This window comes from Melanaphis sacchari, unplaced genomic scaffold (assembly GCF_002803265.2).
Source record: "Melanaphis sacchari strain LSU unplaced genomic scaffold, SCAv2.0 Contig1988_pilon_pilon, whole genome shotgun sequence".
In the NCBI taxonomy this organism is placed as follows: domain Eukaryota; kingdom Metazoa; phylum Arthropoda; class Insecta; order Hemiptera; family Aphididae; genus Melanaphis; species Melanaphis sacchari.
In genome coordinates, this window is record NW_020270968.1 from 204,089 (window position 1) to 276,177 (window position 72,089).

The window sequence follows — 72,089 nt, forward strand, 5'->3', positions numbered from 1 at the left end:
GAATACCCGAATACAGCGGCTATCGCCTATCAGTGACTGGCAGGCGGGCGGCGGAATCCTCATTGTAATTTTGTATTTTTGTAATAAATTGCTTGCTCTCGCATTAGTCGCATTACGCTAACCGCACTACCCGAGTAACCGACTACGACTTAACACTTAACGTCTCACTGCTGTCAGTGTACTAAATATTGTATATTTTATTACGTTAAACTGTGGTGAGTCTTAACTGGTGAGAATAATAATACTGTAAACGACGTCTTCGATTTGTTTTATATAAAGTGTTTTTGAATCGTCATTATAGTTATTTAAATAAACAATTACATTTCCGAATACTTTGGCGAATATGAATAAAAAGGTAAGTTATAAACAATCTGCCAGCAACTGGAGAAAGCCACTAAAACAATTAGGTATTGTTTATTTGCTGGCACCAGTGTTGGTAGGCCAGTAGGCATGCTATTATGCCAACAACTGGTATCGTGTAATATTGGTATTATAATAAATGTAGTCAAAAGTCAATCATAAGTTATTTTTATGGAATTCCAGAATTGGTCAATGAAATGGGTCGTGGCAAAATTCATAGATACTAAAGATTATAGTGTTCTTCCCATAAATTGGCTGGTAGAAAATGAAACTGAAAAGTTGATCACCAGCACAATCAAATTTTGTAAATGGCCACCGATAAGATCTGTGACTAGCGATGATCTGAATAAAGCTGTGAAACCAAAAGATTCTTGGACACAGTATGAAATTAAGATACTTGGCGGTAACAAAACTCACGGTAAGAAAAAAACCATATTTAATTGACAGTATTTTGATAAATAAACAAAGTAAAAATATGAACTAATTAGTGCAATGTTTAACTATTAGACAACTTTAGTAAAGCATGGCATGTTCAAGTAGTGACTTCTGATAATGAAGAACCAGTGGCAAAAAAAAAATGCAATACTCCAGTGACTGATAGTTCAGATGACGAAGGTGAATTATAGAAATTTATTTTTAAAAATGTTGTATATTATTATTATTATTTACATTAATTACCTATTGGTTCTGAAAAACCATATAACAACAATTCAATAATGATTAATATTTAATTTAAATGTTTGTACCTATCTAGATATAGGTTTTGTTATTGCTCCAGCTATATCTAATAGTTTATTGATTGGTTCTCAAGACATGACTTTTAAAGACAGCATACCACAATTGTCTACAACTCCAATATATACAGATATGTCAATTATACCAACAGAGCCACAATCATCAACTGCTTCTTCAATATACAGAAATATATCAATAACAGAGCCACAATCATTTACTAATCAAATAACTTCAGATCAACATTCTGCAGAAAGGTCCATCTTAGAACAGGTAATTAATTTATATATATACAAATTAATTGGACGGTTTTTAAGAGAAAGGGCTTAAGTCAAATATTGATACTTTTCAGGAGACACAAAAAACATGTAACTTTATAAATTGTTTATGTTTTTTAGGCATTTTTATTTATCAGGTAACTTTATAAGTAACCAACAATAAATTATTGACTAACCTATTAAGTGTATCTATATTGTTAAAATTTGATACCTATCAGTTGCCATCGACAAAAGAGCACGACTTCTTTTGGACGTTTTGTATAATATAATTGCTATTTTGTACCTATATTAAATCATAAGTTACTTAATATAAATCACTTAACAAAATTTGCTATACAAAATTAGTGACTTAGGCCCTTCCTCATAGAAAAAAATTCTGTATAACGACTTAATACCAAACGCATTCTATTTTATCTCATAAACCAAATCCCACATGAAATCTACAGTGGTATCATTCAACGCGGCTTGAAATTTCACACAAAATTAATGCATCAACTGAAAATGTCCAAAATTGACTTAATTATGCCTAATCTATGTAACAAAATATGTTATTACTTATTATTGTAAAATATTGTTCATTGATGTAAAACAGATATCTAATTTTGAAGTATATCAAAATGAGTTTAGCAGCTCACAACAGTCGCAACTCATAATATCTTCAAATGACGCCAACACATCCACCAACACAAGTTTAAGAACGTATGAAGGTAAAACAATAGTCAATTATAATTTATAATTATAAGTGATAATTGATAAAATAATAACTACTAATAAATAATAATTAATAATTATTAACTTTTTATCATTAAAATAAATACTAAACTGGTTTTCAATTTTAAATTCGCATAAAAATTAAATTGCTGTTCATTTTAATTGTAGACTATAACCACAGTAATACAACTGAGTAGTAGTATTTTTTTTTTTATTATTTTATGATATTAACGCCAATCGGCTTTTTACATATAAAATAGTAAATTTTACATATAAATAGGTTATTAATACAAAAGTTGTAGATATTTAAATACTAATAAATTACAAGCAATAACAAATTAAGGCCAAATATTAATATTATTCTCATTTAAACTGTGTATTGTTCTAATAAAAGGATCGTTTACTAAATAGTAAGAACGGAGAGTAGGAAGGACCTTCCTGGAAGGTGAAAGGTCTCATTGGATATAGTATCGATGGTTAGAATTGGAACTCTCAAGTTTAAACGCTTGGAGCAGAAGCGGTTTGGGTATACTGTTTTTGGTGCACTGCACCAACAATGTTAGGGTGGTGGGTGGTCTTGATTGAGCATGTGCTGACCGCAATGTTTAATAAATGAATAAAGTAATAAAGTACCTAATCAATGACATTTGATAAATGATAATCGTGGTTAAAACTGTTGAAAGCGTCGAGTTAAGAATATAAGGTATTAGCATCGATTATAAATACTATATATAGTACTATAATATTATATAGCAGTCTCCCGCTTTTATTAGGTATATAAAAATATTTATTTGTGATTAAATAATTAAATAATTTTAATTGTTATTAAAATAATAAACTATTTATCAGAAACTCAGCATGGAATTTTAAAAAAAATCCTGAATGAGGTGATAACTAATCGCTTAATGAACGAACGTATGCTGAACCAAATTAGTAGCTTAAGAAATGAAGTAGCGACACTGACTTCTCAAATGGTACCAGTTTTGTCTAACATTCCAGATAAACAATTCGTAGATAAATTTCCATTTACTTCCAAAGTGAGTGTTTTGGAATGTGAAAGTAAATTAAATTCAGATAGTGATATGAATGAAAAATTTGTAAGTAGAGAAAAGTAGAAAAAATGTTATGAATGTATTTTTATTTATTTCTGTTTTTCTTGCATTCACAACTTATATTTGATAGCAAAAGATGCTTTGCTCTGTTGGTGGTGTTGATGCAAAAAATAATATCAGAAGAATTCTCTCCAAATTATTTACTAACAAATTTGCAATTGAATGTTCGTGGACTGGAAGAGCTTTTGAGAAGGATGCAACAAAGTTCAGAATTCAGGAATTAACAATTATTGCTATAATGAAAAGTGTGTAGTGTTATTTTGTGCTATAGTATCGTGTACTGAAAATTTTTTTTTTAATAGGTGTAATCAAAAATCGGTATCTCCAATATTCAGATTCTAACTTTGAATTAGATGTCCAGTGTTGGTTTAGAACCGCCAAAACTAGATTTGACAGGGAAAAACAATCTGAAAATGTTCAATAATAATAGTTTAAACTTAATTTTAAATTTTACCAATCTGTAAATTGACATTTTTTCCAACAAAGTAGTTCGGAAGTTTATTATTTTATTTTATTTTATACACAATAAAATAAGTTGTTTTACTATAATTTGTTGCATTACCAATCTATATATTTGTTTATGATTCATTTTATTTTTGTTTTTAACAAATATTGATATTCAATTTTTCTTTAGGGTCCATAACATCTAGTAGAAGAGTAAAAAATATTGGAACCATATCGAATCGTCAATTTAAAAGGCGACTTAAAAATGAACTTGAAGTAAGAAACAATTACGATAAAATTCTTAAATACATTGTAAATTTGTAACCCTATTGAATTTTCAAGTTTTTTTATTCGAAAGTTATAATAAATTGATCTAACAAGTGCAATTTTCCTTTAGACTTCCAATCAAACATTTAATCCAACAGAAGTAATAAAACCTTCCATTGAACATAGCAACAATGTAAAGCCTATCAATGCAGAAATTAGTTTGGAACCATTATTATATCAACATTTACAAGAAGAAGTTATGTTACCTGTAATGGCACGTGCATCTTATAATGTTAGTATTGATGTAGTTTATTTTTTCTACATATAATTAATGCAATAATTGCATATATCGATTTTAGGATATTTCAAAAAGAGTTCAGCCAATTTTTGAAAAAGAAGTTACTAATGAAGATTCAAATCAAGACTTAATAAAAAAACTTCGTAAATGGGCTGTAAACTTTAATGTGTCTCATGGAAGTGCCAATGAAATATTATCCATTCTGCGTAGTATTGGTTTAAAGGTGCCAAAAGATATAAGAACTATTTTACATGAACATAAGGCTAATCATCCAATAAATGAAATTCAAAATGGTTCCTATCTAGATATAGGCATATTAAATATAATCAAACCTCATTTAGTCAAACAGATAAAACATATTCCTAATAATATAACTATTAAATTAAGTTTTAATATTGATGGCCTGCCCTTAGCAAAGAGCTCAAAAACTCAGTTTTGGCCTATCTTATTATCATTTGTTAACTTACCTATTTTTGTAAAAAAGATTTTTCCTGTTGGTATTTATCATAGTTATAAAAGCAAACCTGGAAATATAAATGAATTTTTTAGACCATTTATAATTGAGCTACAAAACTTATTAACTTGCGGTATTAAAATTGAAAATAAACATATAAACTTTGAAATTGTTCATATTATAGCTGACGCGCCAGCAAAATCGTTCTTATTGAATGTCAAGAATCATAATGGGTATTTTTCTTGTAATTCATGTGAAATAGAAGGAGATTATTTAGAAAAAAGAGTATGCTTTTTAGGTGAGTCTGCTCCATTACGTAGTAATGAATCATTTAGATCTAAATCTAATTCCGAGTATCATAAAGATGGTGTAAGTCCTCTAATAGAACTTCCTATAGATGTTACGAGCACAGTTGTCCTCGATTATATGCATTGTGTTTGCCAAGGGGTAATGAAACGCCTTCTTGAGTTTTGGATACGGGGGAAAAAACCAGTTAGAATTATAGAAGAAAAAAAATCTAATATTTCTCTATCTTTGTTCAATTTAAGAAAGTCAGTACCATCGGAATTTGCTCGCCTGCCAAGATCCCTCGATGACCTTGAATTTTGGAAAGCTACAGAATTTAGAGAAATTCTTCTATATACAGGGGTTATTGTATTGAAGTCGAATTTAAAAAAAGAATTTTATGAACACTTTCTTCTATTAGTTGTATCGATTCGAATATTATGCTCAAATCAAATTAGTAATGAAAATAATAATTTAGCATTAAAGCTTTTACGACAATTTGTTGAAAACTATTCATCGCATTATGGTCCTCAATTTATTAACTATAATGTCCACAGTTTAATCCACTTACCATTTTATGCACATTTACATGGATCTTTGGATAACTTTAGTGCATTTAAATATGAAAACTATCTTCAGATACTCAAAAAGTCTATGAAGTGTTGTAGATACCCACTTTCTGAAATTAAAAATAAAATAACCGCATCTGAAGGAGAAGAATTAATAGCCGTTTCGACTTATGATGAGAATAATTTAATTAAATCTTTTAAGATAAATGAAAATATTTCAAATTTTGGAACCACTTATTATAACCAAATTACATTAAATTCCAACAATTATATTCTTAGTTGTAGTAATCCGAAAGATCAGTGTATCATCTTGGATGATGACAGTATTGCAATAATTCAAAATATATATAAACAAAATTCAAAAATTGATAACACTATTCAATTATCTGTTGTAAAAATCTTAACTATAAACGATTTATTTATAAAACCAGTGCCCAGTAGACATGTTGGAATTTATTTAATTAATACCAATTGTATATCAAGTCCCTATAATATTGTTTTAAACACTGTAAAATATAAATGTTTTTTCTCTCGGCTTATTAATAATCAAGCTGTTGTGATTTCTTTATGTCACAATGTTTAATTGTTTAATATAGTTTGTAGTTGTAAATAAGTGTAAAATGTATAATTATGTATTATAGAGCTTAAACATCAATTCTATATTTTTATTTCAAAATCAATAACTTTGTAACATTTCACTCGAGTATATACAATATATTAACATATATTAATATACTAATATTATTTACCCAACTATTTTGTTATTAAGTTATAAACAACTAAGTAATATAATATAATATAATACACTATTGTATTTATAGTTTTTACAACCAGTACCATATTATAGAATTGTAGGCATTTTTCAATTAAAAGTGAAATCATATATCAGAACCATATATTATATAATTTTAAATAATATTAAATTTAAGTGTTTTTTGTTCAACTTACCAATAATCAAACAAATGTAATCTCATTGTGCCATAATGTGTAATATACATGTTTATACTAATATACATTTTGAATATTTATTTATGTTTGATGTGGACATTTATTTAAAATAAACTTATTTATGGTACCTATGAATTGGAATTTTTTATTTTATTTGTAAATTTTATTTCAACTAATGTAATAACTGGGTATATTTTATATACCTATTTATGTAATTTTTACAAATACTTTGTATAAAATAAATATCTATGAGTAAGTGTGTCCATGGGTTATTCAATTTAATAAATTGATGATAATTGTTAGACAAAAATTCTTTATTTATTTATACAATTATTATAATAATTATACTTTATAGCGGTGCAACTCGTTTGCGCACAATCTACATTTTTTACCTAGATATCGATGACTCGTTTGCGCACAACGAAATCAGTCGTTTACCTGTAACGGACGACTCGTTTGCGCACAACATAAACACTGAGTAACATATATTTTATATTTTTAAATTTGGACTTACCTAAAGTAATTGAATTATCGGTAAAAATTATCAGTACAAATTACCAGCATATCAATAATCAATATATATCGATTTAAAATAATCGTCGTGTATTAGGAAAGCATAATACTTTTAAACAGTCGTTCGCCAGAAAGCTGTACTATAACAACTGACTATATTGACTATGGATATCGAAATTTGTGATGTTTTTGAAACGCGTCGAGGAAAAAAATGTTTAAACATAGAAAATTATAAATTTAGAGAATTCCGAACTTTAAAATCTGGTGATAAAAATTTTAGGTGTACAAATAAAAATTGTTCCGTAAGTGCTGTAGTTAGGTTAGTTAATGAATCATATAAAATTTTAAAAATTACAAACACGCATACCCATGACGAGTACGACGACCGAACAATTCATCGAGAAGTAGTAAGAAGCAATTTGAAACGTAGAGCCGAAGAGGATTTACATATTAAACCAAATAAACTAATACGCCGGGAATTGAAAAACAACGAAAAATCTGAACATCTTCAATATAGCGATATGAAATTAATTCGAAGATCCATGTATGAAAAACGAAAAAAATCCTTTCCAAACATACCGAGATCTTTAGAAGATGCTAAAAAACAATTAGTTGATGATCAGCATAATATTACTTACAAAGGTAATAAATTTTGTTTCGTTAGTGATGATGAAAATATATTTATATTTACATGTAAACAAAATTTGGAATTGCTACAAAGTGCAGAACACGTTTTTGGGGATGGGACATTTTCATTCGCTCCGAAATATTTTGTTCAACTTTATACTATTCACGTATTTACAAACAATTTTTATGTTCCTGTGGCATTTTGTTTTTTAAGTAACAAACATACTGATACTTACATCAGTATGTGGAAAACATTACAAAATATATGTATTCAAATTACTGGTAATATAATAAATTTAAGCAATTTTCATGTCGACTTTGAAAAATCTGCGCATAATGCAGTATTGCAAATTTTCCCTAAATGCAAAATCATGTGTTGTAACTTTCATTTAGGGCAAAATTGGTTTAGGCATATTCAACAACATAAATTATTATCGAGCGAGTACTTAAACAACGACTCAGAAGTTGGAAAATGGATGAAATGTTTTTTTGGATTAAGTTATTTACCCCCTGACGAAGTTTCCGATGGATTTTGTGATCTTATGTCAATAGCACCAAGTACTACGTCTAATATTTCTATATTTTCCGATTATATTTTAGAAAATTACATAACATCGGACAGCAATTTCCCTCCAACATTATGGGCTTGTGAACCTACTAATAATCCTAAGACTACTAATGGTGCCGAGAGTTATCACAAACAATATAATAGTCAGTTTTACACTGCTCATCCGCACATACATCAAGTAATCGACGTCATTATTGGAATTCAAAGTGACACTGATTTAAAAATTAATTCGATAAACAATAAAATCATGAATTTCAAAAGAAAAGAGACAATTAATAAGGAGATACAATTGGAAAACATTTGGAATGAATATAAAAATAATATTATTAATCGTTTAACTTATATGAAGAAAATCGGACTTAAATGTCACCATTCTAAATTAGTATAATTTTATAACTAATAGACTACTATTATTACTTATTAAACCTACAATGCATGTTTTTTAATATATTTTAATTTTTGTAATATTAAAATCATATTTATAATAGATATATCTGAAGGTACTTACATATGTGCTATAATTATAAAACAAAAAAAAATTAAATATTCATGTAATTTTATTTTTATTGTGTAAATTAATAACGTAAAGTAACTTTTATTTTTGTACTTTTTTATTTAATTCAATATATAAATTTTAAATTAATAATTGACAATATTGTTTACGCGTATAATCATTGACGTTATTATTACTTTTATCTGTATTATATTATTGTATATATATCTTATTCTCGCCGATATCTGGTCGATCGATGTTAAATAATATAATAAATACTTAGAAATTCAAAATAATTAAATCTTAATTTATAAATTAATTTTTTTTATATACAATATGTATATATATATTATTATTTTATACAGTCTATTAATTAATTATAATTAAGCAAAATAAGGTAAATGTGCGCAAACGAGTTGTACCTTTATTATTTAAACCTAAAATATGTGTGCGCAAACGAGTTGTGATTTTGTGCGCAAACATGTTGTAAAAAAGGTAAATGTGCGCAAACGAGTCGCACCCCTTTATAGTATGAAATTATAAATTTAACTGTAGAGGTATGTGGGGGGGAGTATCTACCAAATGTACCTTTAAAGTTACAAAGAAAACATACCAGGAACATAATATTTCAAACTATTAATCGATAGTACCTACAAACATCCCGGGAATGGTTTTTAGAAAAATATTACTGTAGTGTTTCAAAAAAACCATTCAGGTAACATAAATCTGAATACAGTTACATAATGTTTTATACAATGTTACAAACAACATGGCATAAGGCGTTTCTGGAATGTTTTTGGAATTCATATGGAAGTTCCAAAGGAATATTCCATAGTTCCATTGGAATTGTTTTTTTACATAACTGTAACGGTTTTTTGCACAGTGGGTAGGCACGTCAAATAAATCAGGGTGGATGCAAGGAGACCAATTCTTAAAATTTATGCATCATTTTGTAAACCATGTAAGACCCACACAAGAAAAAAAGGTGTTGATACTGTTAGATAATCATGAATCACATTTATATCTACCAGTTATTGATTATTGTAGAGAAAATGGCGTTGTGTTGCTTTCATTCCCCCCTCATTGCTCCCAAAAACTTCAACCTTTAGACAGGTCAGTGTTTGGTCCATTCAAAAAATTAATTAACCAAGAAATGGATTCTTGGATAAAGAGCAACCCTGGTAAAAGGATTACTATATATATGATTTGCCTTCTGTTACTTCTAATGCCCTTGTAAACGCAGCTACACCAAAAAATATTATAAATGGCTTTTCTGTGTCTGGTGTATGGCCATTCAATAGAAATGTGTTTGATGATGATGAATATGCACCATCAACTGTTACAAACATTGTATTAAATAGTACAGATAACATGCAACCTAATGAAACATCCAATAACACAGAAACAGTTATAATAAACATAATAACTGAAACATTAAGTCAAGAACCAATAACTATATCACCTGAAAGTATTAGACCTTATCTTAAAGCCTAATTAGCACAAAAAATGGCAAAAAAGAGTGGGAGAAAAAAAAGAACAACTAAAATACTAACAGACACACCAGAAAAAAATGAAATTGAACAAAATGCTAACAAAAAAATAAATAGATTGCTAAACGCAAACTACTATATACAGAGGCTAGAAAAAATAAACAAACATCCAAAGCTAAAAAGAAAAATAAGATAGTTGATGAAAGTGATGAAGATGATGATGCTTTTTGTACGGTTTGCTCAGAACTTTATTCAAAAAGTAAAAGTGGAGAATCATGGATTCAATGTCATAGGTGCAAACTTTGGTCTTATGAAGTTTGTACTAAAAACAACTTTACTGTATTTTATATCTGTGATAATTGTGAGGCTTATATAAAGAAAGAAGTGTTCTATAACTTGATTATCTTGTCTGGTCTGTGCGTAGTAAGTATTTTTTTTTATATTTACTTCCTTACATAAATATTTGATAGGGGACAATTGTAACAGTTAAACGGGGGACAAATGTAACATTTTATTATTTTTTAATTATTTCTATTCTTAGTTGAATAAAATTTTAAAAGGAGAAGTAGAATAAATATATTAATATATAATATACATATTTTAATTAATCCTTATAAAATTCTATGCGATTTCACGGGTATACCCGTGTTATAACCGGAATATTACATTTTAATATATTTACTAGAAAAAAATAAAAGTATAAATGGGACAACTTTTAGTAATATTAATATTATATTCCAAAATATCATAAATGGAATATAAATTTAACTTACAATTCAGTTATGTTGTACGAAAACAATAAAATTATGTTTAACAAAAAACATAAATGGAATATAAACGTAACATACAGTACATTTATGTTTTATTTACTGTTTTAAACAACACGGCATATTTCATTATCGGAATGTTTTTAGAACTCTGATGGAAGTTCCGTAGAAATGTTTCAATAAATGTTTCCTAGGAATATTCCTTTTATATAAAATTGTAATTGTTTTTACAAGGTAGGACGTACTCCCAATCGGTATATTTCATGGGCTTAAAAAATTACGTTCAATTGAAGAATTTTTAAAACCATTTACTATTGATTTTTTAGGCTTATTTAGAAATGTTTTTAATGTAAATTGAACTTTAATAAGTCTATAAAGTCCAACATAGTTTGCGATGACCCTATACAGAGAGTTATTGTATTAAATGTTAAACATTTTAATAAGTATTTTGAATGTACTTCATGCATTGAAGAGGAAAATTATATAAATTATCGTGTAGCTTTGAATGAGACAAATGCTCCATAAAGAGCAAATGAAAATTTTAGAAATTAATGCAATGAAGAATATCACAAAAATGATTCCCCTTATAAACATAACTAGCATAGTTTGCCTAGACTATATGCATTGTATATGTCTTAGTGTCACTAAACATTTAATTGAATTTTGGTCAAAGGGAAAAGGGATATATGAATGACAGATATAAGTAAGAAAAGATAAATAATAATTTAAAAGTGTTTAAGTCATATGTGCCATCAGAGTTCTGCCGATTGCTATGACCGATCGGTGATGTAGAACACTGGAAGGCTACTGAATTACGTAGTTTTGTTTTATATAAGGGAGGAATTGTCTTAAAAGGCAAATTAAAGCCTGAATTATACAAACATTTTTTATTATTAGTTTTTGCCTCAAGAATTTTAGTGTTCCCAGAAACGTATAATAAATATAATTGTAAAGCGTCTAAATTATTACTACAGTTTGTGAATGGCTATGGCTTATTATATGGCTATTAATATATAAGTTATAAATTTATAATATTCACAGCTTAATTCACTGACCATTTTTTATATTATTACATGGGTTACTTGATTACTTCAGCTCATTCAGATATGAAAACTACTTACAATACATCATAAAAAAATCAATTAAATGCATTAAATACCATCTACAAAAAGTTTACAATCGAATTAAAGAAAAACAACAGGTTATATCAACACTAGTTTAGATTTAACTTCGTTTTCTCCTATTTTATGTAAAAAAAATGATCATCAAAGCCTTCCATTTTTAACTATTCTAGATAAATGTTATCAAAAATGTATTTTTGAAAGTACTAAGACCACCAAAAATGTTGTGAAAGAAAGGTTAATTAGTTTTTATGTCAGGATAATTCACTTATTTTCATACATTATAAAAGTATTTCATAAAATGCGAAATTTTTGAAATGCGTGGAATTTTTTTATTTGAAGATTGTTAACCTTATTTTAATTATTGTTGTCATCTATTATCACTCCGATTAAAAGGTATAATTCGCTTTTATTGAACTTAATTGTCATGGAGAGATTCAGTAACTATCAGCGTATATTTATACAGAAAAACCCATTACAAAAACGGTGAGTATTCAGCATTAACTGCAGTCGGTAAACTTTGCACGATTTTTCGACATTTTTAAATTAAGTTTAAATACATTCTAAAAAAATGAAATTGATTTTAATATGAATGAACTTAGTGGAAACAATTTTAATGTCTGAAAATTGGAATATATTTATTTTATATGCACGTGTATAATATTAACTACTATTATAATTAATAATTATAATTACTTTAGAAGATGAATTTAGTTATATTTCAAATATTACCTTTTCAAACCAATTAATATTTAAGCTTTTAATAAGACAACTAATGAGAATATTTCAAAATGTGCAATACGAAAACTATTGAAATTGAAACAAGCTTGTGCTATCGTCATAGTCGTTATTACTGTAAGTTTTAAATAGTTTATTACTTTATAATTAATATTTTATAATGAACAAGTTTAAGTATAGGTTAGATATCAATAAGTAGAGTTAGGTATTAATAATATGTATTATATTAAGTAATGTTTATATATAATTGAATACAGATTTTTATATCTAGTATAATTAAAGTTACTTTAATCTAATTATTTATTATGTTTAATGTGAAAGTTATGAGGTCAAGAAGAAAAAATGAACAGAGCTTTTAATTGAAGTCTAACTGTTCAACCGTAGATACAAGCTTTTATTGTGGGGAATCAAGAAAATTCAAACAGTGCATTTGGCTGCTATACCGCAACTAATCACATAATATGCTACACATTTGAAACCCCTATAAACCATATTTACATATAATATTATGTTTTAAATCATTTCATATATCAAAGTTAGAATATTCATAGAAGCTGAACACATTTGGTGTTTAGTACAAGTCTATATTTTAAAATAATAGATAAATACAAATTATTGGTGTACAAAGTTTGATTAATGATTTAGAATAAATACATTTTTATTTTCACTTTGTTTTGCGGTATAAGTTTTAATAATAAATTAGAATAAAATATAGTATTAGATACATACTATTATGTTATCATGACAACTAATTAGTAATTAGTAATTTCTATAATATAAATGATATTACTTATTATAATAATTTTCAAAACTATCCACTTATTGTAGTTCATAAATAATTATCTATAAAATAAATATAAATAAAGGTAATATTATAAAAAAAAAAAAAAAATGTAATTATCTATACCTTGTACCTACTAATACGTATTAATAGTTAGAAATTTGTGTACAATAAGTAATAACTAATGTTATAATAGTAGGTACTAAATATCTAACAATTTAATTAGGTATGCACACACTAACATGGTATTATTATTCCAATTTGGTTTACGCGTATTATCCATATCACGTAACCAAGTAAAATATAGGTACCTAACTAATATTATTACACTGGTTTATCAAAAAATCAATTGAAACATAAACCTTAGACATCACGTCTAAATCTCTGTATAAAACAGACGCATATACAAAGTATAAGTATACCTTACTTATACTTACATAATATATTTGGCTTACGGTGTTATAGTATATAATATTTAGAACCGTATCGTAACAAGGGGTCTAGCTAACCCATTTTACTACACACTTAATAATTACATCGAACACGTAATAGTACCTATAATACTTACCTATATATTATGATATTATTATATTCATGCGGGTAAAACGTTATTCTATCGGTACATTAATTGAGTAATTTTTTTTTTCGCCCTGTTGCTCGAGTCGTATAAACATAGCGTTACATACGCAACATTTTATTATATTGTATACATTCGTGTAGAGAAACACGACCACCGAGCTGTTTTAATAAACTCGTCGAAATCCATAAATAGGCATTGCCGCGCGACGGTTATACATACACTTTATTATAATTCCTGGTATGCACGGTATTTATAATACATCTCGGATACGCATGATGTGCGTGACATTATCACCTCGGGCGAAAAATCATTTAAAAAATTCATAAATAAAATACCATTTTTTAATTTTTTTGTTTATCTTTTTTAACGAGCAATAACGTTATTTTCTCACACCGTACCTACACTGCAGCACACGTGTGTATTATATACGTATACATGATAAAAATATATAATACACTATATATACAGGTATACACACACACGTTCATGATTATATATATTTTATATCTCACATTTCAATCTCAAATTGTACCCGTTACATTATATTATATATACATGTATAGATCCTACGACGGTGCAAAGACTTTGACAGTGTAATTATTAAACATTACGTATTCATCAAGAACTTATATATGGCTAATTATGAGTGAATATATTATATAGCATGTATGTGTATACGTGTATAAGAGTTATAGGCACCTGTAGTGGTGGGCAGAAAAAGAATTAAAAATTTAAATTGCTATTTCTTTGAAAATATTATATATTTTTACCAAGTATAAAAAAATATATATATTTGAATACACGTCACTTAATACATGTAATACGTACACATATATATTATGTGCATGGTATTCGAAAAATAAAACGTTATGACTAATTAGCATAGTAATCGATACAGCCAAACGAAGATTAAGAAAAACCGGACGATAAAAATTGATAAATCAATTACTTAGTATGTTTTATTGATATTATTATTGTTTTTCTTTGGAATAAAATCATAATTTAATATTAAGTATTAATATGGTAAGAGTGTAAGACATTATAATAAGTATAGATGGTTAAACTACAACGTGACATTTTAATTATTATACTTTAACGTCATCTATTAACAACATTGTTATAACGTTAAAAAAATATATGTGGTAGGTACCTATGTCTAATTTTAAAATTATATTTTAATAGCTATAATTGTGTAGGTTGCATATAAGTAAAAATAATTAATAAAAAATAGTACAGGTAAACTATGTCATTATATACCACTTGAATAAAAACTGTAAGTCTAAGTAGATCATAAAGTTGTGGAAGGCCTTCATACCTGAAATTCCGTTCATCATTATAGCTTTCAGATGACTGCCTTCGTAAAAGCTATACTATAAAAATTCAACAAAACATTTCAATTCTTCAAAAATAATCAAGTTTTATTTTTATATAGTGAGCTGATAAAAACATTTTTATTCGACCAGGACCAGTATTCATAAGCTAAAAGCTAAATGTGGCTACAACTATAAGTTTTTAGTTCTTTACTGAACTTAATTTTATGCGTTAGGGACGTAAGATTATTATTGAAAATTAATTCATTTGTAATTTTATTTGATTTTTAATATTTTTTCGTTAAAAGTTATAGGTAATATACATATTATATATTGATTTAATCACTTTAGGCGTAGTTTTTTTTTTTTTTTTTACCTCAGTTCCACTTCTGATTGTGGCGTTTACAAATGGCTATTACCTATATTTATAGTTCACTAATCGTTTATAATTTTTTTTATTTTTTTTTGTCATTTTTTTTCTACAATTATGTTTGTTTGATGAAAAGTGCCTTTATAATGTAATATTATTATGTCAATCGTTCGCGAATGTTGGTCGTGACTTGTGACTAATTTAATAATGCCGTGACGGTATAATAATATAATATAGGGGGTGCATACATCAATGTGTATATATACAAGCCACACTGCTGCTGCAGGCTTGTGCCGAATTACAATAATGCATAATAATATTATATATGATCATTACATAGATACGAGGGGAATAACCTCGCAGAGCGCCCTCGCTGTTCATTCTGAGTCAATTTCCGCTCATCCTCATAATATTAAATTGTATATTATGCAGCAAGCACACGCACACTGCCAATTACTATAAACGTGCGATATATATATATATATATATATATATATATATATATAACGCATACACCCTGTAAACAACAACATATAGATACGACCGACGACCATAGAGGTATTATTAGATACTAAACCACACAAAAGAAAAACTATAGGTATGTTATTTATTTTTTGTTTATATTATACTGAACGAAAATTCATTTGTAGGGCCTGGAACTTGAAGCATTTGCATTTTTTTTCTAAGACGTTTTATACGAGGCTTGTCTTTAGTAAAATATGACTTATATTATGTAAAATTCAGTGGAAACATTTTTATTTATCTTTTTACTAGCATTTTTCGGTAATTTTTAGTTATATGATCATTTTTTACTGATTTTGATGCATTTGTTTTACATTTTTCATTCATATTATTTTGACAAAACTAAATATTTGAAAAAACTAACGTATTGTACACCCCAATTCTTCAATTATTCGTTTAAGAATACCGATTTATTTTTTGTAATTATTTTGTATTTCTGACATTATTTCTTATCTCCGTTTAAAATTTAATTTAAGCCTTGTGTCTGTAAAAAAACATACTTAATGTATAAAAATATTAGTATTGTTTTAATTCAGATGAATGAAATAATAAATGAATGATTAAAAAATATTAATTTAAAAATGACGATTTTTTGATGATTTCACTGCCGCCGACGTACTATTACGTCGTAACCAATTACAACGCTCACTGCCGCTGACGTACTATTACGTTCTAATCAATTAAATTATTACAGAAAACCTTATCAGTTCGGGAAAAGTTTCATTCTCTAGATAAAAAAATAACGAATTTAATCATACCAAAATCTCGTTTCTACCTTCATTTTTCTGGTTGTTATGGTCAATTTAAATTTGTATTGAAAGTAGTGCATCCCAAATTGTGGTAAAATATTATTGCGCGCACGTGTGACGTACCATCAACAGTTAATATTATAAACAATTCTTTGTCGTTCTATTTATATTATTCTGTTTATCGTTTTTATATTTATAAACTATGTAAATAATTATTATTCATTATGAGTATTATCTTGAATAATTTTCGTACAAAGTTCGTGCGCAAGTACTGTTATAATAGTTTTTTATTTGACAATATAATGCTTTCCGACGCTCAAATTGCAGCAAGTCTTGATGAAATCTTACAAGATGTAGATTCTGATGATGATTTTCTTGATTTTATAAATTTTGATGATGCTGTTGAACCAGAACTTCAAAGTAATTTATTTGTTTTACATAATTATTTCATCCTCAACATAATAGTTATACAGTTTATATATTTATTAGAGTTAGAACCCAAATGTATGCCTAGTGTTCATACATTTGTACCCACTGCTCTCAAGAAAAAGAATAAACCGTCTGCACAAAATTTTATTTGGAAAAAACGTGGAAACTTTGTACCAAAAATTCACGATTTTGATCCTTCTAAGGTAATATATATTTGTATATAACATTTTATACTATTTATTTATTTTATTTATTTTATTCTTAGAGTGGTATAAACAAAGCAGAATTCGAACTATCAGATCAGTCAAATATTTTAGATTTTTTTGAGGCATTTGTTACCCCAAGCTTATTGGGGAAAGTTGCTTTTGAGACAAATCGATACTGCCAGCAATTTGACAATGTTACACCTGGCTCTAGGTAAATATTTAAAAAATATTATATAGACAAAATAATATGTTATTGTGTTATAAAAAAAAATATAGCAAATTACATTATAAATTTGTAATTAGACTATGAATTAGAATTATTCCATTTTGTTTTGTTACACTTACATTATGTAAATGTAACAAATTATATATAGGTATATACAAGAGATATACTTTTCCAAAATATTACCTAAATAGATGAAATATATTTTATATTATTATAAGTTACACCTACATTTTACTAGTTATTATATTATAAAATGTTTTTTTAATTTTATTAGAGTCAATCAATGGGTGGATGTAGAGTTTGAAGAAATGTTTGTGTTCTTAGCAATAACAATGTTGATGGCCAGAAACAAAAAATTAGAAATTGAAGACTACTGGTCTATGGACCCTTTATCTCATCAACCAATATTTGGCAAATACATGAGTCGCAACAGATACCAAATTATATTAAGAATGCTTCATTTTAGCCAGAATGAAGATCAAGTACCAGGGGACAGACTTGCAAAAGTGCGTATGCCTTTGAAAGAAATAACCAAAAATTTCAAAGAAGCTATGACTCCTTTTGAAAATTTAGCAATTGATGAAAGTTTAGTGCTTTGGAAAGGTAGATTATCGTTCAAACAATTTATAAAAACCAAACGACACCGTTTTGGAATTAAAATATTTGTTTTGTGTGATGTTGAAACTGATTTTATTCTTGACATAATAATATATACTGGTAGTACCACTGAGTATAAAAAAACTGACCCTAGCCTTGGAATTTCTGGTGCTGTTGTGAACACACTTATCAAACCATATTTGAATAGAGGCCATAAATTGTTCATGGATAATTGGTATTCATCACCATCCTTAGCTAACTATCTTCATAAGAGAAAAACCAATGTCACAGGGACAGTTCGAAAAAATCGAAAAGGTATGCCATCCCTGTTAGCTAAATTAAAAGTTGGACAAACTGAAAGCCAACATACAAATAATATGTTAGTAGTCAAGTGGAAAGATCGTAGGGATGTATTTATGCTCACTACTCAATTTGAAGACAAAATGGTACATGTTGGAAAAAATGATCATCAGGGTAATAAAATAATGAAACCAGCAGCAGTAATGCATTATAATGAAAGCATGGGGCCAATCGACAAAACGGACATGCTTTTGAGTTCAGTTGAATGTGTAAGAAGAACAATCAAATGGTATAAAAAATTATTTTTTCACCTGATTGATCTGTCACTTTTGAATGCATACTCTGCTTATAAAACGTGTACTGGACTAAAAATTAGCCTTGCAGACTTTCAGTTTCAGCTGATACGTGAAATATTTAAAAAGTATGCCACACAAAAACAAAATATAAGTCGCCGTTCATACACATGTTTACCAGAGCGCTTACAAGGACGACACTTTCCTTCTAATGTACCACCTACATCAAAAAAAGCCAAACCACAAAGAAGATGTTTAGTATGCCAGAACAAATACAATAAAAGGAAAGACACAACATATATGTGTATGAAGTGTGATGTAGGGTTGTGTCCTGTTCTTTGTTTTGAAATTTACCACACTCAGGAAAAATATTTTTGAATAAATTATAAAAAAAAATTTTTTTTATTATTTTTATAATTATTTATTAGTTTTTTTTATTGTTATTATGTTGTGTTTATAAAACTGTATGATATAAACTAATAAATTGTTTGATAAAGTGTTTTATGTTATTTAATTTCTAATAGCCGGTAATTGCCGCATTTTGAGAAACCATGGCATATATTTTTTGAAACTTGAATAACTTAGTCAATAATGATTTTTGAGTTTTTTAAATTTTGTAGGTTAGTTTGCTACATCTTTTGAAATATTAAAAGTAAGAAAAAAGTCAAATTTATGTGGCAGGGGCATGTTACAGAGTGAAAAACGTCTGGCAGTGAAAGAGTTAAAAAACGTAATTTTTTCAAATGTTATGTTAATTTTTGCTATTTTTAAGGTACTTTTTATACTTTTTTTGAGTGCATTTTTCAAAGATTTTTAGGTCATCATATTCTGGGCCCTATTCATTAGTAAATTCAACAATGCTAAATTTTCATTTATTAACAAATAGTAAGTAATACGTTCAAATAATGATAATTATTTTAGTTTAAAAAATATATTATTGAATTAAAAATGTTTATAGGTAAAATCTAAAAATACTATCGGTAGAATTAATTATACATAAACATTAATTTAAGAAATGAATAGACAATTTATTAAAACTTTCCTCTCGGAATTCGCATTAAATTTGAAAATTATGTTGAACAAATAGTAACAAACAAGCTTAAATAAAAGTGATGAGTTAAATTTAAATGCCGTTCTTAATATAAATACACTTCAATCCAAGACAAATTTGATTTTATCCACGATGCCAGTAGATGTTAAAAATAATAAATGAACCATTTCAACTAAAATAAATAACGTACAGGGTTCTTTAATAATAATTATTACAAATCAAATTTTGTCTTGAGAGTTGCTCCCATCAGCTGTGAAATTCGCACTCTTACCTATAAGATTTTTGTGTGCAAAAGGATCTTCAGCTGTTGAAATTCATCGAGAATTATGCCTAGTTTATGGACCTACAGTTATGAGTGAAGGAAAAGTTAGACAATGATGTCGTGATTTCAAAATTGGACGAACAAATGTCCATGACGAAGAGCAGAGTGGTAGAGACACAGTATGCAAACTGATGAAATCGTTTCTCTGCAGGTAGATCAAAAACTGTGATCTAATCGTCGGTCGACGATTAGTGTCTATTGGCTAATGAATTTTTTACTTTGGACGCACTACTATCTACACCAGCAGTTCTTAACCTTTTGTAGAACACGGACCCCGATGATGTATTTTTAGAAATCGCGGACCCCCCCTACCAATTTTTTGTCGAATACCTTTTTTTACAAAACATATCAAGTTATCATAACCAAAATTATAATAACTATTTTATATTACAAATTATAGAAATAGACATAACAAAATATACACATTTATAATTATTTTTATTAAACTTAATTTTTCATTTTAAACTTTAACATCATTAAGCACTTAAATTTAAAAAATATTGTAATATAAATTATTTTATTCTTAATATTCTTAAAACTTAATTTTTATTTACTTAATTAATAAGTGTTAATGTGATGGTTTATGTTGCATTTCAGTTACGAGTTTTTGAACATCGGGCTCAATACTTGAAAGTTTTAATCTTAGTTCAGATTCTACGTTTTGTATTCGGTTTTGAAATTTATTCTTAATGTAAACGAGGGTGGAGAAGGCTTTTTCACATAAATAAGTTGTGGGGAATGGAATCAAAACTTTCAGAGCCTTGACCCGCCGTGACAGACAATATAAGATTATAATTTTATATGAAACAAAGATAATAATCCAAAAATATTGTAATAATGCACTTATGTCACGTATTAACTTATGTTAGGTGGTAAGGCTGCCGCAGATCACAGGTTAAGAACCGCTGGTCTACACAATTGTCACGGAAAAACTTGGATACTACAAATTGTGTGTAATGTGCTAATCCTCCTTCATGACAATGCGCATCCTCACGCCAAAGTCAAGACCCAAGAGAACATTCAAGATGTTTGTTGGGAACTTTTTAACCACTCTCCATACAACTTTCTCTTATTAATTAATTATACTAATATTAATAAAAATTACTAATTAATAAAATAATTTAACGTCAAAACAACAATTTGGGTATCTATTCAAGTATTTTTGTATTTTTTTATAAGGCTGTAAATAATATAGGTAGGGGGTTTAGACATAGGTACTAAAGTACTAAAGTATCAACTGAATAATAATATTTAACTACAAAAAACTCATAAAAATTGTCATTTTAAATTTTAGATAGATAAATTAACTTTTTAAAATATTGGATGAATATGGGTAAAACAATGTGGAAGTAAAATCATTTTAGAAAAATTAAGTTACACCAAATTTAACCGATTAGGTACTCCAAAAATTTGAGTTAAAAAAAATAATTATTTAGTTTACTATATTGGTACATAACTACAATTTAAATACTTAGTAACTTTTAGACACTCATTGTAAAAAAACATCGTAAATGGGGCTCGGAAGTTGTAGGAGCTAAAAAAAGGCAAAATATGCATGAAAAAATTACAAAATATGCATTAAAAATGATGTTAAATATTCTAAATTCCAAAAAAAAAATTACATCATATGTTGTTAATAAATTAATAAAATAATAAAATACATAAAAACTGTTTATAACTGAAAAACATTATTACTGGATGGCATTTTGACATCGTTTCAACTGAAAATATTATTAAAAATATTGTTCAGTATTTTTGAAATTACGATAAATACCTACGTTGATAATTTTGAATTTTATATTTAATATTAATTAAAATATACAGGCTAAAAAAGAAATCATTTTTTTTAGTAAAACATGAAATATGCATAATATGCGAATACAATTGACAAAATATGCATATAATGTACAATATATGTCAATATGGATATTTAAATCATGTGAAATGATATTTTCGTATAGTTTATCATTTAAATTACAGTATAAAGAAGTTGTATTTTTATTTCTGAACGTGTTAATGGTTAATATGGTAATATTAGAGTAGAAAGAAATACTTTTTGTTGTTCTAATATTCTATTACTTAATTCTTGAATAGGATATTTTCCTCCTTTTAATGAATTTTTAATTTCTTGTAAATAATTCTCATATTTAAAACAGCTAATATTGTCAAAAGCACCATGAATTTTTACATTTAGAGGCAAATTTATTAAATTATGCACGTTATATGAAATAAAGTGCTCTCCGTATAAAAAAACTGTATAAAGTAACAATTTTTTTTTAATAATTCTTCAGCTAAATTAACTTGAGTTTGACAAAGAATTGGATACACTAAAAAACAATAGGGTCAAAATATAATAGGAAAGATCTTAACCCAGTGGCCTTCCAATAATCAATATCCTCTATTTTTCTCGGTAAACGACTAAACTCGGCTGGAATATATAGGTACTCTACAAAGACTCTATAAAGATTCAATAAATCATTTGACATTTTTTCTCTGAAAGTCTCAGTTAGACGTACATTTTCTTTTTACCTTTAACCAATCTTTTGGTAATCTCAATTTACTTTGTACATATACATTATTAGGGCTTGGAAGTTTTAGAAGCTAAAAAATCATAATATATAATGGATACATTGAGGTAATGAGGTGCTTGTAGTATTGGCATTACCATACATTAGTATTTAATTAAAATTTAGTTCTCTAAAATAAAGATAAAAATTATTATAATTATTGAAATTACCTATAAAATAATTAAAAATAGTAATTTTTTTATACATATTTTTATACATTTAAAAAAAGAAAAAGAAATGTTCAAATCAGATAGTCTGTTTAATATATTAAAAAAAAAAAAAAAAATAACTAAATATTTATACGAATACTATTTTTTTTCTTTTTTAACACAACTCAACAATATAGTGGCTATTGAGATAAATTTGGTTGATGAATGATGGATTTGATGGCATTATTGATAAAGTCTTGATCCTGAAGGATTCGGCTTGTTATTCAGGAAGTTTATTGTTGCTATATGTATGAATATTCAGTTAAAATATTATATTTGATGTTGATATGATCCCCACAGTATTAAAGGGAATAGGGGGAGGAATGTCTTCTTTTGCTATGGAGTAGTTGTGTGTGATATTTTTGTGGGGCCAAATTCTGAGTCTATAGTCACGATTACTCTAATACGTATTTTGCTAAAAATGATTAAATGTAACTCTAAATACGTTGGTGTCATCGGTGTTCGTTCCCACATATATTATACGCACACGACTACACAAGTTATCTAATATAAAGTACAAATTCATATGTCATGTGCATACACAAATACACAATAATGTTAAATACGAAAGACGGATAGCAACTTCGAATAAGTTAATGATATTTATTATTTTTTCTCTCTTTCTCCTCCTCTTCAAACTTATTCCAATTTATGTAAATGTATTCTATATTAATTTGTCAGGCGCGCGCGTTATAATAGGCGTCACAGCCACAGCGGAGATTTTCATTACCAGTCTCGAGATCGACTGTATAAGGCGGTATTACATCATATTATATCCGACACCCGGCGTGCTATTATCTTTACGTATTATCATTATTATATTAGGTTTTTGATGCGACGGCCCAAAAACCGATATGTGTAATAAATGTACGATGGTGTTTGTTTTCGTTTTATTCAAAAAACCACTCGACCGAAAACGTCGTACAAACTCCAAAAAAAGGTGTTTTTTCGACCGAAAACATGGACGAAGTGACGGCTGTAATAGTTGCCGTATATTATAATGTATTAAACGTGTATAATAATTATAATATACCTACACTTCTGTTTATTAAAATGGTAGCTGCTGGTAAGCCTCGCTGTGAGTGAAAATCATAAGATTAGGTAAAGGTTTGTATAGTTCTAGTTATATTTATAATTTATTGATTGTGTTATATAGTGTAGAGTTAAAATGTAAATTAACGACCACATTATTAAAACTTGTAGGTAACACGCTAAATGTGTTGGAAATTATTGTGTTTAGATTCTGCAGGATACTGTATTATAATATATGCATCTATTAATGCATGTGATAGTCATCTAGTAATGAAAAAGCTACAATCGGTTAGTTCACCCTCTTGGGAAAAATTATTAACTATAAAACCAACTGTAACATTCCAATCATTATTATCAGAACAAAATATGAATACCTAACTAATTATTACAAGAGCGTATCAACAACAATATATTCAATCAACTTTAGTATAACAAAAACCTTTTAAAGATATACGAGTAATTTTAGAATTTTTATAACATAAATGTACACTCCTAACTATTCTCTATATACATTCAATTTTAATATCAATAATTTATTTAATACATTTCATACAAATGGTATATTAAAAATTTAAACATGTGGCTATTATATTAATGAATTATTGATGTATATTATATTTAAATTTATACAGTATACAAGTGCACAGAATACACTACACAACATTGTATCGTGAAATATTGTAACCACTAAGGAATTATGACTACCTATATCTACTTTATAATATTACATCAAAATGTTTTGTTCAATTTTTATCAACCATAATTATCTATATCTTACTGTATATTATTTATTGATTTAATAAAATAGTAAATACTTAGTTGAAGTATAATTTTTTTCTCTTTAGTGTTAATCTCTATGATGATTATTTGAGACATATCAAAAGTACCAATATTTAAAAAAATTATATCATATTAATGAATGTAATCAATATTCACAGATATGTGATTAACATGTATTATATATTGAATTGTATATCATATTTGTACATTATTAACCATTATTTTCAAACTATCAATTGACGTATTTCGAAAAATATCAGTCAGAACAACTTATAAAGAGTATATAACGAAACGTTTTCAACAATTTTACTGAAAAAAATTGTACTTTCATAAAAAAAACACAAAAAAATGTCAAACTTTTTTTGTCGAAAAATTTCACATACTTTGTTGTATGTAAAAACAATACATTCCTTATTATTTCGCTGTAAATCTGAAAATGATTAATAATAAATGCCAACTATGTGGATACAGATTGATAGATGGATAACTTACAAATATTAATTAATTAATAAATGGTTAGATATATAGAATATTATGTAATGGAATATGTCAAAAAACAGATAAATATTATTTACAACAAGGAACTATAGAAATATGTATATTGTATAATATACATTTAGTCAGGTACGTACATACATTATAGACGCTTAAAGATGAACCTGTTTTTTTATTATTATTATTATTATTATTTTACGTTCTTAGATTTGTATACATTTTAATAGTCGCGCGTAAAACATATTATGTGAAAATTACACACATATTCCGTGCATCTGGGCACTTGTATGTGAATGTTTAATGCGCGCGAGTTGTTTTATTACACGGATAATACTTCAAATGTATTGACAGCCGTTTCATCGGGAATCGTTCTACACGAACTTGTCGAGGTTTTAAATATTTTAATGTGTAAAAAATATAAATATACGTTCCTGTACACTTTGGTGTATATTTATATATATATATATATATAAATAAACATAAATAATACGCATACTGTAACCGAGTGTGTAATGTGTATACATAGCCACATAGGTATATCTACACCTTTATTATTATTATTATTATTGTACCGAAAGCATTATACTTCACGACGAATCGTGTGTGCGTGTCATCGGGGGGTAAAATTATTGCGCGCAGCACAAACAGAGAGACGTTAAACAACTGCCGAACCGAACAGATATGACCGCGTGTATTGTATGGGATGTAATATTATAATATTATTACGACGACGATGACCGGTTTTATAGCACATCCTCCGAAGACTCGGGGGTTCAGTGTGTGTGTGTGTGTGTGCTCGCGCGCGCGTAATAGAATACTAAATAGTTTTAACGTATATGAATAATAATAAAAACAACCGACCGCGACAACGATTGGCCGGTATGGTCTTACGGAACGCCATTTTATATTTCGTGTGGAGAACCTTTAAAAACAAAAAAACGAAAATCGATTAGCCCACCGCAGCGAGTGGAAACGAGTGAATATTATGTTGACGACTAGAGCCCATCACAATAACATTTTTAAGAGGCATAGTTTCAAAAAGGTTAAATTTGGTCATTGTCCGCCGCTGCGACCGCACGTTAAAAAAAATCACAATGCTCGCCCGCGTCGTATCTATATTCCTATACGATACGATATTATAGAGACTTAACTCTACGTATGAATGTCTACTTATTGTATAATATATAATATACCCAGTTTGCAAGTTAAGGGCGTAAATACATGAACGTGTACAACGCATATGCGCGTATATTCTTCGGTCAGTCAGGGTCCGTGTCGAATTTTCTGTTATTTTTATTGTCGTTTTCAATTTAAACTGCGCAGCAGAGTCCGTCGACGGCGTAGTAAAGGGGTGAAACTTATTAATGTTTAACGTTATTTAGTATACACAGACACAGACACACACACACACACAGGTATTGCAGCACGTCGGAATACATACATAAACTGGTATGCAGGCCACCCCATTCGAGCCAACACCCTTACTAATTTTTCACGCGAACGCAACAAAGACAATTATACAAGCAAAAAGGTCACACTTAATTACTTACAGACATGATGACGTAATTCTTTTGCTGACACGACGAAATTAAAAAAGGTACGTTTTTAAAATGCCCTGTATACTATTAAATTCTTAAACAAATACAGCGTGCTCATTTACTCACTATACTTATATGTTATATATGTATGCAAGGAGCATTAAAAAGTTAAAGTTTAGTCACTTTTAACTAAATCACGTAACAAGTAATTTTTTTTAAATGTTAAACGTTTAGTGTTAATATTTTCTGACAGCGGGTAGCCGCAAACTCATAGACTACCAGTGATGGTAACGACACGACTTTGGAAAAAGTATACGTTGCAAATTACTATCACCGGGCTCAACTTTGATCTGTCGGTTACAATATTGTAAATCTTAAGTGTGCACTTAATTGGTAGTAATGTTTGTTGAACAGTGGCCCCATACATCATCTGGATGCACCAGATGCATAAAAAATTACTCTAGTTTTTTAGTGACCTTTTTTACTGCACGGCATGGTGGCAAATTGTTACAGAGGTCTATGCACGCGTCCTTCTGTCCATCGATTAATTGCATGTGCTTTCATACGCTTGCATGAAGTGACAATAATCTTTCCCTATAATTTCTGGATCAATTGTAGCTTACATTCTGTTCTGGAACTTTCCACTCAGTCATGTACCTAACGAAATTTTCCAAGCATTCCAGGTTGTTTTGACAATAACAATCTGACAATTAATCTTCCACTATCGTGTCACCGAACATGCTCTACGAAATGCTTTTCTGTTAAAAAATCCAATTTTACACGGACACCGGATGTGGCGTTGAACAACGAAATAGATCTATATAATGAAACACAAATTACAAAAACAAACTTTATTTTACCAAAATAAAATTAAAATATTACTAATATAATGTAAGACTATGTCTAAATGTTTATCACACCATTAAATAGAAAATGCGTACTTTTATTTAAATGTAAAGTAAAAACACTTACTGCAGCCAAAAACAGAGAATCACATACTTTTTCGAAAAAAGTTACACCTGAAAACCTCCTCGCAGGATCGACATGAATATTTCTATGTAAACTAAATAATGCTAAATCGGTTAGTCTATTTTCAGCGGTAGCGTTTTGCAAATAGTTCTTAATTCTTTTTAGAGAAGAAAATATTCTTATTATAACCTATGTGACTAAATTAAATACTTAGAAACATGAATAATAAAGATTATTGAGATTGTTGTTGTTTAAGACCATTTAATATAAATTCCTATCTTTATTTCGTTGAAATATAAATATTAATTTTAAAATATAATCTTTAGGGTATTAATATGCAAATTTTATTTATTTTTTTGGTGAAAAGTAGTAAAGAGATAAAGAATATAAAGATATTAAAATACACTATAATATAAATGTATAAACATTAAGTTACTTTCAACAATTTTACTATTTAATAGGTAAATAATGCTTGACAGATATTGGTTGTAAATTATCAACAAACAAGCCAAATTAGTTTAGAGGGAAAAAAGAGATAAAATTTATAAATCTGATTTTTAATTATATGTTAGGTACTATAATTCACAATAAATGGTTATAAACACCTGCCAGATATTTAGAGGCATTGTGAGTTGTGACAAGTGGGATTTGTTGGTTTAAATAATTCAAATCGCGTTATATGTTTCGACTGCAATAAAAAGTAAAACCATAATCTTTGTACATTAAAAAATAAAACATACATTTCCTTGACATGACAACCCTTCAGACAGTAAAATAATACTCAACATAAAATATTATTAAAATCATATTCAGCTAATTGTCAAAGACATTGAAACATATTCGTTTCATCAAATTTATTCGGCGGTACCTATATATTTGAATTCTAGGTGATATATTTTATCGTCAGGTGGCTCTACTGAAGGTCTTCTAACTAAATATTTAAAAGTAATTCTAACTAATTTTGTTATCATACGTAATCATTATTGTATAGATTGTAAATATTATTTTAAATAATAATAAAAAAAAAAGGTGACTAATTACATCATAATTGATTTATAGTAAAGAATTAAACAACTAAATAAAAATTACTAACAATGTCTTATGAGCATGCGATTGAAAATTTTAGCTACCATCTGCAAGATTCAAGATTTTTTTTTCATATTGTTATTTAAACAAGAACAAGAAAATATCGTACCCACATATATCTACTATTTTATATAATAATAATCAAATAACTGAATGATAGCATATTTTTTTTTTATTCACTACACAGAAAGCTACAGGCCGACCATCGTTTACAAATTATTATCATCGTAGATGTCGTTATTGTCATCTATTAATAATCATATTAACCGAGAATAATTTGGAAAACATTTCGTTGTAAGCGATCATAATAATATAATAATACTATCTCGTTACATCCGTGTATACAACTATGAATGCTGGGTAAAAGGTAGGCTTAAAATATATTGAAATGTATATGATGATCGTCTTCGGTCCATAATATTATTATTTATACATTTTTTTTTATTAGTAAATGTATATGTATATTATTGTTATTTTTTTTTTAAGGTTCAGAACGCAGTGGACCAATAGATTTACGATAATGTGTCCAGTAAAAAAGTATCGTCATAACTTTGTTTAACGCCACAAACATTAAATGATAATGTTTATAGTCGTAAAATTAATATGTATTATATGAGGTAAGTATCTATATCTATATACTATATACACTCAGCAGAGATCAGTGTTTGAATATACGATTTATGACACGATCAACCCGAGACGGCCGCCCGGCACTTTAAACTAATAAATTCACACGCACACAGGTGCGTAACTGTATAATCTGTATATATTAAAATTATAAGTAATAACGATGGTAGGTGTAGTACGTATGTACGTCTCTATAATATAACGTGATTTAGTGATTTTAATAATAATTTAACTCACGAATCTATACGTATTACGTACATGAAATTATAAAAGCTAAATTATAACATTGGTCACTCAACAGTGTAGCTAGGACGTTCAATTTCATAATTGAATACATCGATACTTAAAGATAAATTAAAAAAATATGAATAGTTGCGAAAAGGACATTATTCGATAGTAGCTATCAAATTGTTTGTTTTAAAATAAATAACGCCCATATTTGGATAAATCTCGTTGAGATATCGGAAGCTTTTTTGGTATGCTCCTAGAACATGATTAACAGGTTAAATTTTTTTTTTTGCTTTTTATTAGGATAATTTTTTTCATTTTATACAAATAGGTAGTCAGGTTTATATTCAATAGAAAATACAAATTAGCGTGTTTTGATTACAAGTATTGAAATTAATTTTAAAAAATATCTATTTAGATAATATAATATTATAACAAAGTACCTATATAATATTAGTTTATTCGGTAGTATTTCTCAATCTTTTTATATTAGAGTACCATCTACCCATTTTCCATGCTCCATCCACAAAGTAATTAACATTTAAAATTTGATATTTAGTTTTATTCAAATTTTACAAAAATATATATTCCTATTATAGATGTTTTATTATAAAAGATATAATTAAACGCCCATAGAAAAAATATCGTAGCCCAATTCTGTAGGGAGGGAAGAATCCAACCATTGTTCTCCTCAATTAAAATTTACTTTACTATACATCATAATATCATGAACTGCAGTGTATAATATATTTATATGTATACAAACCGGTGAGTTGTTCATATTAAATGTCACCGCATATACTACACATGAAGTTTATACGTAGATACCGGGAGAGATAATGATATAATATCCATCGTTTAGCGGTATACATTTGTAATACCTATTGCTAGGTATATCGTGGACACGTAGAAAAAATATTAATAAATAAATAAATAAACAATAATAATAAATAAATAAAAGAAAATGCCGAGATCAAAGAATATGCCTAATCTTGCGTGCATGCTGGTACATAACCTGCTGTAGAGACACTATAGGTAGTATAGCTGTATACGGCCGTATTACAGAAATTACGACAGGTGCATTGGATACCAATATATACATGGCTGTTTGTGGTTTAGGTTAGGTACCTATCTAACGTATATAAACAGACTGATGTACCGGACGACGACGAGGCCTACGCAGCGGTGATCGTATCGATTAATCAGTATTCTTGATTTTTTTTTTCTTTATGGATCGTTCTAAAAAAACAAATTGGTCGACCATTAATGTGACCGGTTCGCGCGTCCGTGTGTTTTAAATTTCCAGACGGTAAAAAAAAAATCGTACACACCCAATTAAAATTCGGTTTTTTTTTTTTTGTCCACTATATAGGTATTATAACGCAATTATATGCATGTCTTAAATTATAATGCTGAATGATCTTTTGTTTATAACTATTCACGAAGAGACGAGAGACAGACAAAAAAAAAAAAAATTACAAAAAACAATACTACTAGGTACCTATTATATTATTATACCAACAGTTGCAGCCCGCGGTTATTATATTATTAATTACTTGATCGGATACACAGGTAATACATACACAACTCGTTATGGCTATATACTCATCTAAGTTATGAGCGGAGATCTGTTTCAAAATTCAATAAACATAAAAATTGTTTCTTGTTCATATTTTTAGTTACAATTTATTGCAATAAGGGCCGTATTCAGAGCAAGGCAAGAGGGCATAGACCAGGGGCACAAATTTCAACACTACTTACTTATGTAATATTTTTTAGGTAATATTTGAAAAATATATACTTATTTAAATTTGTTAAATTATTTTGTTAAATATACATACAATTTACCAAACTTAACAACATTTAAAATAACTTAAATTACAAAAACAAAAACGTAATTTTATATGATAACGAGTAACTTTGAAATTCGTTATAATTTATTATTATAATATTATAAACAGAAACTAAAAATTTCAATATTAGGCTTCTTCGTTTTATGAATTTATTAATTCTGTCCAGTTGATTGTCACCTTTTGAGGTTAACTGCCAACCCGATCGTTGTTTCACTCAATTTAAAGTGAAAGTGTGGACAAGTGTCAAATAATCGATTGTCCGACACTTCAGGGACTTACATGAAGAAGAAGACTCCACCGAGATGCGTTACATGGGCATTTTGGTTGTACCATATGTCTGGCCGGGCAACCACAAGTGCTCAGTCGCAGTAGAAGGTACCATTGGAAGTAGTCGACCGGTGATCGGCGCATGGAATCACCCCAGCAAGAAAAGTCTTACCAAATATCTCTATAACCATCCGGGACGGGATACAATCGAAGCCACGGTGGTCCTGTTGACGCATTAGCGTATACGTGCCAGTCTGGACCCACGATCGGTCCGAAGCTATGCTTATGTAATCGAAGATAACGTATCATGGACACCGGCTGGTAACAGACCACAGGACACAGGTAGTCCACCCCTATCGCTTGTTCTTAGGTATGCTGCAGATGTGCGTGACTTGGTTGATATGTCAAACGCTGCGCAATCCCACATCCTGCTCTGGAGGCTGTGAACAACGGGAGCGGCGCAGATGAGGACTTTCTAGCGGTCACATTAGCCATTTCATCAGTAAACGTGGCTATAGCGATAATTGACGATAACCCAGTGAGGTTTGGTATTAAGCAGAGGTACCCGATGAGTGGATAGCTGTTCATCATAGCCATCCATCCGATGGTATTAATATTATAAGGCCCTTCAGTCGACTACCTGATGATCGCATTCGCTTACAGCCTCTACTTGAGAGCTAACAACTCGGACGAGCTACAGCTGTCTATCGCCACAGCTTAGACCCTCGTGTCATCGGAAGTCACCACCATCACAATCGGTTTTCTTTGTGAACTGACCATTTATAAGGGAGACCTGGGCAAAAGCTCTGGAGACGATTAGGGATATTCATGACGCTCAAAAGCAGGTCGTAACACCACTCACCCAAGATATTATATTTACAATACTGTATTTTTATATTTAAGTTAAATTAAATTAAGATTTTCTCTACACTTGATATATCAAGTATTTTATTCTTGCATTGAAGCATAAATCAACGTTGTAAATGAGACACAGCATAGGCATAAGATTAAAATATTGATAAGTAATACAACATCTAAAATTGTGTTTTATTAACTTACGTTGAATCTAAAATTATATTACTGTACTGAAAGAAATGTGATTTATCAAACTCTAACTAATATTATTACCCTCCTTATATTCTACACATTTTAAATAGATAATACATTTGTAATATCAATCATGAAATTACTGTAAGACTCGTAAGTTATATAGACTGCAAAAATTGTACGTAAAAAAAGCTTGAAAATATAAGTAAAAGGTTTCTCATATATTTTACATATTTATCAATTTTAGATAGTAATAAAAAGTTGAAACATTTTATTGTTGGTGTATAATTTTAATACTCAATAATTTTTCAAAATATTTAAACTAATTTTAAACTATTGATAATCATTTGAAAAGTTTCTTTTAAAGTGATCATCGAACAATAAACAAATTTTTGCAAAATGTATTGTTATTTTGTTGTAATTAAAAACTAATAACATATATACCTGAAGTTCTCACTCAAAATTGATGTTAGCATTTTTTAGACAGGGTACAATTTTTTTGAACTCTTTATGAACATTTGAAATTTTAGATATTTTGGGTATTGCTATCAAATACATAAAATACATTTTTATGCATCAAAAAGCTATAAAATTTTATACAAGATCTAAATTTTTATGAAATAATTGTCATAAATAATTTCTTATCAATAGGTCTACTCTTCACTAAAAGATTCTTCCTTCTTCCAAAAAAAAAAAAAAAAAAAAAACAGTAAAAATAAAGAAGGATCTCTGATTAACGCAATTTCAGTGTTTATTTTTCTCTTTTACCAATGTTTTATTTTCCACAGAGTTGAACTTTATATTCTTTAGATCCTATAACAAAAATAATAATTATAAATATACTAACAAAAACATTAGTTATTATAATGAACAAATTTTGAAGTTTTCTAGATAAACATTTTATTATTTGCACTAAAAAAAAAAAAATTAGTCATGTCATAAAAGTTATAATTTTTCAAAAGTATTTTTAATTATTATCAATATATTAATATTTTATATTTAATAGCACACATAACAAAGTATAAGTTACACTATTTTCATTTGATAGTGTTGGATAAATATATAAATATTAATATTAGATTTATCACACCAAGTCATTTATGAGATGCACCTAGATGGTAATAAAAATAATATTGCTGTTAAGCTTCAATGCGAAAAGTTTAATGAAGGTTTTCTTGGACATGTTACAATGTAAGAATATGAGTAATGGTAGTTGTGTGTTATATTTAAACCAAGAGATTTGTGATTTCTTTAAATTTAGTGCTGAAGAATTGTATCAATTACAATACTGAAATATTAAAATTACGCTATTATTTTCCTTTAGTGATTTGTAAAATTCACGAAGTCATGTACTCGGGGAATTTAATTAAATACACCATAAAATAAATTTGTAAGTTTTTATATGCAATATATTTTATAGTTTTAGCTTTACTGTGCATTTACCAAGTTTATTTCATGTTCCAAGGATTACTGTTTAGTTTATTACATGGTGCTAAATTTTGTTCTTTGAAAATACAGTCGTTTTTATGAAAAAAGTTCGGATTTCCGTTTAATTTCGTAAACTATATTATTATCTATTATTTTTGTCATGATTGTCTTTTATTATTCGTTCAATATTATAACACTTCATGACATTTAAATTGCAATTTGTTGTTGATAATTTATTATCATCATTCTCGCATAGACTATCTGATGCAACGACATTCTCGTTTAGTCTTATCCAATTTGGAATTGGCTGAGAGGAAAGAAAATCACAAATATTGCATTCTTCACCAACTGATTCCTTTGTAATCGGTTGATTTGATTTTGTGTCGTCTTCAATACCAATTTTAAAAAAATTATGAATGGATTGTTTATGACACACGGTTAAACGTTTAATATTTTGTTCTTCATCTTTTTTAGTGACACCATTATTTTTTATAAGATTTGATGTTTTTAAACATAATGACAAATGGCTAGTTGTTTGGTCATTGATCTGATTTACATCACAACTATTTGAAAGGCGATTTGATTTTTTTGAACATTCTGATAAATAGCTATTTTTTTTGTCGTCGATTTGATTCGTTAACTGATTTAATTGTAGTATTTTGGATTGAAAATTGTCTTCTTCAATCCTTTCAAAATTTAGCTTTGTTTTTAAAAATTCAGATAAAATAATACCATCGCATTTTATTTGATTTTTATCATCGTGTGAATTTGTTATTTGTGTACTAGCAGCATTAATATTATCTATTAATTGGCAAACACATCGATTCATTTTACATGTGCTATTAATATCTGTGTTCGTGATTGAATTATCAGAAGTAATAATTGATTGCATTTGTTTCAAATTATTAGGATTTGGTTTTATAAAGTTATCAACACAAACTTTGATATCGTCTTTACTTTTTTGCAGTAAATATTTTTTTTCTATTTCTTCGCTACTTGATTGGTTTTTCATAAAGACTTGTTTAATAGGATCGTTTATTTTACTAAAGTTTTCAACATTGGACATTAATTTATCCATTTTCGTATAGTTAATGTTAATTTTATTCTCCAGCCTGGATAGATTATCCATGATTTCCAATTTTTCTTGTATTTGGTCAATTTTGTATTGAGTCAGAGCTGACTGTATATTTTTAAAAAATGATTCTAATTGGCTATCTAAATTGGCCAATTGGTCAACTGACTTAACACTGTACTCAGATACGTTTTCTTTATCCGTTATTTGTTTGTTTTGATCAGTTTCTTTTTCTTTTATTTTAACACTTTGTTTATTTTCAAGCGTTTTTATATTTTCTTTAGAATCTATTCCCAGTAAAGTATCACTAATTGACAGTGTCATTCTATCCTCAATGCTGTTCGACTTGTTTACAGAGTTTGAAACATTATTTATATCAGAATTGTTTGTAATAATATTTTGGTCAGTTTCTATTTTAGAATTGAGCTGTTTTGCATCAATTAAGCCAGATAAACAAGACACCTACAATAATTCAAAAAGAGTTAAAAATATGTTACTTACACACTTATTTATATTTACTTTTTCAGTGAGTGTTTGTAGATTTGTTTCTATAATTGGTATAATACTTAGGACATCCTCTATTTTACAATTATTTATTTCTAAATTGTTTTCATTTTCATTCATAGACGTGTATTGGACGTTTTTTTCTTGCACGGTATTTATACAGTTGTTTAAATTTAAATCTTGTTTATTTTGTAATGTTTGTAATTTTGCGTATATTATTTTTACGCGTTCAACTCTTTTTTTCAAATCATTAATTACTGGTTCCTCTTCATGGTTTGATGGATTATTAATTGATTCCTCGTCAACGATATCTTTGTCAATGCTGTCCTCACATTCATTGCTTTTTGTTTTAGTAAAGAAGTTACTTAACCACATTTAAATTATTTCAATAAAATTTATTAAACTAATTATTACTATTAAATTCTACACATATTGAATATTTAAATGATTTTGTAGTTATAATATATTAAACATAAAACCTAAGTTATATTATAAATATTTATTTTGTTTGTATTAAATTTGAGTGTGACGACCTAACCTACGCGAGTTGCCATAAATTATAAATAGGCCAATCAATATTTTTTTTACTCATTTTTTTTAAAACTTAAAACCAATCAACTTAATTTTTTAAGTAGGAACCTAATAATAAAAAAAAATAAAATTATAATTTGTATAATATACAATTTAATAATGTAAATCAGTATAATATTTAAGACTAGTGGTATTTTACATTTTTGTTCTGGTATCCGGTATTCATTTACTATCGATCTCAATGGTATTATCAGTTATAAAAGGTATTTTTGGTAAACTTAAAAATTACCCAACTTAGGAAAAATATTAATTTAAAAAAATTTGTCTATAATAATCATTTAAAAATGAGATCACATAATATTTTTTAATACAGCGGTAATAGGGCAAGCTTTTAAGAAAATAAATAAATATTGAATAATAATAATAATACAAACTATATTGGTTTCTCATATTTTTTTTAGATGTGATTCATCATATATCTAAATAATATACCTGAGTAAAAAAAAAAAAAAATTGAAAAAAATACAGCAAGAATTTTATACAAAGTACAAACTAAAGTTAGGTTTATAAACATTTTTATACAATGTAAATTTAATTTTAAAATAACAAAACGTTTTTCTTTACATTTTTCGGTATGTATTAAGGACACGATTTAGTGATGACAATATGACACATTGTTTGTAATACAATACTATGTTCATTTAAAATTATTTACATTTTCAAATTTTCAAATTTTATTTTATTATTTTGGTTATAGTGACAATCTATTTTAACGACTAGTTTTGATTAATCCCTTGAATTTCATTACTTATAATAGACGGTTTCTACTTTAAAAGTAAATGTACTGAAAAGAAAATGTAAGCATTATTAAAACACTGTGCTTATAAAATCGTGTACCCAAAATAAAGTTTTATTTATTTGTAATGTCTGCAGTTATACGAGATGCGAGGAATACAAATGTTCAGCAACATGATCAATATCAACAAATATGTATGATAACAAATTTATAAGAAAATAGCATTATTATTCAGCAAAATAGGATGACACTCCTATGAGAGAATTGAAGGACTTATGTGGTGTAGCTCAAAGTTTTACAAAACATATTTAGTAGTGATGAGCGTTATTTAATAACGACCATCAAATTATTCGATAGTTTTGCCAAATTAGTTATCTGAATACTTATTTATTATTTAATTCAGTTTTTTTTTTTTTTTTTTTTTTGTATTTGATTTGAGTACGTTTTCTGCTAGTATGCTGTGATACGGTGCAATATCCATCACAATTACACATAGCTCCTCCAGTAGTTACAACATATTTTGAAACCAGTTATAAAATAATTGACTATTCATCCATGAGTGGGTAGTCACCGTCATTTTTACTACGAAAAGTAATTTAGAACCATTAATAAAAAACCAAATTCAGCTGCTCCAGCATGACATACAATAATACGACTGCCTTTATCAGTTGGCACTTCAAATCCTTCACTTTCCATGTCGTTTTGCCCAGTATGATTTCTTGAACGGTTCTGGTTCACCTAAGTCTTATCCAAATAAGTAACAGATCTAGTGTCACCACTGGAATGAAAACATTTTGTTGGCCATAAGTTTTGACAGCATAGGACTTAAGTGCGATTCACCTCAAGTACACATCTATATAGCCACACACCTATACCTACCTATAGGTGAAAATAAAGGCTCTTTCTTGTCCCAAACAGTTATAAACACTACGGTTTTAAACTATGTCAACAAGGCATGATGCCGAATGGAAACATTTATTTTAACTCCCGGTGATATGATATTTTTTCCAGATACGTATCAGTAATAAGCTAAGATTACCAAAAAAGAGAGACTACCTACTGGACAGCAAACTTTAGCGCGCGCGCGCACAGAATCCCACACCCCGGACGTATTGACATAGAACGCGACGCGCACCTACGTTATTATTTCGAGGGTCATAACATAAATATTGTAACAGCGTTGGGTATTATTCGCACAGAATAACAATGATGATATTACATGCACGACGACGGCGAATCGTCGTTAAAACCGAACGCGCTCCTCGGCGGCGACCGAACGAGTGTATTATTAGCGGCGACGTATTTTGCAATATTCAACGATAACGTTGCGCCGCCGCCGTGCAAATCTCGCCGTCACACACACACACACACACACACACATACAAGTGAGACCACCCAAGTGGCGGCGGACAAAACACAAATTTATGTTGAAAGTGGACCGCGTCGGCAGTGTGTGCGCGCACGCGCGTGTGTGTGTGTGTGTGTGTTTTTGAGTGAGAGAGAATGAAGAGAAGGCGAGCTCACGCGCATGCATACAAGTCGCGCGCAGAGATAAGTATCCGCCGCCGTATATATTAAATTTTACGCGTCCGGTTCGAGTCCTCGACGAGGAGTCTGTGGAACACGCCGGGGCACGGTCGGTTGCGGCGCGGCTAGGCACACGCGCCCGAGCTGCGGTATTGTCTCTTGCCGTATGCCTAACGATGGCATCATTGAGCCCCTGCCCCTGCCCTCTAAACACCGTCTTAGAGTTGTCGTACGCCGATTTTTTAACGAAAAAAAATATTCGTTCCAACTGTTTTCCTGTGCGTTAGTCGCGATTTTAATGGTATTTGGGGGGGGGGGGGAATTTATAAGCGATTTTGTAGAAAATTTGAACACATTTTTTTAATTCGTTCTGCACATTAAACACGGGACTGGACTGAAAATTGCAATACTCAGTGAACAATGAAGTTATATTATTATTTTCAAATGTGTCTTTTACAGATTTGCAAATCGTATTGTATAAGTACAATGATATAGTGTTTATAAGTTAATAAACGGTATAATAGATTGTCCTGGGGTTTTATCAAAAATTGGTTACCAAGTCCTTGCTTTTAATTCCAGAAATACATTAAGTGTTTATGTTCACCGCAGTACTCGTAATTATGTAATTAACAGTCCAATATGTTGCTAGCCTAAGTCGTGCAATGAAGTAGTCAATTTTTACTTTAACTTTAATTATGTATCTAATTAATTGTATTTTAGTATCTGTTTATCTATTGTAAAATAAATTTATTATAAATAAGCATAAATCGCTATAAGTACTGTACCCCTTGTTGATGTTAATTAATATAAATAATTTATTAATATTACTTTAAAAAGAAAGTAACGCCGAAACATAAAATTGAATTCAATAAAATATAAATATATAAATATATATATATATATATATATATATAGGTACATTTACCAATAGGTAACGGTATTAATGTCGATCGTTGTTTGGTTTTGGTAATACCTATAACATAAATTGAGTTACGTTAATTATAATTTACATCGACAGAATTTCGCAAAGTAAAATAAAGATGGTAATAACTTATTATTAATGACTTATTGATAGATAGGTATCTGACTTTAGTATATTTCGTTCTGGTTGGTATCAAGGTGTACTAGAAACTTTACGGGCTTCTTACACTTAAAAATTAAAAATTCTCAGTACTTTTTAAAATATAATCAGGAAAAACAACGTTGTAGCATTTTCTATGCATGGTAAGATTTAAAAATATGTTCACTTCAATTTTTAATTTTATTTCAAACTTCATTTTTATAAATATTGATACAATTTTCGCTCAATCAAAATACTTGTAATTTTAAGTCCTCTGATGCAAGCTAACATATCTTCCATTTCGTATGAAAATAGCGATGATAGTCCGTCTCAGTCCATACACAATGCTCAACAACAAAATAATTCAAGTAACTACCAGAGGGATAAAATAGGTGGTGTACTGACTAAATTGTCTACATTTAAATATAAAGAAAATTCATTTGTGCACAACTTGCGAACAATAGAAAACTCTTTTCAAAGAAATTTACCCACGTACAGGTGTACAATAATCTGCGTAAGTACCTCCAAATTTTCGAATTGGTCATTAGTAAGGCGGTGCATTTAATGTATTAAGAAATGTTAAATGAATTCATGTACTTTTGCAATAAAAACAGGCAAAATATATACTAAGAAATAAAAAAAAACATGCAAATGCATTTAATTCATAGCACTGGTCATTAGTGACGGTGAAAAATTATTTAATTCTACAACATTTTCCTTCACCCTTTATTAAGCTTAAGACCTACTGTGTAATCACTAATCATAGACTGGTGGGTTTAAAAATACTGTTGGAGTTATTTTATTTAGCATAGCTTCCTAATAGTCAATAAGCCATCATTATTTACAATTTTATTGATCAAAAAAATAAATAATTTTAATTATAATTACAATAATTTTTTTACAATTAAATCCTTAAAATAATACATAGGTACTACAAAATAAGTTGAAATAGTATATATTTATTATATATTGGTTGGCATTTGAATTAAATATGTTAAAATGTCAATTTTTTAGATTTATAATCAGAGTATATTTTTTTTGTATAATTTTGTTTTTGCAATATTTCGTTTCTACGGGTATTTTTTTTATTTTTTTTTTTATAAAATTATTTTTTAAATCATTATCGACTTGAATTTCTACTAATATTTGAAGTTTTAGATTATAAATAAAGCTATAAAGATTAAAGCTTGTCCAACACAACTCATGTACTTGAGGAGTACAGTAAACGATGATCATTTTACTTTAAGATACTCTGTGCACCTAAAACTGTGCCTACAAATAAGTTTTCATTGTTCACAATCTTGTGCGCAAACGAGTTTTCACAAATTTATAAAATCTATTGGTATGTGTGCGAACGAGTCTCAACCAAAGAAATATATGGCTCGAATGCAATTGTTGACAATTCAAATATCTTAAAAGTACTTTTTGACAAAATTTGTTAAAATCACGAAAATTATTTTGTATTTAGAAATATATAAAATATTCGGTACCTATTTATATTTAAGGTCTGAAATTCTTAAAAATTTACATTGATAATTTCAATCGCTTAATTTATTACTTAAAGGTATCTGCAATAATAGGTAGGTTACAAAGGGTAAAATATTTTTGAAAACAACGGTATGATTGAGGACGTTATTTTTGGTAACACGATTTAGAACGCTAGTTTTTTTAATTTTTTCCAACGTTGCCAAATGTAATCATTCGATAATATGAACACAATAATCTGTTGATATTTATTGGACTTATATCGGATTAGCCGGATATTAATAGTAACTTAGATACCATATATAAGAGAATGATATAATAGTCAATTTTAGAGCTTTCATCCAGCAATATATATATATAGTTATTAAAGTTCTAATTGAAACTCAAGCAGAAACAATATTAAAAATAGCTACAATACAAAGTACAAAAAAAAGAAATGCCAAAAAAACCAAAAGGGATAAAATACTTAATATTCATAATAAATATATGTGGTATGTGGAAAATAAAATGTCTAATAATTTATTAAAATATTAAGTCTATTTAGAGCAGCGTTTCTCAAACTGTGGGTCGTCGGTCAATTTTTGATGGGTCGCGAACAGTTTTTTAAATTATACAGATCCCAAGAAATGTATGTTAAATTAATGTAAAACAGATTATTATTAATTAAAGTAAATTTGTAAAAATATATTGATTATAAACCTATACAATAATAAAAATAATAATTTAAACCTAATAAACAAATTTTGTTAAAAAAATTAAAATATATTATATTATATTATTTTAAATTAATTTTTTTTTTTATTTAACTACTTTTTGAAAAGTGAAACCATGTGGGTCATTAGAGATTTTTCGGGGGAAATTTGGGTCGCGGTACTAAAAAGATTGAGAACCGCTGATTTAGAGTATGTTAGCTTACGATATTCCGCTCTAACAAATGTATAGGTAATTAAGTTATCATTACAAATTATTATATTAATTTCATTTTTATAAATATATATTTCATAATTTTATAAGTTCTGTATATTTTACATTTTTTTTTATGCATATATACACTACACAGGTATTAGATAATTTTTTAAATCTTATGTTATTTTTTGATGTTAATAAGTCATTTATATACTTTTTTTGAGTGCATTTTTTAAAAAATTTTAGGTCATCAAATTCCGAGCCCTAATCATAATTATTATAATTTTTAATTTAATATATTTCAATAAATAACAGAATGTTGTGTACAAAAGATAACAAAACACATTATCTGAAGCCGATATTCCGAAACATGCGTTCTGCTATATTAATAATAATACGTGGTGCATAAATTATTTTGTGCAATTTGTGTCGCTCTGAAATTTATTTGTTTAATTTGGACGGTTTGTCGGGTTGTTGTATTATATTATAATGACGTTGCTATGGCCCGAACACAACGATATTATAATGTACACAATAATATATTCGCACTTAGTTATCTCTCGATTTCCATTCCTGTCATTATAATACGCTATACGTGGATCGGGCGGTGGCATCCGTTGGGTCGGTGTAGTATTTTAATCGGTCCAAGATCTCCGATCATACATATTTTTATACAACATCAAAGTGCATTAAATAATATTTTAAAATATTATGTATATAAATTGCCACTATCAACCGACAATTAATATAATTACATTATCATAGTAATCTAACAATTTTAAGTTAACATTTTTTTAAATATTTATTTGATTCAATATTTTTCCGAACAACGAAGAAAATATGTTTTTATATATGTGTATATAGGGTTATTTTTGATATGAACAATATGGAAATGAATTCGTCATTAAATAAAAAGGTTTTTTCGGTAACCGCTAACAATATATTTGAAAACCATCTCGGAATATGTTGAATAAATTTGTGATACTGTACCTACAACCAACCCGTCTTTATCCGACACGTCTTGTTGAGTTGAATGTATTTAACTTTTAATTTTTTACGGAAACTTAACTACAAACTATTGTTTACCGTAATATATTATTAAAAAAAAATAAAATATTAAAATTTCATTTTTATTTATTTTAGTAAAGAAAAGTAAATAAACAAACCAATAATTTCGATGGCTGAGGTGTATTATGATGCACCCATAATATACCTTAGCCATATGTCATAGTTGGAGATTAACAAAAAAGGCTGACATAAGTAATTAAATACAAAATTCAAATGTTTACTAATGATGTTTATTATAAAAAGGAATAACACTAAATGTCAAGCTGTTACAAATGCAAGAGCACGACGGCGTACAATATACAAAAATATATGAAGGTACAGCAATAGGAACAAATAATACGTAGAGAACATACTTAAGTAACAAAAATGTGTTAAGAAGTAACGAAACTACTGACTTACAAGGAACTGTTATACAAATATTAAAAGATTTAATAACGAGCAAAGGAAAATAAGTCAAATATTTCAATGAGTAAGTATCGACACTTTTGAAAAAGTTTATAAAATATATAAAAGTATATAAAATGAATAGACATGTTTCCAATAGTAATAATATATAAGCTTTCAGCCTCTAAAATATCCAAATTTTCATATTACACATGAAGTTCACGCACAATTTTAGGAGCTGTATATACATAAACACATAGAACTTGCAAAACATTCATACACAGTAGAACTGACGAAAATGTACATTAATATAATATTACTGGCATGGGAAAAATATCGAAAATGGCATTTCTCGACGCGACAGCAAAAACACAAGTCGTGTGCGTCGATTCCCATAGACGTTTATGGTGTATACAATAACGTGATAATGTTATATACCTGCGTACCCGCTCGCCGTGTAACACGATCTATGTACGGGAGGCGGTTCGTCCGATTATCATTGTCATTATTGTAATATAATAACAGTAAAGCAGACGTCGGATATCATTGACGATAAATTATTAATACATATATATATATATATATGAATTTATATGTTATATGTGTGGCGAGTGCGTGTGTGTACGCTCTGTTCGCGATAGGTATAACATCTAAGAAGAAATGATATAATTTATTATTATTATAAATACTGCGAGCAACGCGATTAATGATACGAGTAAATTGTGGTAGAGAGTATTGTAGATACAACGTTTAATCGATGTTGAAAACTTAATAATAATAATAATAATAATAGATTATGGTCGCGGACAGTGACACGGACACATAATACATACATATTATTTTTTATAGCGATCTCTCCGCATATAAATCCTTCCTTCTAGTTTTACAACAACCGTGTCGTGTTCTGTATTTATTTATTATTACTATCGTCATTATACATATTGATGAGCCGGTGACGGCGTTATGGAGCAGCAGTGTGCCTTCGAGGAAACCGCGCGACCATATTATTGTTTCTACTTCATACTCGATTTACCTACCTATACAACAGCAATATAACCACAACAATCGTCACCAGATTGTCTCGTGTTCTTAACTCGGCATGAAAATATTTAATTTAATAATATCCTCGTCAGACGACGTAACCACAGTCAAGAGCCCCTCCTCCACTACTCGATACATAATAAATTGGTCCGTCCGTCTATAGCGGAAAAATTATTCACTAGAGATGTTGGTGAAAAATAAATTGTTCATTGTTGTAGTGGAACATTATTTTTCCGTCGTTGTTATTCTCCCCGTTAAATAAATTAATGGATGTAAACATAATAAAATAATTTTAAAACTGAAAAAGATCCAGCTTAAGCCAAAACCTTGATAATTTTCCATTCCAAGTTGAAAGTTCGGTATGAGTTGGTGATGTAACATTTTTGATTAAAAAATCGTGAAAATACACTAGTTCAACTTTATTTTGATGTAAAGTGCGAAATTATGTATATTGACAGCGCTAAAATTAGTCTGTGAAGTACTCAAATATGTTATAACAAAAAAGTGAATCATCGTGGATCAATGCTTTGTAACCACGAAATAAATGTGTTACACGAGATAAGTTTATACTTCAGGAATATAATAATTATTTTTTATTGCTTCAGCACTGAAATTTGGGTAACATTTCTCATTTCAAAGTCCTAAATTATTGACGTACGGCCATTTTTCCTTAATATATCGAGTTTTTCCATGCTCCGTCGAATATTCTTAACTTTTTATAAACCGTTATTTACAATACGTATTATACTGTACGTTCATTATTCACAACATTCGTCATTTTAATGTTTATGTTTTTTTGACTACGTCGTAAAATTTATTTTAGGACAAATGTCATCTCAAAATCTCATGCTAATTAATTTTTCTTATATTATACTCTACGACGTTTACAATTTTTACGTCCTCGATGTTCATTATTTTTACGCCATATATTTATTATTGTCTATGCATCTATTTATTGTAAACGCCGTTATACAAATAGATTTTAGGATAAATATCACCCTCATACTGTGGAGATTTGTCACCCAAAAAAAAAAAAAAACATCAATTCACTGTCGATGTGGAGTATACTCGTCGATCGTTAAAATTTAACTGATGTAGTCTAATGCATTTATATGTGGTGTTTTGTGGTCACAAAAAGCATCGCTATAAAAATAAAATTGTTGAGTGATAGATGAGAAACCTATACACATTAACGAAGCCGTCCAATAGTATAAAATAAATATATTTATACTCTGTCCCACGAGGAAACATTATGCTGTTACCATAATGACTATTATAATTGAATTATATGTTTTAGTGATTCTAAACTTTAAGTTTCAAACATAGGAGGCACAGAAAATTACACGATTCAAAACAAAGTTTTGATGTTTCCGAACAAAACTTGCCTGCAACTCGGACGTAGATTGTTATTATTTCTTTAATATTGTATACAATAGTGGGTACATTGCGGTCGGTTATCAATTATTAATCATTGTCAAAAACAAGCCACGAGGTATTTTCTTACTCTGGGACAATGACAAAACATTATTCACACAGACTACATTTTTTATTCAAAGGGTACATAAAATGGAATATCAAAAAACAACATGCAAGGTTTGTACTAAAATTGATGGCTACCACGACAATTCGGCAACAGAAACTAATTTTTATTTTGCTTTTAACATAGTGTGGTGTTCCATTTTTTTTTGTGCACACATGATATACCTTAGTATTAATAGTGATAATGGTATTAGTCCTTAATATACATTTAACATGTAACATGGCACGTTATTGGGGTGTTGCCACCGGTCGACTTTCCAACTCACCCTCCTCTCCAATTCCTTACCACCTTCAATTTGCGTATTGTTCAGATGGTATATTGTCACATTTTAAATAAAAAATAAAAAACATGGCGCGTATAATTTGCATACATAAAAGTAGCTATGTTCTGCAAGTTCTCAATTCTTGGAAGACCACGGAACCCCCGAGCAACACCATCGCTATACCTTTTTTGTATATTTTTTAATTGTTATTTATATACATATAAAAAGCCTTTTTTCTACATTTTACACATTTTAAGGACCTTTTTAATGGTTGTATTGCATTCTAATTTAACATTATACATTATACAAAACACTATATTAAATACTATTTATATAATATTTTAAATATTTATTTATCACCTAAAATATTTAGAATATTTAAAAAGAATTTTTATTAGTACTTTATATTCTAAAAAAAAAAATAATGCTTTTACTCAAACATAATTATTATCCATGAAATTATTTTATTATTTTTTTCTAATATACTCATAGAGTTAGATACTTAAACTTTAAATTTTTATATTTATAAACTATAATATTCTGACCATTTATTATGAAACTAGTGTTTATTGTCAAAAAATCTTCCTATATACATTTTTCATCATTGTATAACTTTTGATGTTAAATTATCTATCACAAAACAAAACAAATAATATAAATTATTTTTATTTGTTTGAAATTTAAGGAAAATTAAATAATTACGGAAATATTATACTTTTTTTAAATATATTTATTAGGTTCATTGAATATTATACTTCATATAAAACCTAATTCGAATAATTTTAAAGTGTACGTTCATATGTAGGTAATTGTATTGCAAATTATATTTTTAATTTATTTTTTATTACTATTGGTTATCTTAACCTATTTTTTTTAGTAATTTCGTGTCACAGTAAATTAAAATCAATTACGTTGGTGATCACCACTAGCAAAATAATAAAATAACATTTAAAGATCAGTCATACGATACGAATTGTTTTTCGATGCGAATTATTCCGATTAAAATCAGAAACCGAATTAAGCTCCTCGAAAATGTACATTTTACTCAAACCAACGGCCCACACGAGCAGACGACCGAGTAAAACCTACCACCAACACAATGTTGCGGTTGTTAGATAGGTATAATTAATTATTTTAATTACCACTGATCAGACCTGCTATAGCAGAGTATAGCGAATTAATAACTTCACACTTGCTCGTTTTAATAGTCATTATTCAACATTTAAATAAATTAACTATTGTCGTCGGGAACTAAACGAGCACGTAATACATATAATAATAATATAATGTATAATGTGTAGTGCAAATTATTTCCATGTATTTAGGTTTAGTGTTTTTTGATGCAGTTCTTGTAAACAAATCACTGAAATTATGCATTATTCATTACATGCAAACTATTAAACTCGAAATTTGAAATAAAATAAATAACGATTTTATTAATAATATATTATAACATATATATATGTTTATTTTTTCATTGATTTAATTTATGTTGCAGTAAAATTGTGTATGGTGCTCAATAAAAATTAATAATTGAACGCACGAATATCGCAAGCTAATCGTAGATTTTTTGTAGATTGAATAGATTCGATTCAATAAAGTTTTTACTGCTGTGTAGGATAATTATTGTATAATATAATTTAATCTACCGACATGAAAATAAGCAATAATAAAATAAGTGTTATCTTCTATAACTGTTTATGTATAACTGATGACGTGTACTTGAAATATGTAGGCACTATGATATTGTGTCTATTAAGCACTGATAATAAGCTTATATAAATAAAAATAAAGCTGTATAAATGACCGGAAACCGAGCAAATTTCATTTAATATACTATGTAAATTATTACTAAAAACGTGTTATCCTCTCATTGCATAATATGTCTGGAAAATTTAATCGTTATATATTGTACGTTACGCACGACGTTTCCTCATATATATAAATGAAGTATCATTTATGACTTTATTAATAGGTTTGAGTCGTATTCTGAATACATTTATTAATTTAATTAACGATATATTATGTTTAGTATCATTAATATAAAAGACCACACCAGTAGGAATCAAATATACGCATATATATGAGTAAGTATAATAATGAGTGAGTAATCTCACATGAAATATTTACTTGATATTAAATTCTCAATGCAGAAATCCAATACGCACAAATGTTTGAATAACGAGGACGTTCCAGGAATTCCTCACACGATATGTACCTATAGGTACACAGTACACACACGTACTATAAATTGACATGACCACGTTATGCAAAACCTATATTTCTTACGTCTAAGTCTAAGTAATACTATTATACTAACTACATGACTTATCGTTATTATAAACATTAAATATAACGTAAATTCGTATCATTTTTAGTAATTTTTAATAAATAAAAAAACAGTGTAAAACTTGAGTTTTTAGTGTCATATAAAAAATAAACATAACTATTAATCAAAGTCAAAATGTTTTTAAAAACTAAATAATAATGTAAAATAAAAAAATACAAATCGCTATGCATAAAACAGTAGGCTAAATGACTGATCTGTTAACGCACAGCTCAAACCATTGAACGGATCTGGTTGTAATTTAGCATACGGATAGGTATTATGACATAGGCATCCGCTAAGAAAAGATTTTTAAAAATTCAATCCCTTAAGAGGTTAAAAAGGGTAAACATTTAAAACGTTTTTTATGTTCTGATTTTTTTTAAATTAGGTATATATAATCTATAACATAAATAACCATTGTCTATAAATTTAATTATGTGAAATTCAATCCCTAAAGGGAGTTAAAAGGATTAAAAAGTGTAAAAGTAGAAAAAACTACCTAGCCGAAACCATTGAAGCTACGAGTTAAAATTAGGTCAGTAGTTTTATTTCATGACGTAGACATCCACTAAAAAAGAATGTTTAAAATCAAAATATTGTATTAAATTTAACTGTTGGGAACTACCTACTTTAAAAATCTTGTTTCTAATAGCCTATGACATAGAAAGAAAAGTTTTTTCTTAACATTAATAATTTTGTATTTTATAAAATATAACAGATAAGTAGTGCAAAAGTTTATGTTGTACATACGTGTACAACGTTCAGCAACAAAACGCTTTCGTATTATATTAGATACCCACCTAGAACTATTCTATATTATTAATCATTAAGTATTGATTAAAAAATCACCAAAAAATGAAAAAACATATCTTAATGTTACTGTAAGTCATTCTTCGGTTGAAGTAGATCTTCTCAAATTAGTGTCCTTATTTATTAAATTATGTAGTTAAAAAAAAGATTTACTTGACATACGAAAATAGTTTAAAAAAATTGATTCTCATGAAAGGAAATTGAAAGAAATAAGAGTATAAAACTTACCCTTTTTTTAATTTAACCCCAACAATAGGATGCACCCAAAGGAGCCTTTTACGTTTTTTATTTAATTTATGTTTTCTTTTAATCAAACAATAAAGTTAAACAGCTTCTTCTACTTCCATGGTTAAATGAAAAATAAATAATTTAATACATTTATTTTATTATTGAATCAGGTACTCGTGTATGAAACGTGCCTCGTGTAATGGTGCTCACTTTTGGAAACTTTTTGTGTTTTGTAGCGCAATTCTAGTGGTGGGACCCCAAAGTGTTTGAAAAGAATCGCGCGACTAAGATAACAAAGTTATAAATATACGCGTACATACGAAACATAGACACGGAGTGTGTCGCGTCACCGAATTTGCGTGTCTAGTCCTCTGGAGTCGTCAGAAAGTGTCTCGTCTAAAAGCGCTCTAAGAATCGTCTAAGGAGGTATTGATAATTAAATACCTACTTATACATTCTCTTACACGCAATAACAATTTTTATAATTGTTATTTTTGTAGATATATTTTATACAGATCTGATCGTTGAACGACGTGTAATCATTTTTGAACAATGTAATACTACACACGCTGCATTGTAATGCAATATTTCATAATAAGTACCATAAAATCGGATGATCGAACAAAATTTGATCAATTGCAATATACGCAGCACTCTTATAGATTATAATAGGTATATCGATTATATGGAACACGGCACCAGGCCCGTGCTTGTCCACCGGTACACCTGAAATTTTCCTGGTGCGCCCCATGATCAATTTGTGCCCTCTCCCCCTTATTTTTATATTATTATAATATTATAGCGTAGGTAGGTACCTATTTATATGTGTATATAAACAAATTATATGTTTTGCAATCATTATGTATGGGTAGGCACATTTATGTAAATAATTGTTTTGTTGTCATTTATGATATTATTAATTATAAAGGTGACTTGTGAAATTAGAACACCGCGATCGATATTAGACGTGTTGATACATCAATGATTGCTTTTATTTCGATTTACCTTTCATTTTTGTTTTAATAATGCCATTTTATCATAATAGAAAATAATATCTTCTCATTCGTTTGTGAACCATCGGGAATCGACGCGGTTAAAAATTACATTTTATTTTATGTAAGAATATTTAAAATTATTTATGAAATATGTTATTTTTTTCGTGTATACTAATGTAAAATATACCACCTAGTATCTACCTGAACTTCCTAATTGTATTTTAGTTGAATGATCTACCTAAGCTAAAAATCAGAAGTTAAATACCTATTATTTATAAAAGATATTTAATTTTAACTACTTATAAATATTAAAAAGTAGATATAGCCCGGCATGAAGGTGAGGCGACTCAGGCAGTCGTTTATTAGGCACCATTCTCAGGGAGCGCCGAAATTTCCTTTAAAAATGTATAATATTTTTGTCAATATTATTTTTTTGAAAATATAAAATGCCTATAACTTAGCACTGAAATATTGATGATTATGATCATTTCATTTAATAAAAGATTAAAATAATAAAACTAATAAAAGTTTATTTATTACGGTTTAAAGTAGAATGTTTATGGTATACGTAAATTTGTATTTAAAAATTTTTCCATCCGCAAAAATACTTAGAAGATTGAATGCAACATTCTCCATAACTCATTAGTTATTCAAGCTTTATTAAAAAAAAAAGCTTAGCATGTTGTTTTAAACTATGACGTATATAATTTAATATTACTTTTTTCTGTTTAAATGATTTAATTTTAAAGCGTAATATATTATCTTCATTGTAAATTATATTGTAATATTACATGAACTATTTATATAAAAAAATATAATTAGTTTCTATGAATTCCATAAGAAAAATAAGAGTGGTTACGAATTTTAGGTGGTCGAGGAAATAAAAAAAATGCAATGTCTATTCACATATTAAAACAAGTTATTTGTGTATTATTTTAAGTGTTTAAAAAAACTATAACGGTTTAATTTAAAAGTAATTTATTTTCTTAGCCTTTTTTGTATAAAGCATATTATTTTGATTAGTATTTTGTAAAAAAAATCGCAAAATAAATCATGATCTATACTTAATATCTTTAGTTTTTAGTTTATAAATAAAACAATTAATGGTAGACAACTATTTTTTCTTTGGAAGTAGATATATAAAAATATAGTTGACGTCCTATAAATATATATTTTCCCGAGCCCCTTAGAAATCGCTAGTACGGGCCTACTTGGCACAACACATTATAAGTCATAATATTTATGAAATTATTCAATAATATCAGGTTAAGTTGAATCGAATAAGTTTTAAATATGAAATAAATAAAATATAATTTACCATTACGATAAATGATTAATAGCAGAGAACTTAATATGTATAGGTATAATATACCTAAATGTATTGAAAAAAAGTGAACTTTTAATATTATATGTACTACTTAGATTAGTTGGTTAGGTGATGGTAAGATTTTGGTAACTTTTATCCAACAAAATTGTTCGGTTAGTTCGTGGTGTTATAAAAATACTATAGTTTACATTTTTAGTAACTTTTATATGGTAATTAGTTAAAAATAAATCTAAGAAAATATCGTAGTTAGATGTTTAATGTTCAATTGTTTTTATATAAAATTAAGACATAATACATATACTAAAATGTTATTAAAATTGTGATAACTATTTATTATTTTCACTGTGACTGCTTGAATAATTATAATAATTCATAATATTATGCAGTTAAATAATTGGGATAAAATAACTTATGGACAATATTATTAATAATAATATAAAAATGTATACTTCAAAACGATTGAAAATTACAACTGAAAATATTGGTTATATTCTTCTTTTTTTAACTACACGTCTGGAAAAAATCATTTAAATAATTACTTATTGTGTGTTAGAAAATTTTAATGTAAATCTTAACGTATTATTAGATGGTTATTACATGAAAAAAATTGTAACCTACATTGCGTAGTCAATAAGTTATTTTCTTAATTTTCAGCTGCAAACTGAGACTTAAAGTTAGCTGGGATAGCTAAATAGGATTCTAGGATTATTGTGTACCATATAAAGTAAATAAGTAATTTAAAAAAAAACTAAATTAAAGTTTTAATTTTTATCATATGATGTGTGAGAAAGAAGGATTAATATTAAGTGTTATAAAGGTTCGATTAGTTTAGTATTTTATATAAATTAGCTAACCCATTAGTTCGTTTTGCAAACCAATTAAACATTCTGTGTACAAATAGATTGATGGTTATTTATAGTTAATTAACTGAAGTGTTGAAAATCGTGTCTAAAAAAATATCAATTAATAATGTTCAAATTTTTTTACTGTACAGTTTCTCCAATCAAAATAAATTGTTTTTTTTTCTACTCTTTTAATATAGATGATTCATTAGGCAAACACACTGTAATACGTGACTATTTGTGTCGTAATCGAGTAACTTTCCTCTTAAATTTAGATCATTATGTATTACTCATATTATGTTCTTAATTTCTTATTATGTTACACGTACAATGAACACTATTTATTTTGAAATACAAATCATTTAACCATAAGATGCAGAATAGATTTCCATCGAAATACATAATTATTACATAATAATTTGATAATCAAATTCATTTCTATATTATTCATAGGTTCGCGGTAATAAAAAAACCACAGTAATCAATACTATTGTTATATTTATAGGTACCTCAGCATAAAATAGTTACTGTAATAACATTTTAACATTAAATATATATTCTGAATTGTGGAGTTTGTTTGGAAGCGTTGGTAAAAATTAATAGTTGGAGCACCTTCTCATTTGTGTCAATCGCATTAGATACGTATTCAAGTTTAGGTACAGAAGCCGATAATGATATTGTATGATATATATATATATATATATATATATATATTGATTATATATAATATTAAGTATATAGTGGCCCCTTTATGGCGACTATACTCGTACGAAAGAACATATTTACGTACATCACACTCTGATATAACAAAATATACATACACCTAACCTCTGTAAGCACACGTTCATTCCTGCGAATTCAACGTGTACCGCCTTGCGACAACACTCATTTGGTGTCTCAAGTGAAATAAGGTTATAACTACGCTTTGAAAAGCTAAACTACGTTCGTGGACTTTTCTAGTGTTCTTACTAACGTATGCAATCCTCTTCGGATTCACAATCTTCAGGACCAACACCGTCCAATTAAAAACGCAAATTAACGAAGATAAAAACTAGGGAGTAACTGATATCATGACAACACGACGTTGGACGGACACCATGATAATCCAGCGGCAATGTCGTTTGGCGTGGCGCGTGTGTACTTGTCGTTATCACTATGTTGCGAGTGACGGCAACAGATACATATTGATCATACATAATTAGCTTCGATAGCGTATTTGGTAGTGTGCATATATGCTTGCACAGACTCTATAAAAGTAGGAAAAGCCCATATATTATTACAACCTTCTATAAAATAAGTATTAGATATTATTAAAACTCAATGTTCATTTAATATACCAACAAATAATAGGAAAATATAAATTAAATACATCACACATCGTTTTCGAGATAGTATTCGTGGAGAGTTAACGATAAAATCAACACGTCTATACGTTTAACTCTTTAACAGACTTTTAAGTACAGAGTGAACACAAAAAATAATTGTAATTTTTCAAATTCACTTTAAAAGTTATAATTTAAAATTGATTTTGGAAATATAGGTACCTATTATATTTATTAAAATTAATATATGAGCAATTTGATTGCGACGTTGTGCACACTCAGCCCATAAAAAATCACAGTATGTGCTTAGGCACACCTGTACGCCTATGGTGATGTACATGGGTAAAAGTGTATAACTAATTAAGTGTATTTATTTTCTTTTTTTATTTAGTCAGTATTTTTAAGTTTTAGTTAGCAGAAAAAGTGATCAACTCTAAAGAAAATCACATCAAACCCTTTATTATAAACCGTTTAACCCTAAAACTACAGATCACACGTAAGTACACCGTTCGTGCGAATTTATTTAAATGATTATCATTTTTCTTGGATTACAAATGTTTTCCACTGGTACCCATTAAGTCATCGAAAACGTATTTAAACGCATATCTACTAGTCGATACATTATCGTAGATTGTAGATACTTACACCGCACGTATTTCATGCATTCATTACGTTAAGGTGTAATGGCATTGAACACTAAATAATAATACATACTAGTAAATAATAATATCGAATAATGATTATTGTAAAAAAGGCACAGGCAACTCATAACTCCGTACAAAGAATGCGCGTATAATCTTTATGCCGCAACCGTATATAATCATCAGCCGACAATTTACATAATATTTATAATAGATACAACTACCATAGTAGCAGTATTAGTGGTAGTACCTAATGACAATACGATATACGTAATATACTAATATAATACAAAATTACGACGTACGTCATAAACTACGACAAACGCTTGCGACGCGGTCGAACAGCCGCGGCCGAGAACGAAAATAAAGATGATTATATTATAATAATATAATAATGAGGTACGAATAATGAAATCTTAGAAGGTACAGGTTTTTCTCGGGAATGATTTGTTGCGACTTTTAATGCCATCTAGTAGGGTATAGCGTGTATTGTGCGGAGTCGGATAAAATATAAAGTCTGTAAACGAAACGGAGAAAAAAAAACCAAAAATATTTAATAATAAAATAACACTATGAAAAATATATGCGCAGTGCAGGTCGTATGTATCGTCTTTTTGATCTGTGCCTCCGTCTGCGGGTCAACGGCGGCGACACGGTATCCGATAAGTTTTACTTACGAAACGAAAAATCATAATTACCAGAATTTCTAGTTTACAATTTTTATTATTTTCACATTCAACATGACACGACCCGGTGCGGTATAAATATCGATGTCCATAGTAATAACAATAATAATTATTATCATTATGAATGTTTTCTTTTTCACAGTTTGATTTTATTTATGCGGTGTTCGTTCGAACAGACAAAAGATGGCATCGTTGGCATTTCTCGGATGTCACGCATGCAAAAACCGGAGGGAACAGAAAAAAAAACAATGTGAAATCTAAAATGTTACACACGCATTGTTTCAAGTTTTCGAAGGACAATTTTTCGGCCATCGCAAACGTTTATTTATGATTTATTCGTGTGGATGTAGATGACCATATTTTAATAGGTACCATAATATGGTGTATAGATGTTAGATACAAATGTATTATCATATTTTAATAAGTTGGTTTCATCCGTGTTTCTATAAAATATAATAAATATTAATGATTTTTACCTACATATTAAATATCATTGAGATCAGCAATGTTGTAGCGTATGGCTTAAATATATATTATAGTAATAAATAGTATTACATATAAATTAAAAATAAAATGTACCTACTAAATATTTAAAGATTATTCACAGAAAATAAACAATACATTTTAACGTTGCAAAAAATTTATTTGTAAGAGTTGTGGGAACATGCGATCATCAAAACGCTAATGCTCAATACACGATTAACATAGTTAAAAGTATGAAAAACAAAATAATTAAAATTATGCAAACCAAAAATTATATAAAATGTTTAAATCTCAATTAGATACAATAAATAACAGATATATAGCCAGGTATCAACGATTTTTCTTAATCCTAAGATTCAAGGACCAATACTATGTTCCGGCGGCATTCGTCAATCATGACTGTCAATCCAATGTAAATTGGTGTACGCTAAGCAACACAAGACATGTGGACTACTGCAGTGGCTATTAAATATATTATTTGAGAGATGAAATATTATAAATATGGCGAAAACTGATAATACAGATATTTGACTCGCAAAAGAAATAAACACATTATGGTAATTTAAAGTTTAAATATTTTAATTCATTTTTTGAATGACAGCTAAGTTACAAATAGAATTAATCGATCATAAAATTATGTATATATATATTATTTTTTTTTGATACACAATCAATCATACACGTGATTTATCATAAAAATCATAGCTGTAACCTAAAATTAACGTAACTTATTTACTTGGAAGATACTTTTTTTATTTTTTATTTCTGAGCGCAATACTTTTATAGTATAGCGTTAAAAAATCACTTACGGCGGAGAATATCACGCCAGCTGCCTCTTATTCTAACACCACTGCTTTACCAACCTATTTCTAACTAAATACACGCTTTAGGCCCCTTGAGGTTAGCATGACAATCTTATTCATTGTTTCTATGCATCATTACAATACTACGTAAATAGTATGAAGTATAAGCAAACAAAACATTTAAATTTAAACAACCGTGTAACACTCTTACTCAAATATGACCTCATCCCCTCACACCTAAGAAAACAGTTACGGCGCCAAGATTTTTATCTAAGTAGAGTCACAATTAGAGGCCAACAATCATAATATCAGGCAATGCATAAAAAAACATTTAGTCCGACATGAAAAAAAAATTAAAACAACTAATATAAGCAACTTATTACTTCTTTGACTCTAATTATGTCATTTATCTTTAACATATTTATTTTAGATAAAATATAACAATAAACACAGCATAAAATACACAAGTATCAAAAAATTACAGTGATTCATGGCACATAGGTAACAGTATAATACTATTAATTACAAATTTAAAAGTAGATCGTAGTTAATATTATTGTACACAATATAGTAATGCTGCATTATTACATATATTCATATACCTGGTATACCTACCGTGAACTAAACTAATTTTTTTCAACTCATGAAGTATAAACAAATTAATATGTTTAATTTTAACTTTCAATCATCGCACATAAAAAAATAAATCTCAGTGAAGGCAGTGTGTCTATAATTCTAAGGATATTTTTTATTTATTTTACAATTAATTATAAGGTGTGTTGATCTAATTTTTTCGAACAGTTACAATAAGAAATAAACGCGTGCCTAAATTGGAAAAATAACAGATGACAAGATGGTTATTTAAAAGAAAATGTCCAAGAAGGAAATAACTTACACATTATTACATGAATAACTCACATTTTAAATAGTAATTTAGATAACTGACCACATTGATTCATGATCACAATTTTTGTTTACAAGTAAATGAAGTTAATATTTTGAAAAAAAAAAAATAAACCTTAAAGCTAAAGAAAACCAAAAAAAAAAACAATATGAGCGAAGGACTTCTATGTACTATGTTATTGAGAGTATACGGTGGTAGACAAGACACTAAATGCCCATCAGCACATCTCCAACTCCAACTCGCATACATAGTTCCTAACGCGGGGGCCTCCACAAATATTAATAATTTTCCAAACATCCCCCCCACACACACACACACACACACACACGCCATCGGTTTAACGTGGAAATGTCGGCCGGCCGTATACGCTCGAAACCGTAGCACGCAGCGGATTCCGAGAGTTCAATCGGTTGACCCACTAACCCTCGGGGCCCACGCCATCCCAGGACCTTTGACCACCTTTACACTCCTTTGCCGTTTGCAATCCGAAGACCGTAGGGCTCGCTGGGCACCGCCCACCCGTGTCTTATGCGCGTCCGTCGAGGTCCCGGCGGCGCCGTAAGTAGCAACAGTAATCTCGAAGTAGTAGTAGCTGTAGTAGAGGGGCGGTGGTGCGGGGAGGTCGGGCGCGCGCGTATTATACCGCTTTGTTGTTTGTGTCGGGTGTATAATGAGTGCGCGCGGCGGCGATATTTATCTGCTCTATCGCCGCCGCCGCCGCCGCCGTATAAAAATGTGTGGAAACCGGCTCGGCGGCGGCGGCACTATGCGACGACGAGATGTGGCGAGTGTGTCCGCGATCCCGCGCGTGCGTGTTACCGCGCCGAGTGGACCACACACGACGATCGCCCGGTACGACGCAACACACTGTACAGAGCTGGTGCGCATGAACTCTCTCGTACATATATTACCGAGATGGCCAGCGTGTGCGAGAAATAGATTTTCAGTGTTTCCCGCTCCGCCACTGTTACGTCGCCGTTAGGTTAGGTCGTCCTCCACAACTGGAGACACACTACAAGCGACGACCGCGGCGGCGTGTCTGGAACGCGCTCGCGCACACGACACACGACGACGACCCGACAACACGATAACAACGATAACGATATTGTTATTATTTATTTGGCTGCGTGTCAATTGCGTCCCGTGTAAGATGGTTGATAAGAATTTGCAATATCACGACAGGTGAGCCGCGTCCCAAATGCTCGGACGTAACTTGCCCGTGATACTTATTCGCGGGTTATTTACCGTCGCAAACGAAAATTTTGATTAGGTGTCAACAGTTTTGTGAATAAATATGCCAAATAATTATGTCTTTTTTTTTTTTTTTTTGATTCGCGTTTCCCCCCTCAAATATGGACCGAGTGTTTTACTATAGTCTTCGGCGAACCACTAACTCGTGTGAATCGTTAAATTCTTCATTTTATCACTCACACCCTTTATTCTCCATTTATAACGTTAGTAGCTAGAGTATTAATTGAGTTGATATAATGTCGCAAAAACGTAAAAGTAAAATTGTTACTTTCTTTGCCGAGAAAAAAAAATTAGGGCAACGGTATTCCAATGAGCACTGTTGCAATATTCAAGTCATTTCCATGTCCAAAATTGCCAGAGAAATTGGGATCTAACCTTTGGCCATTTTACCAACCTTTTTAATTTTTTTTTGCATAATTCCCCGCATTACAGAATTTAGTATTCTATTTTATAAAACGTTTTCATATGATTTTCTAATCATCTATGTACTTTTTAAATATATTTTTGATCGCAAAAAATATAAGACAAGAACTCAGCATTGTCAGCATATAGTTTAACTATTTGACAGGACGTGTAAGTATACTCAAATAAATACAAATAAGTAACCACTAGTATTTTTCGTAATCAATGATTTATAAACAATATGTTGACTAAATAATTAACTTTACTATTGATCTTATTTGTTGACACAAGTATTTGTAACATTATAAAACGGAATTTTACTTAGTTTCCATATTATATCAGGTCTTTTAAAGATTTAATCATTACTTATTTTAATTTTTTTTAACTTGGCTTTTTTTACACGGAATTATAATGAAATGTTTTTGGTGATATACATATCGTATCCTCGCGGTCTTCGCATTACGTAAAACTTATAAATATATTGTGTTTTGCGGTCGTCGTTTTACGTATACACCTATATTGTCGCGTTGTCGTCGTGATCATTGCCTTATTAACATATTATGTTACTGCGATCTCCACGGTGTAATAGTCAGTTTAGTGTTTTTGTCAATTATCAAATTAATATTATTATCATTTCATATGTTAACGTTCTTGTGCTGACACGCACGTGAAAACAGTTGACCAATAGCACAGAGAAACAAATATTATGTATAAAATGACATTCCTCTTATACAATATAAAAGGTATGTTGTAGAGCAGGGATCGAGCCCCACCATAAAATAAAACTATAAATATTAAAGGTCATAATTGGTAACTATAGTAAAAATAGCAATAACGAAGGCCAACAGGAAAAAAATGTCTATAAAAGCGAAACTGCCTGAAATACTGGTTGACTGGATCATGCTTAGCGTTATTCAGATTGAGTACCCCTTTTTTTCGAAGAAAAATCGTATCAATTTGCCTGCGGTCACTTTATATTCAACCGATTATAGTACCTAGCCACTAACGTTTAATAATAGGAAACCGAGTTGTACCATTGAAATACCTAATGTGCTAATTTTTGTTAATCCATCGGCCTGCAGCCTGCTCTACAGCCAAGCCTGGATTAAGGGGGGGGGGGGGGAGGAGGGGCCAAGTCCCCGGGACCCACGTGTGTAAAGGGCCCATAGTCTTCTCGGCTTAAGATTACATTAAGTGATAATTTGTACTTTTTATAGTACCTACAAAAATATTTTTATTTTTTTCTTGTTTGAGCTAACAGTCGATGGGGCCCGTCGACCGTGTTTACCACCAATGGTATGGTACCTGGGGACACATAGCGTCATAGCCAGGTTGTGTTTGTTGGAAATGGGGATATATTATGATATCATTGTATTTAAAAATAGAATTGGGAAAATTTGTTTAAGTGGCTATCTCGGTCATGGATACTCATAATTCAGATACATATCGACTAAACTGTCTACTATCTTTGTCTATAACTGTCTAGTTCATTGCATTAAATTATTTTTTTCGTATATTATGTTATTGTTTATGTAGTCATAAAGACGAACAGTAAATGTTTAATGTTTTATAGTACGTTTTGAATTATTTTTATTAATACGTAATTGACGATTTACATATATTATTTTCACATTATGTCAGCTGTTAATACAAAATATTTAAGTGGTAGCCAAAAAAGAAAATTGAGAAAAGAAAATCAAGACAAAATACAAAAATTACCAAAAATTGATACATTTTTTTGTGTTAATTCTTCAGCTAATTCTAAGAAAAGTTAGTATCGTAAGTAATATATTTAAAAAATATGTTTGCTGAACTATTGTTAACTATTATACTATTATACGTATTAAATAAATACCTCGATAAATACATTTATGTATTTTATAGATGTATCTCAAGTTTCTGAAATACATAACACGACAGATTTATCAATTAAGCCGGCAGTACTTCAAATTGATAATTATAAACAGCATATTCATAACTCTTGTATAGGTAATAAAATACGACATGATATACCTATTTAAATTATTTGTATTATTATTTTACAAAATTATTAGTGTTGAATAATATCTGAAATTAAGGTAGGTAATTGTACACTTAAACAAATAAATCAAATTAAAGGGAACTTTTCATTTCATTTTTGATATAAATTTATAATTTTATGAAAAAAGTAGAAAATTTTTAAATGAAATTATTGATTCAAAATTAATATGCTTATCTAATTTATAGTTGTATCTCAAGATTCTAAAATAAATAATGCAAATGCAAAGGATGTATTAGTTCAATCAACAGTGATGCATAATATGCACTACAAAGATTCCTTTTACTGGCCAAGTATAATTGATTACAACTTTATATCATATTGTATTGAAAAGGGTCCAGAATTTTTTCAAAATGATAATTGTTCATTTGAAAAGTCAGCTAGAAAGAAAGGTGAGTATAAAAAAGTTGAATAAATATATATATTAGTTTAAAATATAAATTATTATATTTATTATGATTACTGTTTCTTTGATATTAACATTAATTATTATATTACTATTGTTAATTATTTTTATATTTTAGAAAATGATCACACAAGGCATCTATCATCAACTTCTTTTTAAAGAAAATTACCTAATGGCGAGAAATGTAAACGGCAATGGTTAATGTATTCTCCTAGTCAAGGTGTTGTATATTGTTTTATATGCAAGCTTTTTGGAAGTGACCATCAAAAAAACCAAAGTCCCTTTGTAGGTACTGGATTTTCAAATTGGAATAAATCAAATAAAATTGAACTTCATGAAAACAGTCTTGAACATCAAAATGCTACAACAAAGTGATTAGTACGATCAAATACAAAAACATCTGTTAACAAAGAAATGTGTAGACAAATTTTAGTAGAAAGGGACTATTGGATTCAAATATTTAAACGTATAACAACTGTTATTAAGTTTCTGGCTATAAGAGGATTACCTTTAAGAGGAGATCATGAAATTTTTGAAGTTAACAATAATGGAAATTATTTAGGGTATTAGAGCTTATTGCTAATTTTGATACATTTTTAAAAACACATATTGAGTTATATGGTAATAAGGGGAAGGGTAATCCCATCATATATGTCAAAAACCATTTGTTATGAAATTGTTAACATAATGAAAAATGATTTAGATAACTTTATCCCATGTACAGCTCACTCATTAAATTTAGTGGGTGTACATAGTGTTGACTGCTGTGAAGAAGCTGTAATTTTTTTTAGTTTTTTGCAAATACTATATAACTTTTTCAGTGGCTCTACTCACAGATGGACAATTTTAACCAATTCATTAGAAAAAAAAGATAATGAAAGGTTGTTATTTTCAAAGTCCTTAAGTAACACAAGATGGGCATGCCATTCCGAGGCTTGTCGTGCATTCACTATAAATTATAAAACTATATTAACTGTACTTTTTGAAATATCTGAAAGCAAAAATGAAAATGGGGATACAAAATATAATGCAAAAGTGTTATTGAAAAAGATGTTGAAAAAAGAAACGGGCTATTTGTGTTTATTTTGGAATGACATATTACAACATTGTAATAAAATATCTATTGATTTACAAAGCAAAAGCAATGATATTTTAAAAGCTGTACATTTTTTGAAAAGTTTAAAAAATGTTATTTCAAGTTTAAGAGATTCAAATATCATCTATGAACGTAGGGTTGGAGAGTTTTGCTCAAAAATAAGTGTTGTATAATATAAAGATGAAAATAAAAGAAAAATAATAAAAAAATTTCGGATTGAAACACATCATGTAATAGTTGATAAATTTTGCTCAGAATTGGAGAAAAGAATAAATGCATATAGTGTAGTAGTGGAAAATTTTTTATTCTTAACTAGACTACATGTTGAGTCTACTATTGATGTCGAGGAAAGTGTTAACAAATTCATTAGTGTATATAAAGATGATGTTGATGACTCAATTAAATATGAAATAGTGCATTTCAAGCAGTTTTGGGATCAATTAAAACCAACATTTGATGGAAGTTATGTACTCAAGATATTTGAATGGATGACTGAATGTAACATTGCTAATATTTTCCCTAACATTCATATTGCTCTAAGAATATATCTTACCATTCATGTTGCCAATTGTACTGCCGAGAGAGCATTTTCGAAATTAGCCAGAATTAAAAATAAAAATAGATCTTCACAAACACAAGATAATTTATCATCATAAATGATTTTATCAACAAAAAATAATGTTCTTCAAAATTTAAGTTTCGATAAAACATTAGAAACATTTGCTACGCAAAAAGCTAGAAAAAAAACTTTTACATAAACAAAATTTAATGAATTTTATATGTAAATAAATATTTTAATAAAAAAATAATATGTTTTTAATATTTTTATCCTCATCAATCGTTATCGTACTTAAATAAAAATGTTTAAATTTGTTTTATTGTATAATTTTATAATTTTAAAGAATTGTTTTTATTGACGGGGGCCCACAACCATGTATTGGCCCCTGGGCCCCTGAAGCTCTTGATCCGGGCCTGTCTAAAGCACTAACAGCTGAACATATGAAATGGTATAAGGTGGTATCAATCGATCAGAAATATTGTACAGATGGGAACAAGGGAATTTGCAAGCAGATTGGATAGATAGCTTTAAAGTTATAACCAAGAATTGTATGCATACTTTTAAGATCGATTTTGCGTTCACAACGAAAATATGTGTTTCTTAAAATATCATATGATAACAAAGAAGATTAATTATAAAGTTAAATATTTAGTCAACATATTGTTTAACTACTTGGCAAGACGTGTAAGTATACTTATATAAATACAAATAAATTACCACTATAGTATTTTTTAGTAATTATTTAAAACAATTTGAATTTTCTTATTTTTTTTTTTTTTTTTGATAAAATATCTAAAACTTCCTCGGTTTCTAACAAACGAGTCCGCTGCACGAATTTTTCTATGTTGAAGGAAACCACATTGGTAGCATAAACGGCTAAATATTCTGGTATACTCGAGTCAAAAAGTCAAACCATGATAATTGAAGGGTTAAAAAAAAGTATGGAATGAAATCCAAGAAGAACAATGCAGTAAAAGAGAAGTAAGTAAGAACTTAATTTATTTTACTTTTGTATAAAGGTAGTTAATTCATCTAAAGGAACACTTGCAAATAAATTTACAGTAGGAACTGAATAGGAATACATTAATTACATTTTCTAATGCAAATAATTTCTATTAAATTGCCGTTATTTAATGCTATGTGGTGTAATACAATATTAATCTATATTTACAGATTCAAAACTTAAAAACAAGTATGAAAATCTTAAAAGAAAAACAAAAAAAATTTAAGGGAATAGGAAAAGGCATATATTTCAAATAGGCGATATGGCAAGTTGCACAGTAACATCCTCAGTTACTGCAATACGCTACATGGGATTTTAGGAGCAGTGGCGGCGGGGTTAGCGAATTCTTTTGATTCAGACAACTGACAAGTCTGGTAATCTATATTTCTTTCTGATAATTTGATTTTAATGTTGTTGCAAATGTTTGTATTGAACATTAATCAAATAATATTATAATAAATTTTCTAAATACATATGAATTGTCTAGTATTCAATCTATTAATTATATGCAATTGAATTTCTGTATACTATAGGAAAACCACTAGGGAGTATAACCGAGTTTGAAGAAGAAATTATTGGAATCAACGATTTGGTCGATGAATATGAACAGCCAGGAAAATGTTAATATAGTTAGTTGTTTATTATGTAAATCAAACATTCATCTAAATGAAGTTAACATTCAATGTTTATATTTTTACAAACTCTTCGTTGTCATAAATTTCAAAATAATTAAGCCTCGTATGAAAAGTTTTGCTTTTTCGAATGGCAATATCGAAAGTTATTAAATCGTCTTCAAAAATCAGAGACGTCTTTTTCGCCAAGTAATAATGAATTATGCACAGCTCTAGACATTTTTATTTGCAATGGAATATACAAACAAAATTCACAATTATTTAAATCAAGAATACGAAAATTGTCAGCAAAAATTATATATATTGTATTCATAATACAATATAACCAGGAGATAGTGCTTAAACAGAAAGATAACCGATAAAATTCTGTTAGTTATTAATCGGAGCATAAAGTAAACCATTTTAAAAAACCATTAGGAAAATTTATCACCTAAGCAGAGATTGTAAGAACTGACTGTCCGTAAAATATTAGACTAACCACCGGTTAGTGTTAACCGACACTTTTATTGGACATTGTAAAAAGGGGCCCAAGTCAACTTGATTTAAAAACGTATCATTTCGGTGTTGTAGTCATTGAAGCCAACCACACAAGTCGCAGGAGCAAAGAACGCAGTTTTTAAAACGCTGGGTAATTTTTTGTTGTTGGTTGGTGGCACTTTTCTTTTTATTTCTGTCATCTATGAACGTTGAGGTTTTTAGTGATTTTGTTTAGTAATAGTAAATTTGTTTACTTATCGTCATGGAGCGCTATACAATTGAGCAACGTGTTTCATTTATTAAAACCCATTATAAACATGGCGAGTGTGTTGCGGTAACTGTAAGGAAACTTCGTACGATCCTCGGATACCGTGGAGCACCAACCGCGACAACAATAACGAGGTTAGTCAGTAAATTTGAAGAGACGGGATCAACTGCAAACATTAAAAGCCCTGGGCGCAAACGATCCCAAAGAACAAATGAAAACATCGCTGTTGTGAACGACTCTGTCATTGTGAGTCCGAGTAAATCAATCCGTCGCCGTTCTCAACAGTTTGGCATTGGGATAAGCTCTTTGCAACGAATTCTTAAGAATGATTTACACTTACATGCATATAAGATACAGTTGACCCAGGAGCTTAAGCCGGCGGACCATACTAAACGAAGAGAATTCGTTAATTGGATTTTAACGAATCAACGTCCTATTGATTTTGTGAAAAAAATCATCTTTAGTGACGAGGCACATTTCCACTTAAGTGGATATGTCAATAAACAAAACTGTCGAATTTGGGGAAATGAGAACCCAAGGGCAAGCATGGAAAAACAAATGCATCCACAGCGAGTAACCGTTTGGTGTGGCTTTTGGACAAGTGGAGTGATCGGCCCATACTTTTTTGAAGATGAACGTGGAAATGCAGAAACAGTTAATGGAGATCGTTATCGAAATATGATTTCAAATTTTCTTTGGCCTATTCTGGATGACATGGACACAGAAGAAATGTGGTTCCAGCAAGACGGTGCTACCTGTCACACTTCTGGGACCACAATTGCATTGATTCGTGAAAAATTTGACGGCCGACTCATTTCCATTCGTGGCGATCAGCAGTGACCACCAAGGTCATGTTGATTTAACTCCATGTGACTTCTTCCTTTGGGGCTATATTAAATCACTCGTTTATGCAAACAAACCGCGAACTTTATTCGATCTTAAGCAAGAAATTAAACGAGTTATCAGTGAACTCGATGGACAAGTCTGTGAAAACGTAATTTGTAATTTCATGGACAGAGTCACTGCGTGTCGAGCGAGTAGAGGGGGTCATATGCACGATATTGTATTTTACACTTTAACCTCAAGTCATAGTGAAGTAATATATACCATTAATTATGTATTTATTATAAAATAAAATTGATTTATAGCAAAATTAAAAACTGCGTTCTTTATGAAACACCCGTTACAAGCGATGATTGGCAAAAAGGTTCCAATATAAGGTAATTATACGAAATTACCTCTGCGACAGGAAGATAATACACGGTGAAGAGCTGGAAGCAGTAAAGCTATCCAATGAGGTACCTCAGGGGTCTGTGCTTGGCCCCTACTATAGGACATCATATATCACAGCTTGCTTACCATAAAAATGCCATAAGATGTTATCCCCTGATCGGCTTCGTAGACGGCGTAGCAATTTTTGGAAGAGCATGGAGAGTCAAAAAATTGGAAAATCTTGTCAACGAACCCCTTGGGATTGTACTCGAATGAATGAATGCTTACCAGTTGAAACTACCCTTCAGAAGACGAAAGCTGTCATGCTGACAAAAAAAAAAAGACAATCGGAGGCCAACGTTCGTGGTAGGAGGCTAACAAATAACAAGCAAGAATTCTTTCAGGTATTTAGGTGTAGAAATAGATATAAGACAGAGATTTAGAGTGCACGAACAGTCAGGGCTAAAGTATGAAACCTGCGAGGCTTCGTCTAGGATTCTGTTCAATGTTGGATCATCAACAGCTAATAGTAGACTATCAAAGAGTGTTGTCCATATCCTACTGTTGTATACTGCACCAACATAGGAATCATTACTGGATCGCAGAGCAGACGGCAATAACACGATTAAAAGAGACGCTGTGAATTGACCACGTATAAGTATCTAGTTGATATTATATTTTAGAAGATAATATTAAAGCAAATTCAACTTGAGCTGTTTTATCAGGATAATCGGTTTTAAAAATTTTAGAATCTAAGAAGAAAAGTTTCATAATTGGTTTGAAGTGGGTTTTTGATAAAAGTGCTATGTCTATTTGTTTTGAAAATAATAAATGTAGTAGTTAAAATTCATGTTGTTTTCACCTGGAATATTGTCCGTAATATTTTTCTTAGATGAATAACTCACCTCGGTGAGATCTTCACTTTTGTCCGAAATGTTTTCAATCCAACTCGATTTTTCCAATTTTTTGTCTGGATGGTTCTTCCATCTAATATGAACCTGGAGTTGTCCTGGACAGGTGGGAGGTTTTGGCTGTTCCGGTAGGTATTGCTATCTCCAGTGTCGCAGCCTCGGTTACGAACGGTTTTGCTGCCTCCTGAGTCTGTGGACCTGGTGTTGGGGAAGGGCTGAGTGATGCCGGAGTTTCCAAGCAGTATTGTTGTGAGCGGGGTTGGGGGTAGTTTGATAAGTTGTTCTTTTCTTCTCCCGGTGCTCCCGTAGCCGCTGCTGGTTCCGGCGTTCTTTGGCATTCAGCTGGGCTGCTGTTGACGTCGGTGGTGGTGGAGCTGGTGCCTGCCGCTGTCGGCATCTCCTTTATCGGCGGTCCTGTTGGTGCTGCCATGGTCGTTGTCTGTCCCGTTCTTTACACCAATTTGCATTAGCCCCACTCGTGGTCACGAACTGTAGTTCCTCTATCGGAACATCGCTTTCAATGAGTTTTCTCAGGTGGTTAACGGCGTTTTTCCAAAGGCTCGACGGTTTTTACCCGAAAACTCCTCACTTTGGACGTCCACCGAAGTTTTCTTCCGGAGGATTCCTGCTCTTACCGGCTTTCTCCGGTTTATAACTCCTTTGGTCCAATTCTTCGGACCCTTTTCCAAGTCTCCAGTCCATAAAACTCCAAGGTTCTTTTTCTCCGAATATAGTCCGAAGTTAACCATTGAAATTATAACATCGTTTTTCTATGAAAATTTGTAAGTGTTCAAAGTTGGCCTATTTTGCAGTTAACTCCGGACAATCTTGAACTTTATATAAAAGCTCAAATATGACAATAATAAATTTTAGAAACTTTTCAACATTTTCTTACATGCATTGGCTTAACTGGAGATTTTTTATAGAATTCTAAATTAAGGATTTTCAGAAATATTCGAAAAAAATAGTAAATTCTGTCCGGAGTTACCCCATTTTACGGTACTTCTTAAATTTTATTTCTTAAAATTATTTTCTTATTAAAAAAACACTTGTCAATTCTACAAACTAAAAATTGTTATAATTTTTATTATTTATTCAAATATGTTTTTTAAGACCATACTTTTATTTTAGTTACTTAAATTTATATATGACTTTTAATAATCACTAGTCAATTTAGAAACCCAAAAATTGTTATTATTTAGATATATAATTTTTTTTTATTTGAATTATATTTTTTGAATTTTTTTTCTCCATCAATTCTTAACTCAAAAATAGAAACAAACTTAATAAGTTTATGTGTCTCATTTTTGTTCAAATTATAGATATATAGTTTATTATACATTATAAACTAGACACTAGTAATTAATAATACTAAATCATAACTTTTTTTTAGTGACTTTAATAATGAAAAATAATAAAAATGAAACAGTCCTCTGCACATTTTTAAAGAAAAAATATCGTTTAAAAAAAAAAAAATGAGTTTTAAGAAATGGGGATTTTTGCTATTGCGCTATTATTTCTATATTATAGAAGGTATAAAAGTGTTGCCTACTCAAAAATGTTATGCCAAAACTGCCACGGGTAGATAGTACATTATAAGTAGAGCGCGGATTTCTATGCAATTGCTTATTTTTTCCCCTTTTACTATTTTGGATTTTTGTCAGTTATCTTGAAGAATCATGACAATTTGAATCTAATTGTGATTTTTTTTTTTTTGCATATTTCTGCATATTTTTATTATTTTTACTACATATTATTATATGGCATATTTTGATATTTTATAATGCATACAAATCCATACTTTAATAAATTATAGGTATTACTGTATTAGTGACTTATGTTTATTAAAAAGATAAGCTTGTACATAATTTATAATATTATATAAAACAATAATATACCTAATATCTAAGTCATAAACATATATATATATATATTGGATAACAGAATGTTAAATAACTAAAATACTAATTATTTAATATATTTATAAAATATATAATACTAAATTATTATTACATATTTATCTGTATTACTTAAAAAAAATCTTTTACTTACATAGTATGTTACATATATATTATTTATTTTGTACTCAGTAATATAAATACATAACTTAATAATTGTTATGTATTTACATCTAAATACCTTTTTCAGTCTTCAACCTCACCTAATACAAAGGTATTAAATATTATACATGAAACTAGTAGGGGTGGTAGCCAAGGACATATGTAATATGATGGTGCAAATTTCAAGTCGATTATACAATTATTTAGTTTTTAATTATTTATTAATGAAAAGTAAACAGTTATGGTAAACCTCCACATATTTGCCAAGTGCTTAAAAATTTAGCTGCAGGGTTATTTAAACAATTTGTTATTTTCACTCATCTTTGTACAGAAAAAATTTGGTATCATACAATGTTCATAAATTATTATATTTTCTAGATTTTTTAAAATACATGGACCACTTTAGTTGTTTCAAATATGAAAACTATTTACAAGAAATTAAAAATCCAGAAAAAAATGAAAAATACTCCCTTCAAGAAATAAGTAATAAAATTAAAGGGAAACAAAATATTTTTATAGCTACACCCTTTCGGTACTGGCGGGACGTTTAAGTCCCGGACACTTTGAATATCAATAGAAAATATATTATTCTATAAATTGGTATGTTATGGCCTGATGGGATATCTTAGTCCCGTTTAAAAACGAAAAAAAATATAAACATACATATATATTGGTATAAAATATTATTATTAGCTCATAATAGCTAGCTTATCTTCTCGAAACCTTATGTATCAAATCATGATATTGTTTTCGTTATTGTTATGACTGTTGCTAAAAATAACTGTTACATATTATTCCAAATCATTATAGTACTTCTAAAAAGTGTTATCGAATTTTGTTTGTGTCAATATTATCAATATTTACGAAAATAATCAACATTTTTGTCGTGGGACTCATATATCCCGTTAGTATTCCTCAGTCGTAAAACAATCGTTCGTGTGTCTGTAATAAAATATATAACATAATCTTACGTACGCACGTCTCGTATATAATTTATATATTATCATCGTCAATTTTTATCATAAAACAATTTCTTTTAAATTATTTTTTTTAAAAATGAGTGCATGTAAAAAAGATCAAGATATCGAAGAATGGTTATTAATGGATGTTCCGGATGATCCAGAATCTGAGGACGAATACGATATAGATGATGGCGATACCGATGAGCAAGCTCAACAAGAGGTAATTGAACTTGGTAATTTTTTTTTGCAAAATGAATGTGAAACCGTTGAAAATAACAAAGAACCATTAATTACTGATAATTCGGGTGTAATTATTTTTGATTTTCCGGAATTTGACTTTTGCCATCAAACCGAAGACGCAAGTCTAAACATCACTAATACACCAAGCTCTTCTAGAACTTTGAGACCAAGAGTATCAAATTCAACTAATTTGTCCAATACACCTATTTCTGATCATGTTGCACCTGATAATACACAAACACTAGAACATATCGATAATAACACTTTAGAACTTGCTGCTAATACCACTCCAGATCCTGTTAGGCAATGGCGTAAAAAAAATGAAATTACAGCACTTTTACCAGATTTTGAAAAAAATTTAGGTTACAATCAAGTGATGTTTGGTGATT

At 29.0% G+C, this 72,089-nt stretch overlaps 5 protein-coding genes across 5 annotated transcripts in view; 4 read left to right on the plus strand and 1 right to left on the minus strand.

Annotated features, from left to right (window-relative positions):
* Positions 1 to 322: 322 nt before the first annotated feature.
* On the plus strand, positions 323 to 6,193 carry LOC112592873. Its single transcript, XM_025337035.1, has 9 exons — positions 323 to 355; positions 544 to 778; positions 868 to 975; positions 1,115 to 1,365; positions 1,963 to 2,077; positions 3,828 to 3,913; positions 4,035 to 4,196; positions 4,264 to 6,018; positions 6,152 to 6,193. The coding sequence occupies exons 1-9, from the start codon at positions 344 to 346 to the stop codon at positions 6,191 to 6,193; spliced, it is 2,766 nt and encodes a 921-aa protein (XP_025192820.1). The 5' UTR covers positions 323 to 343.
* A 626-nt stretch (positions 6,194 to 6,819) lies between these two features.
* Positions 6,820 to 8,597, plus strand: LOC112592859. The gene has a single exon (XM_025337009.1). It carries the CDS (start codon positions 7,136 to 7,138, stop codon positions 8,552 to 8,554), a length of 1,419 nt encoding a protein of 472 aa, XP_025192794.1. The 5' UTR covers positions 6,820 to 7,135; the 3' UTR covers positions 8,555 to 8,597.
* Positions 8,598 to 17,389: 8,792 nt separating this feature from the next.
* Positions 17,390 to 32,401, plus strand: LOC112592874 (piggyBac transposable element-derived protein 4-like). Its single transcript, XM_025337037.1, has 5 exons — positions 17,390 to 17,507; positions 17,577 to 17,719; positions 17,782 to 17,933; positions 18,223 to 19,449; positions 32,167 to 32,401. The coding sequence occupies exons 1-5, from the start codon at positions 17,390 to 17,392 to the stop codon at positions 32,399 to 32,401; spliced, it is 1,875 nt and encodes a 624-aa protein (XP_025192822.1).
* A 2,332-nt stretch (positions 32,402 to 34,733) lies between these two features.
* On the minus strand, positions 34,734 to 36,588 carry LOC112592875 (myb-like protein D). The gene is given in 3 exon segments (XM_025337038.1): positions 34,734 to 34,781; positions 34,783 to 36,171; positions 36,229 to 36,588. Coding segments are annotated over 3 exon segments (1,797 nt in total).
* A 34,966-nt stretch (positions 36,589 to 71,554) lies between these two features.
* LOC112592876 (piggyBac transposable element-derived protein 3-like) overlaps positions 71,555 to 72,089 on the plus strand; it is a 1,383-nt gene continuing 848 nt past the window's right edge. Inside the window, exon 1 of the mRNA XM_025337039.1 lies at positions 71,555 to 72,089. Coding sequence (XP_025192824.1) covers positions 71,555 to 72,089 — 535 coding nt within the window.

Excerpts from the sequence above, each read along its gene's own strand:
- LOC112592874 (XM_025337037.1), top strand. The coding sequence starts at position 17,390 with ATGCTTTCCGACGCTCAAATTGCAGCAAGTCTTGATGAAATCTTACAA. Across the intron at positions 17,720-17,781 it reads ACGATTTTGATCCTTCTAAG|AGTGGTATAAACAAAGCAGA; the intron begins GTAATATATATT and ends TTTTATTCTTAG. Across the intron at positions 19,450-32,166 it reads ACAACATATATGTGTATGAA|GGACTTACATGAAGAAGAAG; the intron begins GTGTGATGTAGG and ends CCGACACTTCAG.
- LOC112592859 (XM_025337009.1), top strand. The coding sequence starts at position 7,136 with ATGGATATCGAAATTTGTGATGTTTTTGAAACGCGTCGAGGAAAAAAA.
- LOC112592873 (XM_025337035.1), top strand. Across the intron at positions 976-1,114 it reads TGATAGTTCAGATGACGAAG|ATATAGGTTTTGTTATTGCT; the intron begins GTGAATTATAGA and ends GTACCTATCTAG. Across the intron at positions 2,078-3,827 it reads AAGTTTAAGAACGTATGAAG|GGTCCATAACATCTAGTAGA; the intron begins GTAAAACAATAG and ends ATTTTTCTTTAG.